This window comes from Alnus glutinosa, chromosome 6 (genome assembly GCF_958979055.1).
Source record: "Alnus glutinosa chromosome 6, dhAlnGlut1.1, whole genome shotgun sequence".
Taxonomy (NCBI): domain Eukaryota; kingdom Viridiplantae; phylum Streptophyta; class Magnoliopsida; order Fagales; family Betulaceae; genus Alnus; species Alnus glutinosa.
In genome coordinates this window covers 11,952,158-12,024,246 of record NC_084891.1, presented here as the reverse complement: position 1 = coordinate 12,024,246, position 72,089 = coordinate 11,952,158, and the positions used below count along the sequence as shown (strand labels likewise).

Genomic DNA, 72,089 nt, shown 5'->3' with positions numbered 1-72,089 from the left:
CTTAGTTCTTTTAATTTAAAGTTATTTAATTTTCAGTTCTTCTTTCTTTTTTTCTTGTCATTTAATTAATCGCTTTAGTTTATTTACCATTATTTAGTTTCATTTCTTCTTCTTTTTTCTTCATTATTTCAATTTTATCACCTTAAATTTATTTAAAAGTTATTTTGTCTCTTTATCTTTTGCTCATCGTTCTATTCTATTTTCTTATGTTTTCTATTTTAGTTATTCCTTTGTCTTTAGCCGTGAGAGGTTAAATCTTCAACTAAGGTTGAAGATGAAACCTCATCATTAATAAAGCACGTTCTTGTTATTTTATTTATATAATCCCGAATTCTTTTACCACTATATTGTTCAAGTCCAAGTTCAATTATTAGAATTATGTCTTTTGATTGAATGTTCGTTTATTAAAAGTTGGATATTTGATGTGTTTCAACCAAACGGATACATCGAATGATTCAATTGAAAGAGGATATCCATTGTGATTTGTTCACTGAATGGATACATTGGATGATTTAATTTCAATTGGATATTCGTTGTGATTTGTTATTGTGTTGGATTCATTGAATGATTTAACATAATTTTTATGAAACTTTGAACAATGAATAAAACTTATTTGTTTATCGGGTGTATGAGTAAAATACAAGAATGTGTTTTTGATTTGGCAAGGTGGATTTTGAAACCTTAGTTCTTTTATTAATTGTTCTTATTCAGTGTCATTTGAGTTTATTATTTTGTTTGACAAAAATTCCAAATTTTTGGCTCTAGGTTAAAACATAATTAATTTAAATAGAAATTGATTTATTTTCTTTACACACACTTCCCTGTGGATTCGACCTTGCACTTGCACATACACTATATTGCAAACGATTCGTGTGCTTATGAGTAATTTAAAATTTGCACATCAAAGCACGTCGGGCGGCTGCTTTTCTATCTTGGTATTTCTAAACCTCTCTCCCTGAGGACAGATTTGATTTTACCTTATATACTTGGACTAGATGTTATTTCATTTTCCATAAGCATGTCCTTGTTTTTTTTTCTATTTTATTGTTTTCAACCAAAAAAAAAATGGGGGAGAAGATGCAGAATTTTATTTTCTTTTGATAGCTTTTCAGATATTATATGTGTTTTTTGCCTGATATCTCACTTCATTGTGCATTAATTGAATATGCTTATATATGATTGAGAGTTTATGTCTGATATCTGCTAAGTTTTCATATGCATCCTAATGCTAGATAATTGATTTTCTCATGCGATAAAAAATTGTGCATTATCCAAAGCTCCCCTAAGGTACATCTTTTTCCTCTCTGACTTCTTGCTTCTAGAAATTCAAATGATAGAGATGTCTTTGATAAGATGGTCAAATTGACCAATATGCTAGTTGAACCTAGAGCCTAAAAACTCTAGCATTCTCTCTAGGTTGAAGCACCAAAAAGAAACAAGTAGCTATTCTTCTGAATTCCTTGTTATATGTTTATATTCACTGCTTCTGCACTGAATTAGCTTTATATCTTGTCCTTCATGGTGCAACTAAAATTTTATCTTGTCCTTTATGGTACAAGTAAAACAATTAGGTGATGCATCTTAGGGGGAGTGTATCAGATGAGGGTGGCTAGGCCCTAATAAATAATAAAGTTTGACTTTTGACTGATCTTTCATTGATTTTCTCTCTTGTTTAAAAAATCTGGTTGCTTTAAGTCATATCAGTGAACTTCATACCTTATTGAGAAATCTTTCACACACACACGCATTATATGAGTTAAATAATCTATTTAAAATTTCTATTTGCAGGGAAATTTATGCTTATTGAATACTTAACTCTCATTTATATCTTTGCATATTTTTACAATGCTATTTGACTGCTTTATCAGTTGATTATATATGCGTATTCTGAAGCTAACTTTAGGGAAAAACATTTTTGTGCAAATTTTTCTTCAGTTTTAAATTTTCAGTGTGAAGCGTCCGGACAGACCTATTCTTACGTCCGGAGGAGAGCAGTCTTGCCGTACGCTGTCCTAGCAGTAGCCGTCCGGGTGATTAAGTGACATGTCCGGACGGAATCTCTACAGGTTTAAGACTTGCGTCTCTTTCTCTGCCATACACACATCTCTACATTTTTTAGTGATTTATCATGTCATGTTGTGTGCTTTTCTCGCGAATTTTTCTCGAGATTTTCGCATTCTTTGCACATCTCTTCCATTCCTATGGTATTTGTTGTATCTTCCTTTGTTCTTTTAAGCTTTTGTGCTTTTAGAATATTGGAATATTTGGTGATAGGAATATTTTCTTGAGATATTGTGCATGAAAATCCTATTTTGTCTGTGTGTTAGGTTGATATTGATATATCTGGGTCATTTGGGTTGCGATCTTTGCTTTCGTAATACTTGGGCATCCAATTGACAGCTATCATAATACCACTTTCTTTTTGGGACTAACAGGATCTAATATTTCTTTATGGTGTTATTTTTAGAAATATTTCTGTTTAAATCTTTTCAAGAATATGTCGTCCAGCAACTCCCAGCACAATATATATGACAGATGGATCCTTTGGAAAACTGATTGTTGTTGAAATCAGATGTTCAAATTCCAAAGGTCTCGGGATTAAGATAAGTTTTTTTCCCTAGCTCATGCAGAGCCTTCCGTAGTATTCCCTCAGATCTATATCAAGTAGAGGTTCAGTGGTGAATCTCCTCATTTGTCTTGCAGACCAGTTGCTTAGAGGATGTCAATCTGCGGATAACCAGTTTCAGGCTTTGCAAAATCAAGAGACTTAAGGTTGTTCAGTCCATGGTTCCCGGCTTCCGGAACTAGAAGCCAAAGTAGTACAAATCCAGCCTTTTGTACAGATTTTGGAGGATTTTTGTTGGGCCATTTGCAGACTCTTCTCTATTTTTCTAGTGTTTTGGATTTTAGAATGTCTTTGTCTGTAGATTTTGTATACTCTATTTACCATTGTTCTGTTGAGACATCAAGGGAGAGTATTTTACTAATGTGGTCTTTCTATACTCTGTTTACCCTTTGTCCTTTTGAAACAGAAAGGGGAGTATATGTTAGTGTTGGACCAGGAATGTATTTTTAACCCAGTCAAGTGATTTTTGTCCTAAAATGGCCAAAGGGAGAGTTTGTTAGTTTTTGTGTTTGCTGCACTCTGTTGGACAAAATAACTATCATGTACTGTTGCTGATTTCACAGGGATGCCGTATCAGTTCAGAGTCTTCAAATATTCAGATTTTATTTCTCTGATACGGAAAGGGCCTTATTATATAAGATCAGTGTCACAAGCATCAAGAATGAATTTTCGGACTCCAAGAAGACTCTGCAAAGTCTACAACTCAGCAAAAGTCGAACCCCGAGTTTGTCGTCTGAATGGCCTAGTGAAACGCCTGGACACTCATCAGTCAGTACCATAAACAATGATGCTTTTAATCAGGGGTTCAGTCAGTTTTCAAAAGTCTTCTTCAGAGATATGTTTCTAGAAGATTCTGCACATATTCCAAGTCAAGAAATCGGATCCCTTGCATCCGTCTTGACGACGTGATATTCTGTCCGGACGCTCAATTATCCAAGCATCATCCGTCCGGACAACGAGAACTTTTCGCCCAGACCTTTCCCTGTGTCGAGAAGCTTCGAACTGCTCCAGCTTGCATCCGTCTGAACGTTTCAGCAGAACGTCCGGACGCCACTCAGTGTTCGATCAGCTATGGGATTTCTTTCCAAAACACAAAAATGGGAAGACAGCTGCAACCGTCTGGACGATGTGGATTCATGTTCGGACGTGCTCATCCATAAAGGCAAGTCGAGAATTCAAAATTCAAACGTCTGGACGTTAGTCCTCATGGTCCGAATGTGCGAGCTTCATATATGGAAATTGCGTGCATCAGATTCACCGTCCGGATGGCAAATCCTATGGTCTGGACGCGCGAAGCCTTGATATGGAAATTGCATGCAACTAAAGTGCGACGGTCCGGGCGACAGGGCAACACCATCCGGACGCAGCTCAATTCAAGAAAGAATTTTTGCAAAATTTGGAAAGCCAATCGCGCAGTTCTCCATCCGAACGCCTTATGTCTACCGTCCGAATGGCGCCTAGGTATTTGAAGCCAGATGCTTATTTGAACCTGCAGCCTATAAATAGAGGCCCCTGGGCTTGAGAATGGTAAGAATTCGGTATTGAATTCCGTAGTGCTTAGAGAGTTATATTTTAGAGTTATTGTGCTGAGCTAGTCTCTCTCAAGCCGTTGCCGTTGTGCGCTGTTGCTGTGCTGAACTGAAGTCTATCTTAGGGGTTGGCCCTAAGGTGAAGGATTCCATTGAAGACCCTTTCAAGTAGGTGACTTGGTTGGGAGGCGTTCGTGTTGGGTTACAAGTTAGAGTTCAAGGTACAACCACTGCATAAGGGTATGTGAGTACTACTGCTTTGTAATTAGCTTTGTCTTCTAAATAGTGGATATCCTGGGTTTGGCTGCCCCGGAGTGGTTTTTCTCTTAATTGAGTTTCCACTTCCTCAACAAAATATTTGTCTCCTTTAAATTCCGCATTTAAAATTGAAAAACGGAAATTGACTTCTAAAATAAACAACAAGTGTGTGCACAAAGTGTCAACAAAAATAATAATGTGGAAATTAAATGACACAGAGATTTTTGTTGACGAAGTGGAAACTCAATTAAGAGAAAAACCACTCCGGGGCAGCCAAACCCAGGATATCCACTATTCAGAAGACAAAGTTAGATACAAGAGTAACACTCACATATACCCGATGTAGTGGTCGTACCTTGCTCTCTAACGTGTAACCCAACACGAACGCTTCCCAGCCAGGTCTCCTACCTGAAGGGGTCTTCAATGGAATCCTTTACCTTAGGGCCAACCCCTAAGATAGACTTCAGATGTAGCACAGCAACAGCACACTTGCAATGGCTTCAGAGGAAACTAGATCAGCTCAACAATCTTCAAAATAACTTCTCTGAGCACTTGTGGAATTCAATACCGAATTCTTGCAGTTCTCAATGCCAGGGGCCTCTATTTATAGGCTGAGGTGCAAAATGGGCGACTGCTGTAATATGTATGGACACCGTCCAAACGGTGAACCTGGGCCATCCGGACGGACACCAATGCGACAGAATTTTCCAAGAATTTCGCTAAAAATCTTTCTTGTTTAAGAGCCGCGTTCGAACGGTGAGACACTGTCGTCCGGACGGTCGCACGTCCGCTGCAAGTAATTTCTTTATAAGGTTTCGGGCGTCCGGTTCATGGGGGATGAGCGTCCGGACAGCTGAACTTTAACACGTAATTTCCATATCTGCTATGCGCGCGTCCGAACCATGAGGGGCAGGCGTCCGGATGGTTGAAGTCGAATTGACAATTTCCATATTAGTTGCACACGCGTCCGGACCAAGGCTGACTGACGTCCGGACGGTGATATTTGAATTGCGATTCTTGCCTTATATATGAGCGTGTCCGGACGGGAAACCACATCGTCCAGACGGGTATCTCAATCTTCCCTTATTCTGAACTTGGAAAGAATCTGAAGCTGATCGATCACTGAGAGGCGTCCAGACGGGCTGCTGAGACGTCTGGACGAATACAGGCTGGAACAGTAGCTTCTCGATACAGTAGAGGTCCGGACGGAAAATGCACGTCGTCCGAACTGATGATGCTTGGTCTGACTGGCGTCCGGACGGTATGGCACGTCGTCCAGACGGATGGAACAGTGGTCAGATGGGCGTCCGGACGGGATGGCACGATCGTCCGAACGGCTGGTAGGGAAAAAACTTCTGTCTTGAAAGCAGTGCAGAATCTTCTGACATCACTCTGAATAGTGGAATCCCTGATAAACAGCATCTAAACACACAAGTGATTTGGTCCAAACAGAATGAGGCCAATAATACTAACAAACTCCCCATTTGGCCATTCTAGGACAAAAATCAGTTGACCGGTTTGGAAATACATTCCCAGTCCAAATACTAACATATACTCCCCATTTTTGTCACAAAGGGACAAAGAGTAAAACAGAGTAATGAGAAAAACCACACAACAATTACTACCCCTCAAAGTCTCAAAAGTACAAGGGTAAACAGAGTAATAATATCCACAAACAAAAAACTTTCTAAAATCCAAAACAATAGGAAAATAGAGAAAAGTCTGCAAATGGCTCAAAAGAGATGAGCAGAAATCTTCCAAGTACCAAATCCTGCTGATCCACTGAAATCAAGTAAAGGAGAGAAATCCGTAAAAGTTGGATTTGTACTACTTCGGCTTCTAGCTCAGGAAGCCGGGAACCACGGACTAAAAATCCTGCAGTCGCTTGATTTTGCAAGGCCTGAACCTGGTTATCCACAGATTGACATCCTCTAAGCGACTGGTCTGCAAGATAAATAAGGAGATTCACCACTAAACCTTTAACTTATGCAGATCTGAGGGAATGCTACGGAAGACTATGCATGAGCTGGGGGGAAAAAGCTCATCTTAATCCTGAGATCCTTGGAAATTTTGATCACATGACCTCAACAAAATTAATTTTCCAAAGGGTGCATTTGTCAAACACTATGCTGGGAGCCACTGGATGTCGTATTCCTGAACCAAAACGAATCAGAAATATCTCCAAAAATACCATTAGATCATGTTAGTTCCAAAAAAATAATGTGGTGTTTAAGACGGCTGTCAAATGGATGCCAAAGAGAAATATAAGCAATGCAGCTACTCATAAGTCATAAATATATCAAGATCAGCCCAACACATAGACAGAGAAGGATTTTCATGCACACTATCTCAAGAAAATATCCCAACAAATATTCCAATATTCTAAAAGCACAAAGACGTAAAAGAATAACGGAAGACACAATGAAGATCATGGGATGAGAAGAGATGTGTAAAGAATGCCAAAATCTCAGGAGAAATCCACGAGAAAAACACACAACATGCCATGAGAAATCAATAAAAATGCAAAGATGTGTATATGGCAAAAAAAGGAACGTAAGTCTTAAACCTGTTGAGAACATGTCCGGACAAGTCACTTAACCATTCGGACGACTACTGCTAGAACAGCGTATGGCAAGACTGCGCTCGTCCGGATGTAAGAATAGGTCCGTCCGGACGCTTCACACTTAAAAAAAAAAAAAAAAAAAAAAAATTACAGAATTTTAATTTTTTTCAAGTCAGTTTCAGAACACGCATGTATAATCCACTGATAACACAATCAGAGAGTATCTCAAAACTAAGCAGAGATATAAAAGAGAGTTGAGAATTCAATCAGCACAAACATTTTCCTGGACATAGAAAATTCAAATAGACAGCTCAACTCATGCAATGCGTGTGTGTGTGTGAAGACTTAACCCACAAGGTATGACTATCACAGAAATGACAAAGAGCAACCAGATTTTCTAGACAAGAGAGAAAATTTGTGACAGATTAGCCAAAAGTCAAACCTTATAACTTACTAGGGCCTAGCCACCCTCATCTGATACACTCCCCCTGAGATGCAACACCTAATTGTTTTACTTGTACCATGAAGGACAAAGTAAATTTTTTTTTTTTTTTTTTTTTTTACTTGCACGTAGAGGGCAAGGCATATAGCAAATTCAACACATAAGCAGTGAATATACAATTTAAAGTGCATAATTCATATGATTTACTGCTTGATTCTTATGGTGCTGCAATCTAGAGGGAATGCCAGAGTTTTTAGGTTCTAGGTTCAACTAGCATGTGGTCAATTTGGTCATCTTATCAAAAACATCTTCTCTTATCCAAAAATTCTTAGAAACAAAAAGTCAGAGAAGGAAAGATGTACCTTTAGGGGAGTCGTGGATAATGCACATTTTTCATCGCATGAGAAAAGAAGCTATCCAATTTTTACATATACAGGAAAACACTTGGCAAATTATAGTCAGAAACTCTCAATTATATCTAAGAAAAGTAAATTCATACCCAAAGAATTGAGATATCAAGAGAAAATACATGCAATTATCTGATATGCCAAGAGAAAAAATATCCTGCAAATTCTCCCCAATTTTTTTTTTTTTAAATTAAAAAAAAATGCAATATGGAAATGACATTATATGCAAAGCACGATCAAACCTGTGAAAGCTCGATGATGCCAATACAGAAAAGCAGTCGCTTGACCTGCTTTTTCTATCTTCCCCAACAAGTACCTGCAATGCTCTCTCACGAGAAATAGGGGGCACAACAAACTGATTCCTAGATTGCATAGTAAGCACCCAAATATAACAAGTAAATGTGCAAGCAATCAAACATGATGCCTTAGGATTAGGAACCGAATCCTAGGCATGAACACTTTCTCCTGCTAGGTGCGTTCATTCCCCCTCACGGGGTGAATGGTCTCATCACTCTTGACCCATACCTGCTTAACCCGTGGGGATGGTTTGCAGGTCATGTCCATGTTGGCCATACTCCTGAGCATACCTTGTATTAGGCTCAACAATCCTTCATAGCCATGGTAGCTAATGGGTTTCTACGGCTTTCTCTTGTAGCGCCTTGATTTGTTCTTCTTTGATTTGCCACTCTGATAGGCAAGAACAAACTGCTGCTGATGCCGTGGAGCCTGAAGCATCGTAGGAGGTAAAGTGCCTGATGTAGCTCTAGTTGGCAGCTTCCTCTGAACCTTCAACTTCTGGAGTTGTGGGCATTTGGATCCGATGTGACCGGTGATGCCGCAGTAATGACAGGTAGGCAAGCTTCTTTTGTTTGAATGCTTCTTTGTATTTTCTGGAAAATAATGATTAGCATTCTTACAAATAACATTGTCTTTACCTTTTATATGTCTCCTATGCGGAGGGACATATTTTGCTGAGGAAGAATCTTCAACTTTACTTTTACTCAGAGCATCCTGCATAATCCAAGGCCTGTGGGATTTCAACAAATAACAATTTGGCCTAATATGACCAATCTTCCCACAATTATGACAAGTAGGGACAAACTTACCATGAGCTTGTGTACCTGTATCTTTGGATTTTGGCATCACATGATTAGTTAAACAAAAATTTTCTAAACAAGCTGTATCTACTATCACAGGCTTAATATCAATAGAATCTATTTCATAATCAGAAGCATGTGAAGTAGAAGTACTCATATCATCAACAATTAAAGGAGGCTTGTTAGAAATATCTGAATGAATACAAAGCATGCTCTTCAAATTATCACTTGAGAATTTTTTCAAGAGATCATCAGATTCTTTTAATTTATTCTCAAGTGTATCAATAATGTTAAACAGCATGGTATTTTCAGATCTCAAAGAGTCAATCAAAGCATGTGATTTAGACAATTTCATAATTAATGAGTCTTTTTCTTGCTTCACATTTTTAAGCTCTTTATGTGAAATTTTAGAATGTTGAGCATTCTTCAATTTATTAAAAACCTTAAAGAGCTTAATATCAGAATCCTCATTAGATAACTAAGAAGAATTCATGATAAAAGGTGTAATCAAAAAATAGAAGTCACAAAGAGATGAGGATCACACTCAGGAAATAAATCCTAAACAAAGTGTACCCGCTCTGATACCAATTGAAAAACAGAAATTGACTTCTAAAATAAACAGCAAGTGTGTGCACAAAGTGTCAACAAAAATAATAATGCGGAAATTAAATGACACAGAGATTTTTGTTGACGAAGTGGAAACTCAATTAAGAGAAAAACCACTCCGGGGCAGCCAAACCCAGGATATCCACTATTCAGAAGACAAAGCTAGATACAAGATAGTAACACTCACATATACCCAATGCAATGGTCGTACCTTGCTCTCTAACGTGTAACCCAACACGAACGCTTCCCAACCAGGTCTCCTACCTGAAGGGGTCTTCAATGAAATCATTTACCTTAGGGCCAACCCCTAAGATAGACTTCAGATGTAGCACAGTAACAGCACACTTGCAATGGCTTCAGAGGAAACTAGATCAGCTCAACAATCTTCAAAATAACTTCTCTGAGCACTTGTGGAATTCAATACCGAATTCTTGCAATTCTCAATGCCCAGGGGCCTCTATTTATAGGCTGAGGTGCAGAATGGGCGACTGCTGTAATATGTACGGACGCCGTCCGGACGGTGAACCTGGGCCATCCAGACGAACACCAGTGCGACAGGATTTTTCGACAATTTCGCTGAAAATCATTCATGTTTAAGAGCCGCGTCTGGACGGTGAGACACTGTCGTCCGGACGGTCACACGTCCGCTGTAAGTAATTTCTTTATAAGGTTTCGCGCATCCGGACCATGGGGGATAAGCGTCCGGAGAACTGAACTTCAACACGCAATTTCCATATCTGCTATGCGCGCGTCCGGACCATGAGGGGCAGGCGACGGTTGAAGTCGAATCGGCAATTTCCATATTAGTTGCACGCACGTTCGGACCAAGGCTGACTGACGTCCGAACTGTGATATTTGAATTGCGATTCTTGCCTTATATATGAGCGTGTCCGGACTGGTATCTTAATCTTCCCTTATTCTGAACTTGGAAAGAATCTGAAGCTGATCGATCACTGAGAGGCGTCCGGACGGGCTGCTGAGACGTCCGGACGGATATAGGCTGGAACAGTAACTTCTCGATACAGTAGAGTTCGGGACGGAAAATGCACGTCGTCCGGATGGATGATGCTTGGTCTGACTGGCGTCCGGACGGTATGGTACGTCGTCCGAACGGATGGAATAGTGGTCAGATGGGCGTCCGGACGGGATGGCACGATCGTCCGGACGGCTGGCAGGGAACCGAAAACTTTTGTCTTGAAAGCAGTGCAGAATCTTCTGACATCACTCTGAATAGTGGAATCCCTGATAAAACAGCATCTATACACACAAGTGATTTGGTCCAAACAGAATGAGGCCAATAATACTAACAAATATTTTGTTGCACACTGTTCACACACACAGTTAATTAGAAGTCATTTACTTTTTCAGGTTCAATATGTTCAAACATGGCACCTTGTCTTAATTTTTCTAAGTGTTTTGAACTTTGTTTTCTTACATTTCAATCACATCTCGCCTAATCCTTCTTTAATCATCAGCCCCATTCATTTTCTTGCCCTAATTTTGTTCTCATAATTGTCAAAAAGTTTTGATTTATCTTCAATTGTCACGTGTTCAAGCAAGGTATCACACCAACCACCCTTACATTTCTTCTTCTTTTACTTTTTTTAATATTTATATTTATACATTTTTTGTCTTATAATTGGTGTTGATGTGGCACTTTGATAATTTTCGTCAAAATTTCAAATAGAAGTTTTGGGTGGGGAGTTATTTGCTATTTATGCTTCTACATGAAGTTTTAAGCCACTTTTTAAACCCTAGGAAGCTTATTACAAATTGGTGTAATGACATACTAGTTTTACATTTTTCCTTTAAAAAACAACAATTTTTCTTAAAAGAATAATGCTATATACCAGAAATTTATCCCACAATAATCACACCATGCTAACATGGTAGTTACACCAACCCTTGGATTTTTTTTATTATTATTATTTTTTACAATGACTGATTTAAGAGTTGGTTGGAAGTGTCATGTCATCATTGTGGAATAGTTGTAGGATAAAAATGTAGTTTCTATCATTGTTCTTCTTAAAATGTCTTGAAAAAAAAATATGCAAAATCAGTCTCTATGGTTTCATTGAATTGCAAATAGCTCATTGAGTTAAAAAAAAGTTACTGAAAATTTCATGTGGTAAACAAAAAACACAAATAGATTACTAGACCCGACTTTTGTCTAAAATTTTGACTGAACTACCATGTGCCACGTCAATATCAATCATATTAACATGTGCCACCTATAGTAAAAATAAAAATAAAAATACTTAAATTTTTATATAAAAAAAAAAAAAAAAAAAAAAATAGAGGGGGTGACTCTAACCGCCCTAGGGATAGTTGAACTACCCATAGCCATTAGGGATGGTTCAGTGACTCTCAAATGACTAGGTGGTGGTTCAATCATCCCAGGTGTTCAAAGACACCCCTTCATTTTTCTCTCCTTTTTTTTTTTTTTCCATTTTTTGGTTTTGTTTTTATATTTTTTTTTTTTATAACTAACACATATAAGATTGGTGTTTACGTGGCACACTAGCACCTGACACTTTCTGTCAAAATTTTGGACCAAAGTTGAGTTCAATGACCTATTTGTGTTTTTTGTTTAGCACATAAAGTTTTCACTCACTTTTTAAACATCAATGAATTTGCAAATTAATGAAACAATATGAAATTGATTTCGCATAGAGTAATGCTAGTGCACCATTTTCATCTTATGCTCCATTTATTTCGACGTAAAATGATTTCCATCGTAAAATATTTTCGGCGAAATCATTTTTAGAAAAAATGATTTTCTCGAAAATATTTTTCGGCGTTTGGTTCACACGAAAAAATTAAGAAAGGTGAAAATCAAAGTCAAGCGACTGTCATTGGAATACGGCAACTTTCGATCGTCGTTGACGGATTTCGGTGAGCAAGTTTGGCTGGATCTGGCCAAAATGGCCGAATTCCAACCAGACTCCTCCGGATCTGGTCAGATCCTGCCATTTTGGCCAGATCCAGCCAAATCAATGGCTGGATCAGTCCAGATGTGGCGAATCCCAGCCATTTTGGCCAGATCCGACCGCTTCTGACCATGGCCGGAATCTGGTCCACCGGCTCCGACGACCGGATGTTGCCAGATTCCGGCGCCAGCTAGATTCTGACGACTAACTATTGCCGAATTCCGACAATCGGATATCAAACGTGCGTGCAAGAATGAAACGTTTAACTTCGGAAAACGATTTACAATTTTCAAAACCGTAAATCGTTTTCCAAAAATTAAAGAAGCTTTTACAGTCAAACTGAAAATGATTTATGTTGACCATTATTTTTGTCCTAACCAAACACCGTAAAATGTCGAAATCATTTTACGCCGAAACAAACGGAGCATTAATTTCATTAGGAGATAAAAGGTTTTTCTTCCCAATGACCGGTAAGGGAGACCAATCATTAAAGTAGTTCACAAATGAGAGCTTCTACACATCTTCCCCTCATTCCCCCTTATCACCCTTTTATAATAAAAATCAATTTTTTTAAGTAAAAGAGGGTGATAAAGGGAGGATGAGGGGAGGATCTTTAGCATTTTCCGTCTACAAATATATAAAGGAATAACTTTTTTATCCCAAATTTATTCTTTCGCATGAGTTAAGAAAGAAGTATTCAAGAATAATATTCTGTTCAAATTAAAACTGTCCGATTTGAAAATAATATATATATATATATATATATGAAACAATACTAATAATTTTTTAACCTTTAGAGACTTCTATCTATTTTGCGTAATGAGAAATACGTTATTTTTTAAGACGAATAATGCGTTTGCATTGCAATTTTATAAATATAAAGTACGATTTTAATTTAAATTATAAATAATTTAAATAATTTAGAATTACGTTTTTTAAAAAAAAAAAAAACAAAATTATGATATGTTGGTTTTCGAAGCCTAAGTATTTATTTAAAAACAAATAATTTTAAAATTATTATTTTTAAAATAGTTATTAAAATCGTAAATAAAAAGGACAAAAATGAAAACAGGTTTTTTCACGTATATGATTCGTTGCATCCTCGACTTGCGTGCCATCTTGACAGTATCCTCTAAAAGATTAATTGCGTGTTCGGCCACGCCTTATCCTTTAAGTGGTCCCCATTAAACTCTACGTCACACCGTAACAGTTCCCGAGCGTTCATCAACAGGATCAACATCCTAGTTCTATCGGTTTGTTGAAAACAAAGTTTTTATTGTATTTCTATTTTTCTAAAGAGTTAATATCGAAGAAGAAAAAAGAAAATTGTTGTTCAAATAATGGAATTCAAGAAAAAAAAAAAAAGAAAAAAAAAAAAAAGAAAAAAAAAAGAAAGAAAAGGTATCGTTTTCCAAATAAGATTATTTCTAATTTTCTATGATATGTTACCTTATATTTTATAGAGTAATGATTCAACGCAACTTAAAGATATAACTTTTTATCATCTTATTTATGTGGTAAGGTGGTCCCCCACCTTAATTTATTTTTAAAAAATAAAAAAATTCAAAAAGTAATGAAGGATCACCTTGTCACATAGGTAAGGTGGTAAAAAATTATATATTTAAGTGGTGATAAACCATTACTCTATTTTATATAAATATTATATTGAAAGAGATCTTATTAGCATTATTGAAAGAAGGTGCGAGAAACACTATTTCAAATAGTCAAATAGAGAATTTGTTTGCAAAAATATCATTCTAAATATTCTCTTTGTTCTAATTTAAATATCTTAATCCCAAATGGCACCATTATTTATGAAAGTACAAATGTACAATCTCTCTATTACAATTTAGAATTAAATAGTTCCTGAGTACTTGTGATTAGGCCTAAATCAAACTGCTATCTTGATTTTAAAAAGTGTCACAAGTTGTATCTGTCTTTAATGGATATTCTTAGTTGGTATTTCCGTCATCTTCCTTCTATTTTTTTAACAAACATCCACATCACTCATCCTTAGAATGCCAACACTTGTCCTGGTTGCCACGTATCACATATGATATTTATGCTTTTAATGCCATGGAGGATGAGAAAAATAAAATAAAAAATAAAATGAAAAGTACACATAACCCTCTCAAACTACCATTCAATTGTCAATGTCATCCCCAAACTACTAATTGAATCAATGTCTTCTCTTAAACTACCAAAAAATGTCAATGACCCCCCTAAAGACAAAAATACCCTTCATAAAATTATTAAATTTTTATATAAAAAAACTACAAAATTATTTTTTAAAAAAACAAAAAAAATAAAAATTTATAAACACAAAAAAAAAAAAAAAAAAAAACTGGTTTTTCTTCTTTTTTTTTTTTTTTTTTAAATTTTCAGTTTTTTTATAACTTTTCTTTTTAAAAAAAAAATCATTTTTCGTTTATTTATTTATTAATTTATATGGACATTTTTGTCTTGTTGAAAAAATTTTAGAGTCATTTTCGTCTTTTTGTTGGTCTTATGGGAGGACATTGACATTTTTTGGTATTTTGAGGGGGAAGCATTAACACAATTGATAGTTTGGATGAGACATTGACAATTGAGTGGTAGCTTGAGGGATATATATGTACTTTTTCCAAAATAAAAAATATATACCTCAATTTTTATTTTTATTTATTTTAAACAAAAGAATGGGGGTGGCATGTTAGCCAAGCCACCCCCTAGGGCCAGCTAGGGGGTGGCTTGACCCAACATGGGAGTGGTTGGCTACTCCATGGCCAAAATAGGGTGATCAAAACCACACTCAAGTACTTTGGGAGTGGCTCGGCCACCCCCGCTTGGCTTGGGGGTGGGTTTGGTGACTCTCAAATGGCCACAAAAGAAAGTGTGTGTGTATAGGGTTTGTCCTTTAGAGTAGCCGAACCCACCCCAGGTCAAATGGGGGTGGCCAAGGCACTTGAAGGTGGTTCGGCAAACCATGACTCGCCATAGGGGGTGACTCAAGCCATCTCTTGCTAAAAATGAGGGTGGTTAGCCACCTCCATTTTTTTATCAAAAAAAAAAAAGGATTTTTTTTATAATTTTTTTCTTCATCCTATGTGGCATTGAAAGCATAAGTAGTATCATCTGTAATATGTGGTCATTAGGACAAGTGTTGGCATTTTAAGGCAGGTAACGTGGAGATCCGTTAAAAAAAAATTGACGGAAGTACCAACTGGGAATATCGATTAAAGACAGGTACTGCCTATGACGCTTTTTGAAACCGAAATAGCGATTTAATCTAAGATCTAACCACATGTACCTTTGAGCTATTTAACCCTACAATTCTTAGCTTCTTTGTTTACATTATGGGATGTTTCAAAATAAAAGTGAAAGTTTTATTTCTCTAGTTATATATTTTAGCCTTATTTTTTTACAAAATAAAATAAAAGAGTGAAATATGAGAAATGGAATATACCAAGAAAAAATATTTTTTATTTAACCATAGAACAATTCTTTTTAAAAAGAAAAAAAGAAAAAGGGGAAAGAAGTTCGGCTTCTTGGAGCAAATTTATTCATTACTCAGTATGATATAGTGGATGGATGTAGATGCTGACATTCTATGAGATTATATAAAATACAAAAGGGACATACTGACATTCAATGAGAGATTTTCAAATGCAATAAACACAAGCTCGCACATGCTTTTGACTTCAATGATATTTAGTCGTATACCGTCACTTTTCAAGTCGCCCCAAAGATTATACATTATAATTTATTCATACTACTTAATAATTATTATTAAGAGTAGTAGCAGCAATTTTTTATTTTTATATTTTTAAAAAAAAAATCTTAAATTTAGAGAATTAAGTTATTTTTTGTTTAATTATGCAAATAAATTTTACAATAGCATTTCTTATATTTTTCTTATACCATTTAAATATGGACATAAATTTCTTACAACCGATTTGTAGAAAATTTTCTACAACCCACAAATAAAAATGATACGTGTCCTTTAAACATGTGAGAAACACATATTTTTTTATTAATGTTATTAAAAAAGTATGTGAGAAATACATACTATTAAAACAACATGTGCTTCTCACATGTTAATCTTATATGTGGGTTGTAGAAAATTTCCTACAAACTGGTTTGTAAACAAATTTTGTCTTTTAAATATTATTCAAATAATGCTCCGTTTGTTTTGGTGTAAAATGATTTTTGAAAAATGATTTCGACATTTTACGGTGTTTGGTAGGGGCGAAAATAATGGTCAATGAAAATCATTTTCGGTTTGACCGTAAAACCTTCTTTAATTTTTAGAAAATGATTTAACCGTAAATCGTTTTCCGAAATTAAACTCTTTGTCATTGCATGCACGTTGATATCTGATTGCCGGAATTCGACAATGGTCGGTCGTTGGAATCCAGGCGACACCGGAATTCGACAACATCCGACCACCGAAATATTGGCGGCACCGAAATCCGGTCACCGTCGCCGGATGTCGGCGAACCAGATTCCGGCAAAAACTGGTCAGAATCCAACCATGGCCAGAAGCCGGCCGGATCTGATCGGATCCAGCCATTGATTCGAATGGATCTGGCCAAAATGGCCGGGATCCAGCCGGATCTGGATGGATCCGGCCATGGATCCGGTCGGATTTGGCCAAAATGGCCGGGATCCTGCCGGATCTGACCAAATCCGAAGTAGTCCGACCGGAATCCAGCAATTTTGGCAGGATCCGACCAACCATGCTCGTCGAAATCCGGCAACGGCGACCGGACATTGCCGGATTCTGGCAACAGTTGTATTTTCACCTTTCGTAATTTTTTCATACAAACCAAACGCCGAAAAATATTTTCGAAAAAATTATTTTTTAAAAAAACGATTTCGTCGAAAATATTTTACGACAGAAATCATTTTACATCGAAACAAAATGGAGCATAATGTTAAGATAAAGAGAGAGAAAAGCAAAAGTCATTTAAATGTTTTTTCAAATAAATACTATGAGTAAGAAAAGATGAAAGATAAAACCTTTTTTTTTTTTTTTTTGTAATAAAAAAATGGATAAAGAAGCAAAAATGTTATTCTATATTTAGGGTACCACTTTAACTCTCTTGAGTTTTCCTTATTTTAGGAAGCAACAAGAGAGTTTTTTCTAGAAAGTTCTTAAGAGTTTTTCTTATAATAGAATGAAATTTGATGAGTTTTTTGTTAGTGCTCTTAATTGAAGTAGAGATATAATACGTTGTCACCCTAAGAGCACTAGTAGCAGATGCCCTATAAGTAGTTCTATTCCCTAAAATAGGGAAAATTTTAAAAAAGTCACAAAAAATCAAGCCACAGCAATTACCCTACTTTAGGGGACTACCCTTGGGAAGCTACAGTGCTTCCCAATCCCAATCATATATTTTAATAAAAAAAAAAAGCTCTTTCTCTCCTCTCTTTCCTTCACGTTCCAATCAGTAATCACTTTCTCATCTTCCACTCATATTTTTTCCGATGCAACTCATCTTCCTCGCTCAGATGGTCATCGTCGAGGTCGTCGAGCTTTGCAAAGGGAGTGCCAATAGAGGAGAGACTAGAGGAGTTGGGATCGGCAGAAGTGGCGGTGGAGTCTGGCTCGATCGGAGAGGTGTGGTTGAGGAGGATGTTGCAGAATTCGTCCTCTGGTCGAGCCAAGGTGATCCGGATGGTCGAGTTGGCCCTATTGTCGCTCTGCTGCTCGTTGCCGGAGAGAGACGCCGACGACAGTGACTATTGGATTTCATCCACGGCCTGCACTGCGATCGACTTCGTCGCGTGGGATTCAAATATCATTCTCTCTCACTCACTTCTTCCGAAACAGTTGAGTCCCACCAAAGGATTAACTCCTCTGCCGAATCCAATGGTTTTCTCTTATCCTCCGGCGGCTCCATTAAAGAACAAAACAAGCCTTTTGTTTTCTTTTTCTCTTCTGGAAAAAGTGGGAGATTCGTTGTGCTTTTTGGTGTTGACAAATAAAATATGCTTTTGGTTTTGGATTCAGAAGGAGAAACAGAAGATACGGGTTCTGTGGAGTGTGCCGGAGATTCGGAGAAGACGAGAGAGCAAGAGAAGAAAATAAATGAATTAAAAAACAAAGTAGGAAAAGAAAAAAAAAAATAATAATAATATTTAATTGATATATGGAAAATGAAGGGAATCTATTGTGGGACGTTTTTTTATAGGGAATCAAAAAGTGGTTTGGTTCCCTAAATTTTCCCTAAATTAGGAAAAATGGTTGGGAAGCTGCTGCTAGTGCTCTAAGACGCAGCTTTTGATCAGCTTTAAAACCCTGAAGCTAGAGGACCATCTTGTCACTTAAACAAAATAGTTAAAAATTATGTTTTAAAATGACAAAAAATCATATCCCATATTAAAGTAATACTTGAGTCAAACCACGTCACCCGTTTCCATTTCGGGTTATTACATAGAAATAAAATTTAGGCAAAATATTCTAAATTCTCTTTGTATTTTCTTTTTTTTTTAAAAAAAGAAAAATTATATTTTAGACTTGAACTTTCAATTTAAGATTTTTGTAAACACAAATATTATATTAATCAAATTATAAACTGGCGTCTAAAATACAAAATTTGGGGCCCACCTGATCAGAACACGTCAGCTCGTAACAGCCTCCATCACTCGCCGCGTAAGCGCATCAACGAGACCCAAACCCGCTTTATAAAATGCATCAACGTCAATCACGTGCTCCCACACTTACCAAAAGAGAAAGCGAGAAACGAAGGCGTATTTTATTAAAGCTTGGGACGAATTAGGAGGGGCTAAAATGCGCCCACAGTTAACGTCACCTGACGCCCATTGTATTGCTTCTCCTTCTTCTTGTGCATTTTCAGCGAGTGATCGGAGGTTGAACGCTCTGGCGAGACACCTTGTCGACGCATCGGTTGTGATGGACACTCAGAACCCTAACGACACCGTTTCTGCCTCTCCCACCTCCGGCTTCCATGTCGATTCCGTTTTCGCTCACGTTGTTCGTGCTCCCGAAGATCCCATCCTCGGGGTACTCTCTCTCTGTGTTTGATTGCACTGTTGCAGAGAAAACTGAGGAAAAATAATAGAAAATGTTGCCGAACGTGTGTTCGTGTTATTCTCTAGAAAAATAGAGTTCTCCTTATCTGTGTGTGATACCGGAAATTTTTTAGATCCTGGATTTTGCTATGATTCGTGGATAGAAAAAAAAAATTGAGTTCTGTTTGTGATTGAAATTCTTCTTGTTGGTTTATGGATGTTGATCGCAATCACTGATGGCCATGTGATCACCGAAACTCTTTGATGAGTTTCTCACGCTATTCTATATTTTCTCAGCGGCCAAACAGAGCGTCAAGGCTCTATTTTTTTTTTTATATTGATATTGATGTTAGGAAACGCATATGGCCACAGATGTTGAACAAATAAGACTCTTAGACTAAACGAAACTTATGTTCGATTAACAGGTGACTGTTGCATATAACAAAGATCCAAGCCCGGTTAAGCTGAATTTGGGTGTTGGCGCTTACCGAACCGAGGTGAGGATTTATTTTTTCGTTGGGCTAATTTGAAGTATTGTTGTTGAATTATATTTAGAGCAAGAAGCACAATATTTCATTAATTAGATATGCATTCTTGTTTTTGCATACATGGAGGGTGAGAGGCTATATATATATATGCAGAGTGTAATGGACTGCAAATATGGGTTAATTGATTGTAGATGAACAGTGTAAGAGGAATCTGATAGGGGTTAAATGTTAAATGCATTTGCTTTTATTTCTGATTTGACATGTTACTAAGCTGGTAGTGTCAATGGCGTAACAGGAAGGAAAGCCTCTTGTTCTGAAGGTAGTGAGGCAAGCAGAGCAGCAGCTTGTTAATGACAGGTAGGCTATTTGATTGTTATCATCGTGATCTTAACTTTGTTCAAAGTGGTGATTGAATTTGCATTTGTTTGATGTCTAGGGCACGCGTGAAGGAATATCTTCCTATTGTTGGACTTGCAGAATTCAATAAATTGAGTGCTAAGCTTATTCTTGGTGCTGACAGGTAAGGAAGCCCAATGTTATAAGGGATCAAACACATTGTATTCAATATCAGGATGTTTGACATAGGAGGTTTCTTGCTGGTTCTTTGCCTGATCGCATAATTTTTTTATTTTTTTTTTAATTTTTTTTAATTTTTTTTAAAAAATTTTGGCAATGGATATAGCCCTGCTATTCAGGAGAACAGGGTAACCACTGTTCAATGCTTGTCTGGTACTGGCTCATTGAGAGTTGGAGGCGAATTTTTGGGAAGACATTACCATCAAGTAAAGTGCTTACTTGTTGAATTGTTTTTCATTTTAGCTATGATAATTGTTCCTTATATGGTTTCATATTACCTTTATCATCTCTTCAGCGCACAATATACATTCCCCAGCCAACATGGGGAAACCACCCAAAAATCTTCACTCTGGCAGGTCTATCTGTGAAAACTTACCGATATTATGATCCAGCAACACGTGGGCTGAACTTCCAAGGTTTGAAATTATCCTACTTGCTAGTGTGAATTGATTGCTTTTATATGAGTGATAAATAATATCAGATGATCTTCTTTAATCATTTATTCCTTACTTTTCTTGTGTTTTTCGCCTTTGTTCTCCTGCCTTTTATTTTATCTTTGTTTGTTAACTTATGTTGTTTGTATCACAGAGTGTTTATGATTTTCTTGCATATGTTTCTGGCAAAAAACATAGTGTCTTCAGCAAAAAACATAGTGTTGTAGTAGTTCTTTCTGATCTTAAGATATTAATTTACTGTTGCTGACAGGCCTCCTAGAAGACCTTGGTTCTGCCCCATCTGGAGCTATTGTGCTGTTTCATGCATGTGCACACAACCCCACCGGTGTTGATCCAACAGTTCAGCAGTGGGAGCAGATCAGGCAGCTGATGAGATCAAAAGCATTATTGCCTTTCTTTGACAGTGCATATCAGGTAGGTAACTTTATATGCAACGAGTGCATCGAGCAATTTCCCTATCACTAGAATTCAAATGTTTATTCCTTGCTTAACATCATCCCATCCTTGTGAACTCAAATTGTACTTTTTTGGCATCAAAGGGTTTTGCAAGTGGAAGTCTGGATGTAGATGCACAGTCTGTTCGTATGTTTGTTGCCGATGGTGGTGAATGCCTTGTTGCTCAGAGTTATGCCAAGAACATGGGACTCTACGGAGAACGAGTTGGTGCCTTGAGCATAGTAAGACTCTTACACTAACTTCCACAAAATTAATGTTTCATACCTTTGGCTGATGGTGGGGATAACATTTCAAATTTGTAGGGGTATATGAGTTCTATATACCTTTAAAATTTAGTGTTTGTAAACCCTGAAGGGTTGGCTCAAGTGGTAAGGCCTTGGTCTGTGGTATAGTTCCATGAGGTCTAAGGTTTGAATCCTCTTGAGTGCAAACAATTTTTTAGGGTCAGCCCGCCGGCGAAGCCGGAGTATTACCCAATCTGTGTGGAGGGGCACTTTACACAAGTCTAAGGTTTACCTAATAGGAGTGAGTACACGACGTGGCCCTGCCTTGGAAGGGTTCCTCGTTATCAACAAAAAATTAGTGTTTGTAACTTTGTACTTTTTGATTCTTAGTGCATGTTGCCTGTTACATCATGTGAATGAATTTCTTTTTAGGGATTCCGATCCACTTATTGGTTTATGCTTTTTATCCTGCTGTTTGTGGACCGACAGTTGATCTCTACCTTTGCACCTTTCCTTTGATTATTGTCATCTCAATTTTATGGGTGAATATAGGTCTGCAAGACTGCTGATATTGCAAGCAGGGTTGAAAGCCAGCTGAAACTTGTAATCAGGCCTATGTATTCAAACCCACCCATTCATGGTGCATCTATTGTGGCTACCATCCTCAAGGACAGGTAATTCAAAGCTTGACAAGAAGCCTGGCTAGCACAACTAGGAAAAGGAGTAACTTCGAAGTATCAGGACGTTTTATTTTCTTCTTTTACCTTTTTAGTGAAATTGAAAAAAAAAAAGAAAAAGGATCCTAGCAATATACGGCATCTATGAATTTCTCTCGATTGTGGAGTTCTCATTTTGTTCTGTTGCATACATCTTTCTATGCGGTACTTACAGGGACATGTACAATGAATGGACTATTGAGTTGAAGGCAATGGCTGACCGTATTATCAGCATGCGCCATCAACTTTTTGATGCCTTACGTGCTAGAGGTCAGCATTTTTTGAGTTTTATTCCTGTTCTCATACTTTAATTGTAGCACCAGTTTTGTTTTTTTTTTTTTTTACTAGTACTTCTTCGGTAGGTGGTGGTCTGGATTGTGCATTAGCCTCCGAGTGTGGGCAAGTATTGATTGAGACCCTCTCTCTTCTTCTCCCCCCCCTCCCTTCCTTCTCTCTCTTCTTCATCTGTTAGCCTCTGTTTTAGCCTTAGTGTGCATAACATGGATGCTTGTCTGCTTTTTTAAACACAAGTGGACATAGTGTGTGCATTTGTAAACCCCAAGTGGTAAAAGGTCTTTGGACTTTGGTGGCATAACTATCAGGTCTAAGGTTTGAATTCCCTTGGTTGTAAATAACTCCTTGGGGCCACACCCTTGTCGAAAGCCAGATTTAACCGATCCATGTGATGGGGATGCATTACACAGGTCCAAAGTTTATCCTTTAGGGGTGGCTACATAAAGTGGTCCTGCCTTGGGAGGTCCTCTGTCATAATTATTTTTTCAAAAAAAAAAGGTGTATGCATTTGTTTCACTTAACCTATTTGGCAGGTACACCTGGGGACTGGAGTCATATTATTAAGCAGATTGGAATGTTTACTTTCACGGGATTGAACTCAGAACAAGTTGCTTTCATGACTAAAGAGTACCATATATACATGACATCTGACGGGTAAGATTTATTTCTTAACTTAATTTATCATAGAGGAGATTTAATATAAGGAAATTTTTTGTTCCTTTTCTCCTGTAACTTAAGTCGGTAGAGTACTATTATTATGCGTTGAATTTTCTTTCTTCTTTGCTTTCCTTTATTCTCCATTTTGTTTTAGTATAAATTGTAATTTCCCTTGCTCGAATCATGTTTACATTGGTCATAATGGTTACCTGAGCACATTCGCTATGTGGGAAAAAAAAAAAAAAAAAAAAACTAATCTTGATTTCATTGTAAGAGTAATTGTGATGGAAATGTTCTCTTATCCATAACTTTGGCAATTGATGGCAATGTGATTGATTATAGTGAGACGCAGCTCTGATGTTTGATGTCTATCGCCATGTTGAATAGACTTTCATTGTGGTAAATAATGGTGTTCTTATTAGGAAATCAGATTTACTCCATGTTCATCTCTTTCTATTAATCTTAAAGCCTCACATAGAAGCTCTTGAGGACATATCACCAAGCTACCTATTCCAGTACTATTATTGGCAGCATATATGAATTCAAGACATAGTCAATAACCTTAAATACATTATTATATGCCTCTGTTTAAAATGTTGTAGTTGACATTGCAATGTTAAAGTTTTAGAAGGCAGAAAATCTTTAGCTTTAGAGATTTCAATAATCAAAATCTAAGCATGTCTTAGTTTGTCTTCTCTGTGGTGTGAGGCTATATGAAAACATGTAGCCTCATTTTGTAACAATCGGATTGTATAACGACCCCAATTATCGAGGGTTGATGACAATCCAAAAGATTTGACTAGTCGAATCCAAAGCTGATCTAGGAATTGCTTAAAGCATGTATGTCTAGGCATCTATGGTACACATTGTGTTCACATGAGACAACAATTTCAACTCCAATTCCTAAACCCTTGCTTTCTGTGAATTATGCAGGAGGATTAGCATGGCAGGTCTGAGCTCTAAGACCGTCCCTCATCTTACGGATGCAATTCATGCAGCTGTAACTCGTGTTGCCTGAGTATATTATAGGCAACATTCTTCTAGTGAGACTCTCTAAGGTCTTGCCATATCCCCCGTCTACTCTTTATATTTAACTATTTTGTTTCAATAATTGCCCTCTAAGTACTGAGGGGTTGAAAGATGGTGGTGTTTGATAATTGAGGATTGTCGAAGAGATTTGGTTTTAATCTTTAGAAATTTTGGACAAGTTATTTTTAGAGCTTGTATGAGAAAGATCTTGCTTCTGGAAGAGTATCTTTTATCCTCTATTTCCTTGCCAAGAAATGTAAGAAAAAGAAGAAGAAAATTGAAATTTAAAATTCAGTTTCAAGTGCTCCGGGGAGCTTATTTCAACTGATGATCAGCATTGCATTTTAGAGCTTGTTTAAAATTGCATTAAGGAGTTTAAAAAAAAAAAAAAAAAAAAAAAAAGGTTATTTTAGTACATAAGAAGCTGTGCAAAACTTAGAGGTTTCGACCATAAAGACGTTGATCAATAGTTGTGTTTGTGGTAATGAATGGTCTAACGAGGCTACTGTGTCAACACAAAAACCAAACAAGAAGGGGCTTTCAAGTTACGTCGTAGTCTCAGGCGGCCTCATATCTTAACAAAGATTAACAAAGCTTATTGCCTCATAGTCTCAAGCCAACTGATGGATAATTGTTTCTTCAAATTAGTTTGGTATGTCTTTCATGAATGAGATGCATAAAAAGGAACTTTTTATAATGTGATAGCCGGGTTATTTGAGAAGAAATCGGTAAAAAAGGAACTTCAAATCTGTGCTCTCTCTCTCTCTGTAAATACTCCAATGGAGATGATGATTCGTATTGAGGAAATGGCTACTTTCTGTAAATAGTCTAATGGGCAACTACAGCTGTTGTAGAGAACCTTGTGCCAAGAAGTGCATTTCACTCTACAAGACAAGGGACTCTGTCTTGGTTATATATTGTATGGGGGTGTTCGCAGAGACATAATGTGATTTATCTACAACTCTAATATTTCAAAAAAAAAAAAAATCCATGATCCTGTATATTTTGCACGTACATGACCTTTCAAGTGAATTTTGCGTATCAACTACATGCAAAAAGTTTTGATCTGATTGAAGCACTGGACAATGGAAGTTGCAAATAATCACTTCTTTGATTCAAGTGTACAACAACATATGTAAAATGCTGGAATCCAATGCTAACGAACAGATCCTTACTTTACAAGTAGCTTGGAAAAAAATGCTGGCTTAACTGAAACTCAGAATGAAGTTGGTATTGTCTCCTGCCTTCTCGAAGAGTAAGCGCTTTGTTTTGTCTTTGGGGAGTTGTGTGCGAAATCTCCCAAACTCTTGACATAGAATAATACTATCTGCTTGGTAATGTGATGTGCAGATGCATCATCTTCTAATAGAATTCCCAGTCGCGACCATTAAGAGGTAAGTGGTCTGCTTGAAAAATGAGGTAACATAATCTAAAGAGTACATTGAACTTGAACAATCTTCTATCAATTTTAATCAAATCAAAATCGAGAAGTGCAACAGTGTAAGAGGAAGAACAACGGACTATGTATACATCAACTTCCAACTATGACAGTGAAAGGCTTTAGCCATAGAAAACCGCTATCTGCATTCCTTTAACAGATAAGAAGAGGGACTTGACAAGCTTATACCGTTAGAGGATTTCACATTTTCTGCTCCCTTACTTGGTGTTCCACATTCACTGAAGTCAAGGATGCGACGCTCTGTCTGCAAGATTTCAAAATAATCTATTCAGCAGATTTTTGTGAATATATATCAAGGAATGTATTAATAGTAGGATACAATAATTAAAAATTAAAAAACAAAAATAGTTGTAGCTTATTCACTTCGTATTAACCATTTCCCTAATGTTTATGAATCACTGGAGGGACTATTGCACATGCCAGCCTCTTACTAAGCTAGTGGACTTCTAATATTTTTCCATCGTGTGATGAACCATTTTTGTGGAAAAGAACTAAAATGGAACATTGCTGACCTACCATACTTCCCTACTAGCGCTAGTTATTTGTTCTGGAAAAAAGTTCTATAGAGAAACTTATGCAAAACTTGTCATACCAGAACATTTGGAGCCAACTGGGAACGGCTCCCCATATGGTTATGTGGTACATGATTGTTTTCTTGGTCCCGATTTCCATGGTTGGTGCGTTTTTCCTTTAGTAATGTTTTTGGAGTTTCATTTCCCAAAACCTCCTGGGCATTGGCATATGCAGCAGCAGTGTGCTCACTTATCTGTTTCATCAACCCAATGGCATCCAAGCTTTTATCTCCTGGGCTCATAAAATACCCTATATCCTGGAGGAAATCGCAAATATCAATAAAAGAACAACATAAACCATATACTCTACAAAAATAGTTATGAACCAGAACTTGTGATACCTCAATTGTTATTTCAGTATCAATCCTTGGACCAGGCAGAAAAGAGTTGATGAACCAAGGGGATTTCCATGCTGAAGGGGATTCAATACTTCTTTTATATGGAGTTCCACCAAATCTGAAACAAACGCCACCAAAGCAACTTATCAGAAACAATCATGCTCAATCTATGATCAACGAAAGATTAGCAGGGGACACTAAGCTTCAAGCTCAGCTTTGCCAGAAATCAGGCACGCAGCACAACGCTCCAAAGCTGAAGGGAAGCGGCTGATCTTACATGCTTAAAAATTCCACCAGAGCAATAATGTGAAAACTGAAAATAAAAGTGAAAGTGGCTGAATCTTACATGCTAAAGGTTTCAATAACAGCATCATTCCGAGCATTATCAACTGTAGTCTCCAGAGGAGCTGATGAAGAAGCAGACTGTACACATGTAACTGCTACTGAATGACTTTCATGCTTCTTCTTGCAAACAGTAGGGGAGCTAACAGGTATGCATGGATTTCCACAAGATGATTTGTTAGAAATTCCTTGATCTGATGCAGCTGCCAAGCTTCTAGATTGTTGATTTCTTGGGCCTCTAGCACTTGAACTTAGTAATGCTCTGTCTGATTTGGAACCTACTTGACCAGGAGAATGCAAAAGCGGATCATTCATGTCATGTTCAACAAGGACTCCAGAAGGCTGCGGGACCTGAAAAAGGTGAAAGATTGGATTAGAGAGAGAGAGAGGATGGGGGCTAAATATACCAAACCTATTGAATAAACTTCAGTAATTGCCTACCAATTCTCTTCACAACACATAAATGAAAAGCAATTACAATCAGTACTAGAAGAAATGAAAAGCAATTAAACTTAACAGTAACATAAAGAGAACATATGCAAAAATTTATTTTCAAGGAAAGCAGAATTAACCAATTGATCGAAGGAGAATAATCATATAAATTTAAATTCTTTCTGCAGTCCAACAACCTTAGCAACACCCTGGAGAATTTCAATACGTTGCCCAGATCACACAGGCAAATTAGTCAGAACACAGACAGCAAAACATACAAAGTTAAGACTAGTTAATCAGCTTGAGTTAACCACATCGTAATTTGTTATATAACTTATACCAAAGTAAAACTCGGACTCTACTAATTTCCTCATTTGTAGAAAGCTGATGCTCAACAATTAAAAATAAATAAATGAAAGCTAGTAAGAGAACTTACAATATGGGCAGTGTCAACATTAACTTTGGTCTTAGCATCGACATCAGCAGTCACCTGCTTTGTGTTGTCCTGGGAATCACCATTATCAAAACTTTTCTCTACAATTCTACCATCAGAAAATGCAGCACCATCTGTTCCCTTTTCTTTGTCCCCTTCCAAGGCATTATCAAGATTTTCTTTATCATCAGCGGAGGCTCCAGAATTCTTTTTATGGTTAGATAGTGGAGGTGCTCTTTGGTTCCCACTGTCATCAAACATAACATCTAAACGTGAAAAATCTCTTGCCAAACTGGATGTCATGCTGATCTCAAGCTTTTTGTCGCTTCTTCTATCTGACAATGGTGACAATAACTCGCGGTGTCGTTTCTTCAATATGGATGGTGTACCTGTGAAAGTTTTAGCAGCAGATTTTAACAAAGCATCTGGAGTATCATCAGGAGATGGGGAATCACACAACCTAAATGGGGTGATGCAGTTCATAGAAGACATCATAAACTGGCGGATACCAAGTGGACTATATTCTTGCTGCATGTCACTTCCAGATTGTATCAGATCACAGCTGAAAAATGGAATATCCATGCTTGGAACACGAGGAGGCTCATAATATAGTGCTCCAGTCTCCTGTTGTTCTGTATGTACATGTGGTCTTTCACCTATAGAAGGGCATGTGTGCGTGATATCTGAACCTGAACCAAAACTATTTACAGGTACTAATTTTGAAGGTTCCTTTACAACATCCGGTTGCTCTTGTATTCCTGTGTTCTCTGTACTATTATTGCAAGGAGAACCAGCAGAGCCATTGGTATAGATAAAGCCATCATGGACACTAGTGACAAACCCTTGTTCTTGAATTTCAAATAAATGGCTAGGTTCGTCACCGTATATAAGTGTACCACCATCAACAGATATAAGCGAAGGTACGGACACAAAAGCCTGAGAGTATGGAGTACCCATTAGGTCAGGCCTAGGAGGACAATATGTTTGTGAAGCTGAAGTTCCACCAATTTCAGGTATCATGCAGTCTGTTGATTGGCAATGAAATGAATCTATGTATCCGCTCGAGGTGACCGTATCAGAGCCTTTTGTGAAATTTCCAGAGAAAAAACTTCCATCATTTATTGCCTCTGAAAACAGAACTCTACAACATTCATCGTCAGATATCAACACGTGCTCTTGTTTATAAGAACCCATGGCTATATAGCCCGTTGAAGTAGAAGCTTTCAACTCGGCAGAAGTTTGAAATGAAACATTCACCATTTCATGGCTTTCATTAGTACCTACACAATGTCTTTGCAATTGCGATGATTCCTGCTCCAATTCCAGTGATGAGACATTTGGTAATGCATGTATATTAAGCTGGTGATCCCTGCTGCCAGAAGTCCCAGCATCATGCGAAAAATTTTGCTCAAGAAATTTCTCAGAGCAACCCACTTCACAAGTAATATCTGACATTGAAAAAGCAACATCTTCCAGAGATGTGTAATATTGTTCGGAACAAGATGGCAAACTCGACTTTTGTTCCTTTCCTAAACCAGATTCTTGAGTCAATGGAAATTCCTCTCTGATAGCATTGGCCATTTCACTTGTAGACTGAAAGAAGCCAGCAACAGACGAATCTTGACTGCATTCTGAAATTTCTTCTGCTTCTATCCCTTTGGAACTAGTATCACCACCACTAGTCTGCATCCTTGAAGAAGATGAAAGCATGGGTTGATTTTGATGTCCAGCATGAGGAAGGGCTGGGAACTGCGCAAGTAAACCTGATGCCAGATAAGAATCCAATTTCTTTTTTACAGAACTGTTCCAGTGGTTTTTTATAGCATTGTCTGTTCTGTTGACCACACAAGTGCAGATACATCAAAAATCAGTAAAAGTAGCAGTGTTAGAATATAAATCTTAGGATAGAACAATAGTGCAAGAAATAGAGTCTTGTAAGGAACTAAATACAAATAAACTGAAAAAACAAAGTAAAAAAAGGAAAAATTGCAGCCTCTTATACAAATAACTTTTTTTTTTTAAAAAAAAAAAAGAAAAAAAAAGAAGAAAAAAGTAAACGTCTTATACAAATAACTAATGCACATACCTTCCTGGCAAAAATTTTGTTAGCTCTGCCCATTTGTTCCCATAAATCTGATGGGCACGAATCAGAGCCAGTTCCTCTTCCTGGGTCCACGCCTCTTTGTTTATAGCAGGGTTAAGATGATTATGCCACCTAAAATTGGTACCAATTTGAATGAGGCCAAATACAGCATACAGTTGCTGACACACAAAACACATACGAGACAGCTATATGTGTTTTATGATTGAACAGTAAAATTTATAACAACATCCAGAAAGGTGAGAAAACAGCACTTGACTATCTGTGACTGACTGTTTATATTGAAGGGCCCCTTGCCTCTTTGTTTATAGCAGGATTTATATGATTATGACGACTAAAATTGGTATCAATTTGCATGAGTACAAATATAGCATACAGTCGCCCACACACAAAACACATACCAGACAGCTAAATATGATTCATAATTGAACACTAAAATTATAACTCCATCATCCAGAAAGGTAAAAAAAATACAGCACCAGACTAACAATTTATATTTGTGAGGGGAGGGGGGAATCATGGTAAAGAAAACCATCAAATTAGTTAGAAAAAACCCTTTAGGCATACCTTTCACGACACTGCTTACCAATACGTCCAGGTAAATGCTGTGCAATTGTGGACCATTTTTTTGGACCATACTTTTGTACCAATTCAACCATCATTTCATCCTCCTATTCACAATTTACAAAAGTAACCAGTAAGATCATCATAATCATAGAAAGACAAGGCAACGCAACTTGGGTGAAACTGCAAAAGGGAATGGAGGGAATTGACACAAAACAACCAGTTATTATAGGTCACCTCTTTAGACCATGGGCCTTTGACAAGCTCTGGATTCAAGACCTTCTGCCACCTATGTAGGCATTGTACATCAGTGCGGTCCTTGAAACACTCCGCTGCAGGGCCAGATTTTACAATTAAAGAATGAACATAAGTTATGAAACATTATGACAAGTCAAAAGTACCACAATTAAGAAATAAGAGTAAAATGGTTGAATGGTTTGGTCATCTGCAAAAAAACACCTAACAAAAAAAGATTTTCATAAGTTCAGAAATAGAAGGACAAGGCTAAGACCAAAGACTGTTTGGGCTCAAAAGTAGCACCAACTGAGGATTGTAAGTAAATTAGCTGAAATAAATGTTCACATGTAACTAGCTCCTAGAACTGCAACAATAAGAGGTTGAGTCAGTACGACATTGGTAAGAAATGGTGTGGGCCACAAGAAAGAGATAAGACATAATAGCTTATGTATTATAGCATATGGCCCTATGTGAATTGCCGGGGGTTTTCTCTTGTATATTTCTTGTATGCGTTGCGCCCCTTGCGCTTTTTAATGAACTTGCTCTACTTATCTAAATAAATAAATAAATAATAGCATATGGCCCTATGTTGCATAAACAGAGAGTAGGAAAAAGGTTTTTTGTTCAATCGAATTCACCATGTCCGCAGAAAACTTCATCTTAAATTTATCCAGAAAATGGAGAAAAAATAAATAAATAAACATTATGTACGTATTATTTGCCAAAAGCACCCAAAGAGAGACCAAAATGTGCCCATTTGGAAGGGAAAAGAAAGTGTAGCACACAAAATGAGAGTGAAACGATATAAAGTTATCTGGAAACATTTTTCAGACAATAGTTCAAGCGGGACTTAACTTTTCCATCCAGGACACCTGTAAGTGACTACCTCATTTCATCAATCTTACAAACCAATAATCCAAATTCATGGAACATAGTTAGAGTTGTCGAAAAATTGAACCAAAAAATAATTTGTTAGTTTTGAAAAGATTCCTACATTGTTCAGTGATCTAGTGGTCCGCTGTCCAAAACTACAAGTTAAAGTTATTGTTTCCTCTGTTAATCTCCTATAGAAGACATTTGATGTTGCCAAATTAAATCAAGTAGAACCCTATCATGGGCCTCAAAAAACTACAGGCCATCTATAAAGCTACAAATATACAATGTGCAAATTAATTGGCAACCAAGAACTCATAAATGTGTAATATAGGAACAAATGAAAATCTTAGACAACAAATTTTTTGAATAAATCAGAAAATAAATGAGATACTATAATTCTATCAAACATTCATGTAACAAGGCTGACGTGGCACTCCCAACTAACCCTTGAATTAATTCTTGATAAATAAATAAAAAAAGGAAAAGATCCAATGGTTTATTTGGAATACCACGTCAACATTGACGGATAATTATAAGATAAAAATATAGTATTTAGCATTAATAAAAAATATGCATATACATGGAATAAAATTGAAAAAAGAAATTCTGAAAGTACAATGAAGCACATCATTTGTTAAATAATTCATGCTGACAGAGATAAACACATTGTTTCCGCAATAATACCTATTTTTTTCCAGTTCTTTCCTTTAAAGCGCTGAACAGCCTTCCGCAAAATCTCATCCTAAAACACATTGAAAATTCATTGCATTCACTTGACCAAAATATAATGAAAAGAAATAATGTGTTTACATCTAAAAAAATGTAATTATAACTGAAACACAAGGATCAGTGGAGAACTCATATTAGTTTCGTAACCCAATATAGCAGCCATAGTAGCAAATCGAACAATTAGTTCTCATGGACTTTACCTCTTCAGGTGTCCATTGTCCTTTGGTAGAACGCCTCGTAGGACCACTAGTCCTCCTGAAAAAGAGTTGTAAAATGTTAAGAAACATTCAGTTGCTAACAAAACTGTCATTTCCTCAATCATTACCAAGATACCAACATTCAATTTGTAGTACAAAAAGCTTGGTTTTCCTATAGAAAAATACCCAATAAAGAAAAGAATTCCTCAATCTGAATTTATATTTGTAGGTTGAGATTCTAGAAAAACAAAAATCAAGAGAAATTGTTTCTCAATAAATCTTTTTAAATTTAAAAGCACTGCCATAACATGCGAGAAAAGCCTAACAATCTGATTTAATATCTGTAGGTTGAGATTCTAGAAAAGCGAAAATCAAGAGAAGCTGTTTCTCAATAAATCTTTTTAATTTTAAAAGCACTGCCATAACATGCGAGAAAAGCTTGATAGAACATGAATTCAAGGATATGAACTATCAAGGGAATGGTGCTAAGCACTGATTAAAATATGTTCAGCCAAAGTTATAAAGCAAGCACCGAAAGTAACTTGAAACAACCTATCCCTCATTCATTGGTCGAAAATGGACCCAATAAATTGACAAGCTGAAGTCCACAGCAAAACATTATCAGAGGAAGAACATTGGAGACATTCATCTAAAGAGCACAGTTCTAGATGCTTTTAAATTACCCATGTAGAGCTCGCATTTTCTGACCACCATCGCCAAACCCATCTTGGGTAGTAGAAATTGTCCTGTCACCTTCCATAGTTACTTGACAAATAGGTAAAGCTGCATACCCCAATCCCCACTCGACAGCAACTCTCTCCACAATATGTTCTCCAAATCATTATATTCTACCTAAGAAGAGGCAGCACCTACCTTCGCGCACGACAAATCCACAAGCTAGGGTAAAAAAAAAAACACATTTAAAACAGACATCATAAAGTTAATAACAAAATGGTCAAAATTGAAGCGAAAATAAAGTACAAAAACGAGCTAGATAGCAAATACAAAACTATAAATCGAAATTGGCAGCCGTCAATCAACTTAAACTAAAATACATAATCTCATAGAATGACTTTTCTACAAGCAATAAAAAGAGCTTCGTATAGAAATCAGTTGGTGTGAGTTTCGAAACTAAAAAGAAAATAAGATCTGAAACTTTTAAAATTCAAGCTGAGAAAATGCAAAAGAAAAAGAATCAAGAAGTAGACAAATAGTAAATCATAAGTAATACATACCGTGCGTCCGACAAAACATTGAAAATGTTCCAAAAGAAAACCTAATATCCATCGAACTCAGGTATGAAAATTTTCTAAAATTTGAGATAAATTTCAAGAAAAGAAAAATCTATCAGATCAATCCTAAAACACTCGCAAAAGTACTTGAATCATTGAAATTTTATGAAATCCAAAGCTCGTGGAAAACGAAAAATGGACACCCGAGAAACAAATTTCAAATTTAAGCAAAGGAATGACTAAAGGCACTCACAGAACTGAGTTTTAGAATGCCAAACGCAGAGAATCGAAAGGGAGACGAAACCGATTAGTGCGATCAAAACGGTGCGCATTTGCAGATCCAGAGGAAGATATGTGAAGAGTAGCCGGGGGGGGGGGGGGAGAGACAGAGAGAGAGAGAGAGAGAGAAGGGAGTGAAACGGTCCACTCTATTCAAACATGGAAGGGGCGGACTATGAGATTCAAACCCTATGTTAAAGGTCGAGCAGGTTCTGGTGAATGGGCGGCTGAGATCTTGTCCACGTGGGAATCGCGGCCGTCCTACTCACATGGGCGTCGTTGTTTGGTCTTTTTCAAAAGTTGTTTTCCTCTTTTTCTTTTTTTTGTCCGAAAGTAATTAATTCAAAATACGGAATTTGAAATCCATAGAGTTTATAGTCAGCACTCAGCATTTAGTAGTAGTCTTTTTATAATTACATGGGAACAACCACTAAACCACACACGGGTCTACACGAAAATAGTACAATTATTATCCATGTGATCCCTAAAAATACTAGAAGCAGTTTTCTTTATTTTTTTTTTTAAATTTAAAGTATAAATTTATTTTTTACCTTCATATCCAAATACATTTCACAATAACTTCTCTTATCTTTCTTTATACTATTCAAATGTTATTTTTTTACAAGAGATATACAAGAGATAAGAGAGGGGAGAGATATTTTATGTTAAAATAATGTATAGAGAAGCTAAAGTACTATAGACGGGTGTCATTAGGGGCGTGGGCCACCCAAGATCGGACTCGATCGGGTTGTTAATGATGAACGGTAGAGTACAATATGCAAGGCACCAGTATTATATTACAGGTCCTGTGGGACAGCTCCAACCCTGTCGAGAAGAGGTTAATATCCTAAGTAGACCATATGGTATTGAGTTATTACACGATTCTCTTATTATAGCATATGTTATATCGATACTGCATCTATGATAACATTGTCAAACGACAAACTGTAACCTTGCATTGTTGCATGTAATTTATAAATAATTGAGTTCGCTACATGTTAACTCGTCACCATGTATATTATTACTCACTAAGTCGTGGACTTATGCTTGTATCTTTTCCACCTATGAAACATGTGTTGTTTTATAGTTGGATCACTTTTAAATGTTGGATTCAAGAGGACCTCGAGGCTGATGTGGCCGTTTTGCGTAGTGATATCGATCTTGTTATGCTTGAAGACTGATTGCAGGATTTTGAAGATTGCTCTTAGTAATTAGTACTTTTGGGTGATGTTGTAGGCTTAGATTTTGAGGCCCGATTGTGTACAAAGGATTTAGTTTAGGTCTTTTATATTGATGATTTGTATAACAAATTCAGTTAATGTAATGACTCTTGGTAGATGCTCTGCCTGTAATTAATGTTGATAGTATATTTTAGGTTTTCACTGCATAGTATTCTCTTTTTGAGAAGTAAAGATCCCTGAGTCTTATTCCTTGTGAAATGGGACTGGGAGGCAAACCGTGAATTTAATTACTAGTTAATTAATTTTTTGAGACATTACACAGGGGGTGGACGAATCACACCCAAATGACCAAACCCTAAAAAAATAAAATTTGGGGTTCCTCAAAGGAGTTCTTTTACCCAAATTTTCAGCCAACCCCAAATGGTCATGGCATTGAGGATGTAATATAGGGTTAATTGAGCTTGTTAGTTTTATTGGCTACATTCTGTTAACAAAAACACTACCATGTAAGTGTGCTGCTATAATAGGGATGCCATATTATTCTAGAGCTTTCCAGAATATTCAGAGATTATTTATCCGATATGGAAAAGGCCTTAATATGACAAGTATCAATGTCACAACCATCAAGAAGGCAATTTCCGAACTCCAGGAAGATTCTGTACAATTTGCAACTCAGCAAAAATCTCCAGTTGACCGTCCGGACGGCCCAGTGAAGCGTCCGAACGCCCATCAGCTCGAGAAGATTCTGAATAGTTTAGCATAGACAACATGAACCATCCAAACAATAGGTCAACACCGTCCAGACGCTACTTAGTGTTTAAGAAGATTCTGAACTACGCAACAGACATATTTGGTGAAGACAACTAGCAACTGTTTGGATGGTGTTGCTCTAGCGTCCGAACAGTTGCTAGTTGTCTTAGAGAGGGTGTTTGGGTAGAAATTGTGAAGATCTGCTAGCTCTCTAAGAGTTGTCTGTTATGTGATTTGATCGTGTAAAGTCTAGCTTAGGGTCCTCCCTAAGCTAAATGAATCCATTGAAGACCCCTTCAGGTATGAGACCTGATTAGGAAGCGTTCACGTTGGATTACGTGTTAGAGTGCAAGGTACTATCGCTACATCAGGGGTATGTGAGTGTTACTGTTTTGTTACTAGCTTTGTTTTCTGAATAGTGGATATCCTGGGTTTGGCTGCCCCAGAGCGGTTTTTCTCTTAATTGAGTTTCCACTTCGTCGACAAAATATTTGTTTCCTTTAAAATTCGCATTTAATATTTTGTTACACACTTGATCACACACACACGATAAATTAGAAGTCTTTATTTTTCAATTGATATCAGAGCTTGGTACACTCTATTTAGATTAAATTCTTGAGTGTGATCCTTTTGACTTCTAATTTTTTTTTTTTCATGTCTCAAACTCTTAATTATGTTCTTGCCTTTGGTGGCATGAATTATGGTTATTGGAAAGCTTGTATGCGCTTCTTTTTAAAATCTATTGATGTTTGGAAGATTGTTGAATCTGGTTGGATTAAATCAGATGAAACAACTTACGAACTCACAGTTGCTCAAACCAGCGCGTGACTTTCCAATGATAAAGCCCTACATGCTCTATGTCAAGCGCTTTCACTATTTGAATTCGCAAGAATTTCAAACTGTGAATCCACTCAAAAAGCGTGGCAAATCTTAGAAACAACATATGAAGGCACTAAACTTGTTAAATTTGCTAAGCTCCAAATGTTGATTTCTATATTTGAAGAAATTAAGATGCTAGAGGATGAGACATTTGGTGAGTTTTACACTAGGACGCCAGAAACAGCAACTCAATTCCAAATATTTTAAGCCATTTTCTAGCATCCTATTAATCCTACTCATTTTATTTATCCAAATTTAGATTTAAACATTAAATAATGTCCTGGACATTACATCTCTCCCTCCTTATAAAAATTTCATTCTCGAAATTTGGACACAACATCATTTTACATACATGCAATCATGCGTTATCATTCAAGAATAACATAGACATGGTATGAATCAAGTGATCATACCTGGGTTTACTCAAATAAGTGGGGATATCTATCCCGCATTTGCTGCTCAAGCACCCATGAAGCTTCCTCAGGTCCATGATTCCCCCATAGAACTTTCACAAGTGGAATCGTTTTAGTCCTTAACTGTTGTTCTTTGCGATACAAAATTTCCACGGGCAACTCTTCATATGTCAGATTAGGCTGAATATCAAGAGGCTCGTGATTAATCACCTGTGGTTGATCGTGAATACACTTTTGCAGCTGAGAGACATGAAAAACGTCGTGAACGCCCGCCAAATTAGGAGGCATTTCGATCTTGTTTGCTAAAGAGCTCACTTGTTTCAACACTTTGAACGGTCCAACATACCTTGGACTAAGCTTGCCCTTGTTGCCAAAACGACACACATTCCACATTGGCGACACCTTGAGATACACAAGGTCACCAACTACAAATTTTAACTCGCGACAATGCTTATCCGTATAGCTTTTCTATCAACTTTGCACGGTAAGCATGCACTTTTGGATAAGTGCAATCTTTTCCTTCATCACCTGCACTAATTCTAGCCCCAACAGCTGTCTCTCGCTTACTTCGTCCCAATATAAAGGCGATCGACATTTGCACCCATACAAGTTATACAACGCCTCATACGGTGCCATGCCAATAGTTGCCTTAAAACTATTGTTATAGGCAAATTCAATTAAAGGCAAATGCCGTATCCAACTCCCCTTGAAATCCAACACGCACAACCTAAACATATCCTCGAGAGTTTGAATGGTTCTCTCGGATTGGCTGTCGGTTTACAAATGGTAAGCTGTGCTAAAGTTCAACTTCGTACCCATAACACTTTGCAGTTTCTCCTAAAACCTCGAAGTGAACCGTGGATCATGGTCTGACACAATGGAGATAGGTACTCCATGTAGCCTCACAATCTCCTGCACATACAAATCTGGTAGCTTTTCCATCAAGTCAGTGATCTTGATGGGAAGTAAATGGGTACTCTTCGTCAACTTGTCAACAATAACCCATATGGCATCTTGTCCGCTTGGTGCTTTTGGAAGATCTACGACAAAATCAATAGTAATCTGATCCCACTTCCACATAGGCACTTCAAGTGGCTTAAGTAGCCTTGCAAGCTTCTGATGTTTAGCTTTCACAAGCTGCCAAGAATGACACTACGCAACATACTCAGCAATATCCTTCTTCATGCCACACCACCAAAATCTTTTCTTCAAGTCTTGATACATCTTATTATTACCTAGGTGAACAATGTATCATGTCTGGTGTGCTTCATCAAGGATATCTCTCCTTAACTCAGCATCACTAGGGATAACTATTTTCCCACTACTTGTCTTCAAAGTCCCACCTTCAGTGAGATAGAACCCATCTGCCTCTCCTTGTCTGGCCTTATCCCTGAGATCTTGCAGCTCAAGGTCATCTTCCTGTGCCACTCTGATTCTGTCAACATTCATAGGCCCTAGCACAAGTGTGCCATAATAAGAGGACCACATGTCATCACCTTGTCAATCTGCATAGTGGCAAACTGCTGAGATAGTTGGCCCATGACTTCTTCTGGATCAGTCTCATCTTCTCAGTACTTCCTACTCAATGAATCAGCTACTACATTGGCTTTAGTAGGATGATAAAACATCTTGTTATCATAGTCTTTCAAGACCTCAAGTCATCTCCTTTGCCTCATATTTAAGTCTCTTTGTGTGAAAATGAATTTGAGACTCTGGTGATTGGTGTGAATTTTGCACTTCTCACCATATAGGTAATGTCTCCATATCTTCAACGCATAGACAACTGTGCTAGCTCCAAGTCGTGAGTAGGATAGTTCTTCTCATGATTTTTCAGCTGTCTTGAAGCATAGGCCACAACTCGGCCTTGCTGCATAAGTACATATCCCAATCCCTTCTTTGATGTATCTGTATAAACAACTTATCCAACAGACTCCATGGGCAATGTCAACACCGATGCAATGACTAATCTACACTTCAATTCTTGGAAACTGGCCTCGCATTCATCGCTCCATATAAATGGAGCATTCTTCCTTGTGAGGGTGGTGAGTGGCCCCGACAATGAAGAGAACCCCTCTATAAACCTCCGATAGTAACCTGCCAATTCCAAGAAGCTATGGATCTCCCGTACGCTTGTTGGCCTTTCCCATTCAACCACTGCTTGCACCTTAGCTGGATCTACTGCAAGACCATTCTTGTTTACAACATGGCCCAAGAATGATACTTCTTCAAGCCAAAATTCACACTTCTTGAACTTAGCAAATAGTCTCTTCTCCCTTAGTTTATTCTTGTTTTATTTTAACCTTGTGATGGTCTTGGATCATCATTGGTAATTTTTATTATTTGTGTATTTATTATATAACATTCCATATTAATTGTTAAGATTCATGTTTGAGCATTATGTCACCACGTTTCGGTGCTTAACCATGAATCAAAGTAATGATTTTAATTGATTTAATGACTTTTTTAAAATAGTGAATATATTCTTGTTAATATATATATATATTTATCTATTCTATCATTATTGCATTCCTGCAAGGCGGCTCTGCCACCCGATTTCCCTATCCCTTTGTATATTTATGGAAAAATTACAGTTTAGCCCCCCAAATTACCACCCGTTTTGCGGATAGCCCCCTAAACTGCCAACACTTCGACTCCGACCCCCTAAACTACCAATGACTCCGAAAATGGCCACTTCGTTAGCTCTTCCCGTCAAAATGGATGGAAAACACATCACGTGCACGGCACGTGATATTTTAGGACTCAAACCACCGAAAATGCCCCTGTCCTCAGAGTTTGAATTACAAAATTACCCTTCTAAAGAAAACAACCGCTTACCCTTGTACTGAGTGGTATTTGGTAAAATGTTTTTACGAAAATGCCTTTCAGGTAAATAGATGGCATTTTTCGTTTTTAACCTAGAACCATTTTACACCTAGAAGTTTCCGGAGCTGCTGTTGGAGTGTGGGTGTTTAGGGTTTGGCCGAAAATCTTCCCCGGAGTGTGGGTCTTTGCCGGAGTGTAGGTCTTCACCGGAATGTGGGTGTTGTTGTGCTAGCCGAAATCGTCTCCGGTAAAAACCCAAAATCGTGGACATGGCGCACAGTGATTTTAGCCCTCTTTTGTGAAAAAACCAGCCGAAAATCTTCATCGGAGTGTAGGTCTTCGCCGGAGTGTGGGTGCTGTTGTGCTAGCCGAAAATCGTCTCCGGTAAAAACTCAAAATCGTGTACTTGTTGTGGTGTGATTTTAGCCCTCTTTCGTAAAAAACCCAAAATCATGTGGGTTGTGTCGCCTTGCCGAAGTTGAATAGCCTTGCCGGAGCTGCCTTGCGTCGCCTTGCCGGAGTAAGTTCCCATACTTTGTTGGATTTTCACTGCAGTGCTTGGTTGGAGAAGAAGGTGGTTTTTCAGTCACCAAAGGTAACAATGACCGATTCTTATAAAATGTCCAATATATTTGGTTTTATTATTATTTTTTTTTTTATGATTTGTATCGGCATGTTGGCCTACCCTGACAACTCCTTTTTGGGGTAGGGACAGATTCCTTATGTTATGCATGTAAAAACCTGCTGGGTGTTGATACATTGTTTAATCCGTTATTTTGGTTAGGGACATATTCCATTTGTCTGGCGCTTTGTTTGATTTGTGGTAGGCATTGTGAGTAAAATAATGCTGGAAAATCTGTGTTGGGTGGTCCCCTAACTGTGTGAGTACTAAGTCTGTGTTCGGTGGTCCCCTAATCGAGTGAGTGTGCATTTCATGTGGTCCAATACTAAAGTAATGCAGTAACCGAGTGAGTGTGCATTTCATGTGGTCCTCTAATAATTGAATATCTGTTGAATTGTGTGTGGTCCAGCTCTGGCAGTGCACTTTTAAATTTGCCAATGTAAATATGAGGGCCATGGTGAGTCATTGTGCATATTAATAATGCACACCATGCATGCAGTCGTCCGATATGTAAATATCAGTGCCTAAATATAAGTTTTTTACTTATATATTTGCCTAATGCCTAATGCTAAATTTTAGATTTTCCTAATGCTAATTTATTTATTATGTTTTGTTGTGAAGATGGTTGTACAAGAATTTGTTTTCAAGGTGCATTTTGGTGGTCATGTAGATAGACAGCTTATGAATTCATATGTTGGGGGGGGGATGTTGATGTGTTCAAGAAAGTCGTTGTGGAGGATAAGATGTCATATTCAGTGGTTGAAAATATTGCTAAAACTTATGGATATAAATCAGGGGATTTTATGTACTACTTATTGCCGGGTAGTACTATTCGAAATGGTTTGACATTAAGTACATCAAACCATGATGTAATTGAAATGGTTAAACTCCACCAAAGTCTACCAATTGTGGAGTTGTAAATTGTTTCATTTGATGAGCCTGTACCCGACAGTGAGTATGCATACAATGATGATGATGGTGATGATGGGGGGTATTCTAGGATCGAGAGAGATGGTCTGTATTGGGATGAGGTATATGAACTAGATCTTTTTGTTGAAGATAATGATATTCCTGAGACTTCCATGGGGAGTGGCATGGGAGCTAGTCAACATGTTAGTGGGGGGGGGGGGGGGGGGGGCATGAGAGAGGGTGAAGATGTCCGGGGGGAGGGCAGTGTAGACAATGAGGATGGTGAGGAGGGTGAGGAGGGTGAGGAGAGTGAAGATGGTGTTGAGGATGATGATGACGACGATGACGCCAACTCACACATGGCGCGCAGTGATATTCTAATATCTCCTCCCAACAGTGATGAGGAGGAAGAGGTAGCACCTCAGAGTAAGTATGTTACAAAGTCATCTGAGTTCCAGATGGCTGACTTGGGGCACCCAGAGTTCGTGGTGGGTCAGAAATTCTCATCCATTAAAATTTTTAGAATGTCTGTTAGAGAATGTAATTTAAATATGGGGAAGGATATTAAATTCAAGAAGAATTACCTCGCAAAGTGTATAATTGTATGTAGGGATCCAAAATGCAAGAATAGGTTGTATGGTCGTAAATGCAAGGAGGAAGAATCGTTTGAAATACGATCATTCCAGCCTAAACACACTTGCCGGAGGAATCATAAGAATTCAATTGTAAATTCGTCATGGATTGCAGATAAACTGATCGACAAGTTCAAGGCACAACCTAACATGCCTGTAAAGGCAATCCTAGGGGAGGTGAAGGATCGTTGGGGTGTGGATGTAAAAAAAAACAGGTTGTATAGAGCGAGAGTACTTGAGAAAGAGAAGATTCGTGGGAAAGTGAATCTTCAATACCAGAAGCTTTGGGATTACTGTGAAACAATAAGGAGAACCAACATTGGTAGTTGTATAATGATGAAGTTGGAGAGACCTATACCTGATCTATCTGCAAAATTCCAAAGATTGTATTTCTCACTGTCTGCCATGAAAAGCGGTTTTATGTCTTGTTGTCGGCCAATCATTAGATTAGATGGATGTTTCGTAAAGGGTCCATACAAGGGGAAACTGTTGACTGCAGTTTTGAGGGACGCCAACAATCAGATGTATCCAGTGGCCTTCGCAGTTGTAGAAGCTGAGGTAAAAGACAGTTGGACTTGGTTTCTAGAGGCTTTGTTATCAAACCTTGGCAATGGTCTTGCTGAAGGATGGACGTTCTTTTCTGATCGTCAGAAGGTAACACTTCAATTACTTTTTCATTCATTGAATCATAGTTTGTGAATGTTTGACATTTTAATTTCATTGTATGCAGGGTCTAGTTCCAAGTTTGGATTTGGTTGTTCCTGGTGCTGAACATCGGATTTGCGTAAGACATTTGTACGAAAACTACAGAGACTCAGGACATCATGGTTTGGCGTTGAAGGACAAGCCATGGAGCGCGGCTGCAGCCTACACTGAGGCTGATTTTTTAAGGGAAATGGACGAATTAAAAGGGATAAGCCCGGATCCGTACGATTACTTGTTAAAGATAGACCCAAGTACGTGGTCTAGAGCTTGGTTTAGCACATTCCCCAAATGTGATTTGATTGTGAACAATCTATCAGAGTGCTTCAATGCCTGGATTTTGAAGTCGCGTGATTTGCCTATCATATCGATGATGGAGATGTTGAGGAAGAAATTGATGAAAAGATACCAGAAGAAGAGAGAAGGCATCAGTACCATGGACGGTAGGATTTGTCCAAAAATAAGGGCACGATTAAATGAATGCGGGCAGGATGCTAGTCATTGTTACTGCACATACGCTGGGGATGGATTGTTTGAAGTCACATACAAGGAGAAACAATATGTGGTGAACCTAGTAAGGAGAACATGTGGCTGCAGACAATGGGACATGACAGGTATCCCATGCGCACATGCAATCTGTGCAATTTGGAGTGATAATGATGACCCTCTTGATTATGTTGATGATTGGTATACTGTGGACATGTGATGAGTGCCAAAAAGTGTATATTTTGACCCCTTAATTTACATTAGTTAAACCTTTAGCTTTGTTACTTTCTGATGTTTTGGTTAGTTTTAGTGTTTTTGTGTTTTGCAGGGCAATAAGAGAAAAATGACAATTTTCAAGGCAAAAATACATAGAAAAGCTGGATTTTCGGAAGTGCTGAAAAAGTAGATTGATCGAATATTAAGTAGATCGATCGATTTTAAAATCGATCGATCGAATTTATGCGGAGTTGGAATTTTAGAAACCCTAGCTAACTCTATAAATACCATTCTTTTCTCTTTTATTCGAAGAAGAGGCCGCTTAGGAGTGCTCTAGGGGCTGATTTCACTGTTTCTTAGGGTTTTTGGGTCGATTTTGACCTAGAACTTCAATCTTTTGTAAGTTTATTCGTTTTTAATGCATTCTTGTAGTTTATTTATGCTTTCTTTGTTCATGTCTAGCTAATACTTTCATCTAGGGTTGAGGATGAAACATCACCAGTGAATAGAAACTGAGTTTCATGCTTGTTTATGCTATTTGAGTTTATGGGCTTGATTTCTCATTGTTCTATTTCGGTTTTTGAGATTATTTTTGGATATCTCTTGTGATTTCCAGATACAAGTGATGATTTGATATGGTTTCATTCAATTGATGGCTTGGGTTTTCATTTATGTTGGATATTCATTGTGTTTCATTCTACGGATACATTTGATGATTTAGTTGAAACTAGATATCTTTTGTGATTTGTGGAAGAATGGATTCATTGAATGATTTAAACTATTTTTGAAGCAAAAGTAGAACATACCTAAGATTGGTTTGAAAGAATTCGAAATATGTGTGATGAGCATGAGATCAGGTTGTTGTGATTTGGTGAGTGTGGATTCCAAAACCCTAGACCCCTTTATTTTCATTAATTTTGTTTTTGTTTTATTTTATCAAAAACCCCTAAATTTGGAACTAGGTTAAAATATGATTAGTTTGAATAGAGATTAATTTTTGCAACACAATTCCCTGTGGGATCGACCTCGCACTTGCAAAACGCTATATTGCAAACGATTCGTGCATTTGTGAGTATTATAATTTGCACAACAACATGCTTAAGAAGGCATATAATTAGATTGTTTATCCAATGCCTGGAGAAGATCATTGGACAAAGACAAACGACGAGCATGTAGACCCACTAATGGCTAGAATACAACCAGGGAGGCCGAGAAAAGTAAGGACAAGGGGACCAGACGAGCCTAAAAATCAGTACAGGATGAGGAAGGGTGGGGTTACTATGAGATGTAGGGGGCTTGGACATAATGCAAGGACATGTCCTCGGATAAGAAGAGAAGTAGTAAACTACAGAGGAGAGGGCAGGAGTGCATCTTAGGTGAAATTATATCATGTTTGATTTCTATTTTTTTACTACTTTTTCAGTTTTGTGGGCTGCTTAAAAGTATATCACCCCCTTGAAATTGACAATTTTTATTGTGATAGGCACAAGTTGATGATGGTGGTCAAAGCTCCCTCTGTCAAACATCTGATCTCCAGTCTACAATTGACGCTGAACCAGTGAGTTTCAAAACACACAGTTTGACCCACCGTTTACATTGCAATTTACACTAATGTTGAAAACATGTGCACATTTTGCAGCCATCAATTCCCCATAATACCCCACATACTACTATTGCTTCATCTAGAGGTAGGGGTAAGGGTAGGAGTATTGGTAGGGGTAGGGGTCAACCTACCCCACAAGAGATGCCATCTACACGAACAAGAAGTCAGTATGAGTCACAGAATCAGACTCGAACCAATATCATTGTGAGCACTCATCTACATTCCTCTCTTATGTGTTGATTTCTAATTATTTCTTATTCAAAATACTGATTTTGTTTTGAAATAAATTACAGCCTGAATGTAATGTGAAAAAAGTAAGATGGTATGGACCCCAAACGATCGGTCAGCCTTGGTCACAGCCTCATCCTCAGACAAATGTGATTGTAAGCACTCAAAAACATGCATCTCTTACAACTACATTTTTTTTAGATGCTTTCTGTAATATTGGCCTACACCAATTAATGTGTCTTTATAGTCACAAGGTACCGTCAATACTGTAAGGTGGAATGGACCTCAACAACCAAGAAGTCAGTCACAGCCTCAGCCTCAAACCAATTCTTTTGTAAGCACTTATCTTTTAACTCAACCTGCTTTTATTTTAGTTTCTTACTGCATTTTAGATTATATAAATCAGTACCCTAATTAATGGTTTAAATTATAGTATCAAGGTACTGTAAATACAGTAAGACTATATGGACCTCCGTAGACAAGGAGCCAATATCAGTCACAGCCTCTGCCTCATACTAATGCTATTGTGAGCATTCAAAATCCCCATGCTATGTGTTGGATTTTGATTTATTTTTTACTCATTGTGAGCACTGATTTCCTTTTGAATTTATAGTTCCAGGGTACTGTCAATACAGTACAACTGTATGGACCTCCTCAAACAACAGGACATTCACAGCCACCTAGCTCTTCACAGTCACATGGCTCTTCTCAAACATTAGGTTGGTCTCAGGCATTGGGTTCTTCTCAGCCGATGGGGTCTTCATCAAGGCCGGTGACCAGATCTAGAAATATTGTTCCAACAATAGAGAAAGCAATGGAAGTGATTGATGCTAAGAAGAACAAGAGAAAGAGGTCGGATTGGAAGTGATTGAGCATCAATGTTGTTTTGTTTTTAACTTATGTGGTGTTACATATGCAACTGTTAACTTATATGGAACAGTTTGTTGGGTTGCTGTAACTCCCCAAATTTGAGCTAACAATTCTTAAGCAAAAACCTCCGGTTTCCACGTGACATTACTACATCAGAGATAAACTCTTGCAGCGGAATATATTTTTCTTTTCTAAAGTCTTAGGAATTGATAGCATAACACATTAGAGCTGACTGAAATACCTCAATACATTTATTAAAAGTTACTTAGGTTTATCTTTACATGACATATGCACACTAGGTCCATCAAAATTAGTGCCACAGACGACACTTACGCATATAACATAAAACATGTCAATTATAACATCGTTATACATACTTGCATGCCATAAAACAAAACATACATAAATACAAGTAGTTATTTCAAGTCTAGTACATAATAATCCTAAGATGGTTTCAAAATCCCTCAAAACTGGCATATGGGTCCATGCCATCAACTTCCAAATCTGCATCAGTAACTATGCAAATATGAAGTTATCATATTTACATAGACAGACAAGTGAGTCGTCCATTTTCATATCTAAGTTACCATCAAACTAATAATAGTTCATAAAGAATGTAAATGCAAGGGTTGTATGAATATGCATCGTAGTAACCATTTAGTTTGGTGTTTTATGATCATCTTTCTTCAGACCTCTGGTTCTAGGTTATCTGAACCCGTTCATGTCCTTTGCCTCCCACTTAAAGTCTTACCTGTTTTTACTGGAATCCTACCGGTCCTAGCATTAGTTATATATTAGGACTTTGGACTCCCCTGGGTCACTTTGAACCCCCTGGGTCCATTGACTAGCATTTCTTCCACTTGCTACTACATCAGCTTGTTGATGGCTATCTCATCAGCCGTTATATTAATTGGACACAACATGCAATGCATGAACAACCACATGCAATGAACACACATCACACAGTCCTAATGAAACATAGAATCATTCCTCAATAAGTACATCCATACTTACTCTCCTTGGTGTAATTTAGCTCCTTTTTCTGCATATAAATCAATCCACACAATGAAATATATATCAATTATCTATCAAACAAAATATTGTTTATAGACTCTCATCTCTTTATTTTTATTATTATTCATCACTTCATTATGTTTGAAACGATTACTTATAACAATCTTAAAACCTTGGTTCATGATTTGGTGACGAGGCTATATGACCAATACCACCAAATATGAACTTGAAGGATTAAAATATATTATAAGAACATAAAAGTAAATATAAATACTATAACGATTCATGTTTAAGAACCGAAAACACATCGTAGCTCTTGGTGACATAACGCTTGCACATGAATCATAACAGGGTATATGTATAATGATATTATGATGCAAGGGGTAGGGTAATCAGATGGCTAAGCCTCCTTACAGGAATGCAAATGTTAAGATAAATACACAAGTAATAAAAATTACCTATGATGATCCGAGACCATCACAAGGTTAAATTACAACTAGAATAATATACGTATACGTATACACATATATATCCACAATTTCATAAAGTTCACAATAATATCAAATAAGATCGAATAGAGTTATATGTGTTCTTTTAGGTCATTTTCTTGAATTCTTTCATTTTCAACCTTATCTCTTATGTGATCTGTATTTTAGGTAGTAACATAACATAAAATACATCTTAGAAATCACTTATGGAACACTTGAACACATAGAAAACTTACCAAACAAATTCTAAAACAAAAGTCCCTTTTAAGCCTTTAGTGACCGGTTTTGGAGTTGCTAGTGCTGTTTTGGTTTCGGATCTTGGTTCTATAAATCTAGGCCATGAAATAGCAAGGCGAGAGGTATATCTAGCTCCCCTAAGGTTACTAGACAGAAAATCAAAAGAGAGAAATAGAAAAGTTTCACTCAATCCTCACCTAGGCTAAGTAGTGTAAAAAGGAAATACTAGATTGTTTTGTATGAAATTTTCACTTGTCATAAGGTAGAATGGAAGACAAGGCTTGTCTCATATATAAGAGTCTTAGAACATCAAGGAAATGAAAGGAATTCGTGCATGAGTGCTGGAGGGTTGCTGGAAAAATCAGGAAACAAGGGAAGATTTATATCACCTTCCTTTACATGCTTTTCTACTTGAATAATCCATTTGCCAATCACTTGGACTTTGCTTCCCACTAAAATTCCAGCACTTGTTGGAAGGTAAATAATTCAGTCTATGGGACGGCTAGGGATGGCTGGTAGTGTACTAAAAATCATTTCTGCTAACAATTTCAACAGTTGGATTAATAAGGCATCGATTTTGGCCAAAAAGTCAACTGTCGCCAAATTGAATTCTGACTTCACAGAATTGAAGTATAAACTTTATATATACTATATAGAGTAATTATAAGCCACAAAAACATATTTATCAAGTCTAAATTTAGAAGTCAAAGTTCAATCAAAAGTGTCACTTGTCGCTAAATGGTCAATCCTCAAGGTCAAAAGTCAAGAAATGGACTTGTTTACAACTTTACCATAGGGTAGATCTTTTTTTTGCGAGCACAACGGTTTTTGAATCAACTAAATCTGAGTCTGTTTGACCTGTTTTCGGTTTAAATCAAAGTTTAAAGCTTAAATGTTACTTTTAGGTTTTTAAGGGTTTCAGAACTTGATCTTTAAGTTTTCAAAACCACTTTTAGTTTTGCTTATAAAAACCTATGGATATTGTTTCCTCAACAATATCAATGATTTCTTAAGAGCTTGAAATTACTGGGCGTTACAGTTGCGGTGTGATTTGTATGTTGTTGGATGACGCAACATATTTTTTGTGTAAGTTGTTTTGGATATGTTTTGCTAACAAACAACTATTTTGGGAATTGTAAGTGGAATAGCTATGGTGTAGTGTAAGTATGTTTTGGATATGTTTTGCTGACAAACAACTATTTTGGGGATTGCAAGTGGAATGGCTATGGTATTTGATGTCAACTATTTTTAGTATTTGAATTGTTTGAGTTTGAGTTTGAGTTTGTGTTTGAATTGTAAATTTTCTACATCCCTTACAAGTCCATATTTAAAATCACACTAAAATTTGCGTAACTCTCAATTACAAGTGTGACCATCTTTAAAATCACACTAATGTCTACAACAAAATTACAAAACATCAAATTCAACCACTTTCAGTTTAACATCAAGTAAGTACCTCTAGGTTGACCATAGCCACTAAGGTAAAAAACTAAAAGCAAAATGACTACTACTATCGATGCCTGAAACATCTTCCAATTAGATTGATGCAGCTCCAACTCCCGCCTAAGTCTAACATATTGATCATTACATTTTGTTTCAATCAACTGCTCAAGTATATCAATATCTGCTTGGTGTCTATCCTCCACGCGTTTTAAATGTTCCATTACTTTCACCTCGTATGGCGACATCTCGTTATTAGCGCATGCGAAAAAATCACAATCACCATCTCTTTACATGAAAAAAGGAAAAAGAAAGGCAAAAATGATTGAACATACGACAAGCGAACAATGTATAACACAATCTTAATTTCAAAAATTACCTTGTAGTTTTCACACCCATAGCACTTCCTAGCGCTATTAGACGTAGTCCATGCGTACCTTACACGTGCAGGTACTCCACAATAACATAACGGATGTACAGTTGCCGCATCACTATTTGTCAACATTTAGTTGTGCCTACGCAAAAGACATTTTGTACCTCATAACATATCATCCAACCAACCAACCAACAAAAGCAAAAATCTCATTTTGTACCTCATCCAACCAATCACATAACATTTTGTACCTCATAACTAATCATCCAACCAACCAAGCATGTCAAACAAGGAAGCATCTCATAACATAATTATGTATTTTGATCTAATCATAATTATCTATCGTCAATGTTTTTGAAAACAATGATCAAAGTGATTCCAATAAACCTTATTCCAAGAAACCTTGATGACCACACCAATTGATCCAATGTGAAACATATGTGACAGAGATTTCCTTAACATAATTCATGATGATTAGTTGTGGATTGTAATGCTCTAACAAAATTGACAATTGAGAATACATGTACTCACTGTCAAACTTGGAAATTAACCAGTAACAATAAGACCTGATTTGTATAGATGGAACAAAAAAAAAAAAAATTATTTGAAATAGATTACCACCCATCAACAATAATGACCCGGAGCCTATGACAATCAATCCAACAAGCAAAAATCAACCATAGATTACTGCCCATCAGCAACCATAAATTTCAATACCATAACATGGCGACCAGTCAACCATTCCTTAAAAACCAAAACTCAGCTCTTAAAAGTCATTTTGCTATCCCCTAACAGACCATAAATGTGTTAAAAACCCTAAAAACAAAAACCACATTAATGTATGAAAAAACTGGTATAAAGCCACAATAGGACAACGGCGGCACCGGTGTCAACGCAGCTGGGTGTTGGGGAAATTTTCAGAGTGGAAAAATGGCCGGATGACTTTGGGTCCTCGACGCTGGAGCTGTTGATGGTTGGGCATAAAACGTTTTGGGTTGGCGACGCCGATTTTTTTTTCCTCTCCAACAGTGAGACGTCGAATCTCTCCTTGGCTTCCGACCGTGACCTGCGTGGAAGGTATACCGGGTAAGAAAGTAAACAAGAAATGTCGGGTGATTTAAGTTTGGATTCAAACTCTGAGGACAGGGGCATTTTCGGTGGTTTGAGTCCTAAAATATCACATGTCGTGCACGTGATGTGTTTTCCATCCATTTTTATGGGAAGAGCTAACGGAGTAGCCATTTTCGGAGTCATTGGCAGTTTAGGGGGCCGAAGTTAGAGTGTCGGCAATTTAGGGGGCTATCCGCAAAACCGGTGGTAATTTGGGGGGCTAAACTGTAATTTTCCCAATATTTATCTTAGCATTTGCATTCCTACAAGGAGGCTTTACCATCTGATTTCCCTATCCCTTTGCATATTTATCTTAGCATTTGCATTCATGCAAGGAGGCTCTGCCACCTGATTACCCTACCCCTTGCATCATAATATCATTATACATATATCCTGTTAGGATTCATGTTAAAGTGTTATTTCACCAAGAGCACTATGCTATGCTCCGGTAGTTGAACATGAATCGTTGTAGTATTTATATTCTCATTTTATTGTCTTGTTTTGGTACTTACAATTCTTGTGGATAATCATAATTACTCTAAAAATACTTATTAAAGTGCTTTGACTTAAAGACTTATGTTTAAACATTATGTCACTGCGTTTCGGTGTTTGAACATAAAGCTTAGACATCAAAAGACTTGTAAGTAATCACCTTTTAATTGATGACTAAAAACGATGAGTAAAGTGATGTAAAAATATACACATTTTATATTGGAAAAAGGACTGATGAATATATTATCTTCTTTGTATATATTTGTTACAGAAAATGAGTTAAGAAACTACACCAAGGAGAGTAAGTATGGATGTACTTATTGAGGGTGATTCTATGTTTCATTAGGATTGTGTGGTGTGTGTTCATTGCATGGGTGTTTGTTCATGCATTTCATGTTGTGTCCAATTAATAAAATGGCTGAGGAGATAGCCATCAACAAGTTGATGTAGTAGCAAGTGGAAGGAAGGCTAATCAATGGACCTAGGGGGTTCAAAGTGACCCAGGGGTGTTCGAATGCCTAATATATAACTAATGCTGGGACCGGTAGGATTCCAATAAAAACATGTAAGACTTTAAGTGTGAGGCAACGGACATGAACGGGTTCAGATAACCTAGAACGAGAGGTCTGAAGAAAAATGATCATAAAACACAGACTAAATGGTTACTACGATGCATCTTTATACAACCTTTGCATTTGTATTCTTTATGAACTATTATTAATTTGATGGTAACTTAGTTATGGAAATAAATGACTCACTTGTTTGTCTATGTAAATATGATGACGTCATATTTGCATAGTTACTGATGCAGATCTAGAGAATGAAGGCATGGACCCATATGCTAGTTTTGATGGTTTTTGAAACCATCAACGAACTATTATGTGCTAGCTTAGAAATTATTAGTTGTATTTATGTGTGTTTCGTTTATGGCATGTAAATATTTATAACGATGTCATGTTTGACATGTTTTATATTATATGTTTATGTGCCGTCTGTGACACTAATTTTGATGCACTTAGTGTGCATATGGCATGTGAAAATAAACCTAAGTAACTTTTAATAAATGTACCGAGTTATTTCAATCAGATCTAATATGTTATGCTATCAATTCCTAAGATTTTAGAAAAAATTATATTTTGCTGCGAGAGTTTATCTCTAATGTAGTAATGTCATGTGGAAACTGAAGGTTTCTGCTTACGAATTTGCAGGCTCAAATTTGGGGCGTTACAAGGTGGAATTTTAATAACATAAGAAGGAATTTCAATAATAGAGGATGAGATGGAATTTTAAGAATTTACTTGAGGTATTTGACAGTATGATGATTAGGACATATAGTATCACAGACGTACAAGTGATAAGGATCCATGTCAAAAGTAGACATTTACACTGAAGCAGAAGAATGGAAATGATGTGAATGGTGGAAGCCAGATGATAGACCCTAGTGATTAAGGTTGTAGGATGAGATGATAGATAGAAAGGAAATATGCATTATTTTCTTACATCATTTTTCTCCCTTGAGTATTTCAATATGATCAGGGTTTGAATAGCCTATTTTCAATGATTAGACACTACACTTAAAATCTGTGTCACCCGATTAAGATAAGTAAAAACTTAGAAGTTAAGTTTCTTTTAGAGTAAACTTTATGTGTAGCATAGTTTACGAATTTCGAGGACGAAATTCCCTTAAGGGGAGGAATGTAGCGCCTCAAATTTTAAGACGTAAAATATAGCGTCTTAAATAGAAATTTAAGACCGAATAATAAGGCAAAAAGATGTATATGAATATTTTATAAGAATAAATATTTATTGGTTTTTAACCTCACTATATGAATATTTATAGGATTAAATATTCATTAATTTTGAGGCACATTTTTACTTCTAATTAATTAAATAAGTCAATCGGACCTTAAACTATAGAAGGTCGAATTTAGGATCAAAATGCAAGGATGATCGATCCCCATAAATGGGCGATCGATACCCAGCAGTTGTTATCGATTGACCCCCACAAGTTGACGCTCGATCGACACAGCGCTCGATCGCCAGTTCTTGACAATTGATTGCCAGTGTTCTACAGAGAGCAGATTCACTCACTAGTTGTCCTAGATATTTTGGAGAATCATGATTATATGCATAACTCATCGTAATAGCGCATCACCAAGCTTGCTGCCCAAGTTGCTCCCCAGCCGTTGGATGAGATCAAACCAAAGCAATCTCCACCATTGACTCCACTATAAATAGAAGGCACCCCTCACGTTCAGTTCATGCATATTCTTCTTTTGTTGCTCTCAATTCCCAGAATAGTCTCTCTCAATCCTCTTCTCTTCTCTCTATTTCTCTGTTATTCCAGCAAGACAGAAAAGAAGACTCTCCCTCTCTATTTCTATTCTCTCACGGGCAGTATATGGGTGTTTGGGAATTTTGTTTCTAGCATCTCTTCTTTGCAAAACAGAGCAGGAAAACCTCTCATTTTCCCTCTGTCTCTCCATCGACTTGAACCTAAAACAGAAAGGATAGAAACCCAACTTCTCTTTTCTCTCACCCTCTCTGTTTTTGGTTGCATAAAAAAAAGCTCCTCTCCCCTTTTGTAATAGAAACAACAAAGCTTTCCTTCTTTTTCTTTACAACTTTCTCTTCACTCTCTCGGCTCAACTCAGAAAAATAAAAGGCATTAATTTAATGCAGTAATAATGTCCACATAAATTATGTGGTAGTATAATCGACCTATTTTATATGTCGTTATAATATCCAAGCGATATTAGGAAATTATATTAAGTTGTTTAGAAGTCAAAAGTGACAAAAGTGTTAAAATAATATTCTTGGCAATTTGTACTAATACACTATCACATGTACACATTTGTATTGCAGTGAACACTTGTGTGAATATTTTCTGAAGCAGGAAAAGACTATAAGTATAAAATATTTACTGAGAGTGATGTTGACTTCCATAATATTATGATTGCATATTTATTTAATTATATGCGTGTGAATGGAACCTTGCATATTTTACTATTATGACTGAAAAACGGAAATTGACTTCTAATTTAACAGTGTGCAACAAAATATTAAATGCGGAAATGAAATGACACAGAGATTTTTGTTGACGAAGTAGAAACTCAATTAAGAGAAAAACCACTCCGGGGTAGCCAAACCCAGGATATCCACTATTCAGAAGACAAAGCTAGATACAAGATAGTAGCACTCACATATACCTGATGCAGTGGTCGTACCTTGCTCTCTAACATGTAACCCAACACAAATGCTTCCCAACCAGGTCTCCTACCTGAAGGAGTCTTCAATGGAATCCTTTATCTTAGGGCCGACCCCTAAGATAGACTTCAGATGTAGCGCAGCAACAACACACTTGCAATGGCTTCAGAGGAAAAATAACGTCTCTGAGCACTTGTGGAATTCAATATCGAATTCTTGCAGTTCTCAATGCCCAGGGGCCTCTATTTATAGGCTGAGGTGCAGAATGGGCGACTGCTGTAATATGTACGGACGCCGTCCAGACGGTGAACCTGGGCCGTCCGGACGGACAACAGTGCTACAGGATTTTCCAAGAATTTCGTTGTAAATCTTTCTTGTTTAAGAGCCGCATCCGGACGGTGAGACACTGTCGTCCGGACGGTCGCACGTTCGCTGCAAGTAATTTCCTTATAAGGTTTCGCACGTCCGGACCATGGGGGATGAGCGTCCGAACAGCTGAACTTCAACACGCAATTTCCATATCTGCTATGCGCGCGTCCGGACCAAGATAGGCATTCGTCCGGACGGTTGAAGTCGAATCGGCAATTTCCATATTAGTTGCACTCGCGTTCGGACCAAGGCTGACTGACGTCCGGACGGTGATATTTGAATTGCGATTCTTAACTTATAGATGAGCGCGTCCGGACGGAAAACCACATCGTTCGGACGGGTATATCAATCTTCCCTTATTCTGAACTGGGAAAGAATTTGAAGCTGATCGATCACTGAGAGGCGTCCGGACGGGCTGCTGAGACGTCCGGACGGATACAGGCTGAAACAGTAGCTTCTCGATACAGTAGAGGTCCGGACGGAAAATGTACGTCGACCGGACGAATGATGCTTGGTCTGACTGGCATCCGGATGATATGGCATGTCGTCCAGACGGATGGAACAGTGGTCAGATGGGCGTCCGGACGGGATGGCACGATCGTTCGGACGGCTGGCAGGGAACCGAAAACTTCTGTCTTGAAAGCAGTGCAGAATCTTTTGACATCACTCTGAATAGTGGAATCCCTGATAAAACAACATCCATACACACAAGTGATTTTGTCCAAACAGAATGAGGCCAAAAATACTAACAATGACTAATGAATTTATTAATTAAAGAGTTGGGAGTGACGTCTATCAACGGACTAGGGAGTGATGTATGCATGTGCCAAAAACAAATAAGCTTTTTAGTTAAAAGAGCACAAGGCTCCAAGGCAATGCGTTAAACAAGAGTTACGTCTCCTAGAACCCGTTAACTAGAGTTACATCTCTAAATGAATTGTATCAGAAAGTTAGAAGATAAATATGTCACGGATTTACGTCTCTATAGGAAAAAAGTGCAAGAAGAAATAACCTGTCATTATATCATATCATTGCATTATGTGCTTTTAAATAAACACAAAACATAGCTATCTATCTAAAATAACACAATCAGAGATATTCCAAATGCTTGTAAATTTCTTATCGAACATACCCATACACAATTACACACTTTTATCAAATGTCTACACTTTCTACTCCCAATGAAAGGTTTTAAGTTTTTTTTTAGAAAATGGCATTAGGGAACCTTTTCCAAGTAAGAGATGGTGGCTTTGCACTTTGGCGGGATCACAGTAAACTAGTGAAGTTAGTAAGTGAAGTGTGAAGAAAAAAACTTAAAACAATATAAACATAACCTATACCTAATCCAAAATGATGTCATTTTAGTATTAAACTCCAAAACGACATAGTTTTAGTGAATATATATATAAATGGTATGTGCATACCTTAAAACTGTTATCCACATCCGCATATGCGAATAGTAATTTTTGCTCATCGCATCCGCATGTGCAGATAGCGGATGCACCACCCACATGTGCACCTTAACCAACACTACTCCTTAGGCATTGTTCCTGTGAAACACGAAAAGAAGGTTTTCCAAGACATTTTTTCAAAATTTCAATTTGGCCAACTGAACTAAGGACAGACTGAGTTCCTTGTAAAAGATACTTGTGAATGTAGGATCTGTGTCATTGAGTATGGTGATATATTTGAATATGTGATCCATGAAACTATAATGACAGTATATGGATGAGACATAGTAATAAAAGGAGCACATTTGGCAATGGTTATAGGAGTCTTACTGGTGCCATATTTTCTTATTTGTTTCCTTGACATTCATTAAATTTGTGTGTAAATTTTCGGATACAAGCCCTCATTCCTTGCCAATAAAAATCTGCCTCGATCTTTTGTAGAGTTTCATGAGTTTGGTTTGAAAAATTAGAGGTCTCCCTTTTTACATCAATTCGAGGCATCACATTCGATACTGATTTGCTTTGAAAAAACTTATAAAGGTCAGTAGAATCTGTGGATTGGACACTGCCATTTTTGAAAATACATATATATATATATATATATATATATATATATATATGAATGCCTTTCTTTAAGAGAATTTTCTTATAATTCCAGATGCAGTCTTTTGGGGGTGGCCAGCCACCCTTATTAGCCAAAATGGGAGTAGCCCATTGGCCCAAAAGGGTGGCTCGAGCCGAGTAATGCTCTACACTACCCTGTCATCCCTCTCCTATTCCTCTAAAATCTATGTAGCATAGTCCCCCAAACCAAAAAACCAATCTTCATGCATCAAATGCTTTGAAAAACCATGCCATATAGGCTTTAGAAAGATAGGCGGAAGATGTGAGGATGGTATGTAACATTACTAAACTCGAGCGCCCCTTCAATTATTATTATTATTATTTTAATTTTTAATTATTTTTTTAATATTTTCTATTTTTTCTTTGACACACAAGTTTTGAGGCTTACAACACAAGGAAAGTTTTGATTAGTTCAACGTGAAAATCTGTTAATTTTCTTAACGACAAATAGATAAAAATACTATTTAAGAATATACCCATAAGCGAGGTACCACCTATGATACAAAATAAAACCGAAGTAAAAAAAAATAACAAATAAAAAATAAGTTGTTAAAACCCACGAAGCCAAAAAGTATTTACCCTTCAAAGAAAGTGGAGCAAGTTAGAAATCTCAAAATTCAAAAGCAAAATGGCTGGAAAGGAGCCTTCCTATAGAAAAAGGAGAGCAATCTCCTGAAAAGGATGCATGTCACAAGACCCTCTCTCTCACATATAACCGTATAACGGATGTAGAGGCCATCAGATTTCTGGTATTCAACTGTTTTTTTTTTTTTTTTTTTTTCTTCCAGTGCCACCAACCAAAAAGTAAAAACTGAAAGCATGGTAACAAATAAAACCAAACTACCAAAATTTGTGAAGTAAAATTGTTGATTCGTTTGCAATTACAGAAACAGGAGGGAACGCTTAGAAAAGAGGTAACTTTAGTTAAATTTCGAGGAGCTACATAGAAAGGGATTATATATTATATAGCTGACAGACACCAGGCGAGATCAAGAAGCAGAGAAAGTCTCGAGGTAGGAGTCCTGAAAAAATCAATCCCATTACTGATTTAGACTTTCTGAGCTTTGTTTGGGCGACCTCTTGCAGTATCATTTTCTCTAGAGCGACTATGTTTCCCACCTCTATTGTATTTTCCTCCCCTACAAAGCGCAAATAGAATTTGACAAAATGTGATAAAACTTAATGCAGTCAAAAGTAAATTGATCTAAATGATCGTGAAATGTATACTCAAACTAACCTTCCTCGGTTGCCCTTATTTTCCCGGTACTTATCTTGATTACCGCGTAGTAGGCCCCAATACTCCTTTTCAGCCTCACCTGAAGAAAGCATACAAGGCAAAGCAAGTGTCATGCGATTAATGCCTCTTTCAAAATCATGATACAATATGGACATCACTACACAAGTACCAAACACATTCAGCTAAAAGATAATTGAAGACCTTGAATCAAACTGCTTCTATGTTTTCCCATTGTATACATATTTCAACATCAATAGCAAACACCAAGCATGTCACTCTGTAGCATTCATTCAATTCACAAACTCTATTATTTCCCATACTAGCTTTAATAGCCGCTGGACATAGACCAGTAACCACAACTAGGAAAGTTCATAAAGTTCAGTTTATCAACTTTATTATTTCCTGTACTGAACTTCCGTACAACCCCCAAAAATATGAAGATAAAAGTTTCTGCCTACCAGTTACTGGTTCCAGAATGGCAATGTAATTCTTAACAAGGAGACCCCCTTCTTCAGCAAGGACTGCAGCAGCACGAGCTTTCTGAGCTGCTTCAGGTTCTTCAAACCGAATGTATCCTGAAGCTGCTCCGATCTTGAAATCAATGAACTTCACGAGGAGAAAAGCACATACAGATAGAAAGGTCAGAATTAAGCAATAGAGTCCCAATTAATTTTGGACAATAATAGCAAAAGATCAAGAAAAAGATGAGCAAATTAGCCAACAAGAGCACAGGCCACTTGAGCTGGCATAAGTCTTCACGTTTTACAATAAAAAAATAGACACAGAAAAATGTGAAACAAAAGGGCTCTGAAGGATATGACATGAAAAGAATGGGGCAAAAAATAAGTCTCATCTAAGTCTATTTCATTTGGTGTTTTAAAATCTTAACTACAAAAAATAGGAAGTCCAAAGTACCTTGACTGTACCATACTTTTGAAAGACACCCTTCAGATCCTCACGCAAAACAACATTCATGTCATCAATGTAGGAAGCAGCAGTTCGTTTCTCTTCTTTCTCGTCACTCATTTCAGTGGGACCTTCAGGAGACTTCTCTATGTCTTCAGTTTCTTTTTCTTCACTCTCCAAACCATTATTCCGATCAACCTTTTCCTTGTTATCCTTTTCAATATTTTCTCCAGGGGTTTCTTCATCTTCACTAACATTTTTTACAACTGTCTTTTCAGTTTCTCTAGTCTCATTTTCTGAGGAAACTAATCCTCCATCTGTTTTGCAAACAATTTTATCGTCATTGGCTGTGTCATTGGTACCATTTTTTTCTGTGGAGCCTCCATCTGACATGCTCTTTAATGTAAATCCAATAATCAAGCCTTTTGGGTAGCTGCAATCATTAAAATGGATTTAAAAAGGTTAACAAACACCTAGGATAGGAAAGATAATTGGTAAATACATAGTGGCATCAGCTACTTACTTTGGTTCTGCATTTGAGTTATTCTTACGATTTGAACCCCTGACGGATTGAGACTTCTCATATTCTTCTGTTTCTCTTGCTCTATCAATGTCAAAATCCCTCCTGAAATTGAAGACTTCTTTTGTCAGGGGACACATGCCAGTATAAAAATACTGATCCCGCACAAGCATAGACAAAAACTTTTATTACCCATATGTAATTTGAAATTGGACAGCAGCGTAGAGGATGCTATAATAGCATCGTAAGCAGTACCCAGAGTATTCTAGCAGGCTGCTTTTGGATGGTTTTGGTTCCTAGATGACGGTTTAAGTTTATTAAAGAAGGGATTTTAGGGTTTAAGGGAAATCAAGGTCAGATTGTAGTATTTGAAAATTGAATGAAGTTTTGGAAGTTAAAGAGAAAGGAAGAATAAAAAGCTACATTTAAACATCGCACTTAAGCATCATACATTGGAGAGGATTACATCATTTAAACCTCAAGAGCATAATTGCTACAAAATTGTCATAAATCTTGTTGTCCAATGAACAATAGAAAGCTTATTGTCCTCTTATTTATAGCTAATAGGACTTAGAACTCTATGGACTGACTACCATACCTAAACTACATAATCATTAGAAACCTATAAATAAAAGAACCAACATAAGAAAGCCATAACATAACGAAATGGACCAAAAATCTGAAGATTACAGACTCCTAAAATTAACAAAAAATAAACTAAACATAAAACAAAACCAGATTCTCACAGCCTGCATCACAATGTCTAAAATAAATAGTAAAGAATCCAACTTGAATCAGAATCTAACTTGAATCGTTAAATCTTTGGTAAAAAATATCAACAACATGATTTTTCTCAATTAGTTGATAATAAATGTCTTCTTCGGAGCTGAACAAAAGCAACAAATTAAATTGCATGAGATATTGCACTGTTTTTGTTGCTCTCTTCTTTTGGTGAAGAGAATCAAGAACATAAACATCAATACAGACAATAGCTCTCAGCATTGTCTGTGACAGATGAAGACAAACCATTTTATAACAATGAAAACTTTAAGTGCTTCAACAGGTCTATTTTCCATTAAATAGAGAATTTAGAATAAAAAAGAAAAAAAAGAGAGACCAACGCAATTTTGAAATTTTAATCCTATCAAAATCTCATAATAGAACTTCATAGAACTCATTCATAAGATAAAATAATTAAGATATTACCACCAACACGTACTCAAACTAAGTAATTCTTCCATTTTTCAAAAATTTCCCTAAGAAAGTTTATAGAAGCATAGCTTACTTTGGTTTTAGTTCTAATGTAACACCCCCATAAACCAAGCTTTGCTTCAAAACCTTTTCAGCTTCCTCCTCTGTTGAAAACTCAATCAAAGCAGTACCACAAAACATCCTCTTGTCCCCAACATGACGGGGCAGTCTCACACTATTAACCTGAAACAAGTCAAACAAACTCTCATATAGAGAAGCATTTTTTATAAGTATATATAGACAAACATGACTAAATATAGCAGACATCCTTTTAGTATATTAAGGCGCAATATCCAATGCCAACAGACAATTTTAATAGAAGACTAACAAAAAATTTCGGTGTTTATTAGCAAAAAATACCAAAGAACTAGCATTCGAAACCAGCTTTATGATAAGCACAGCTAGTTTGTCATAAAATATGTAGAGAGCACAATTTTGTTTCTGATATCAAGATGTCTCCCTCTCATCCAAACCTTTACGTGTAGCCCTTTCGAGAAAATCTAATGACAATATCAGATACTTCACTTTCTAGGGCTCATATGTTAACTGAATGTCTAATTATCATAGGGAAGTAGATGTTTTGCCTATAAATGATGGCAATGATGCTTCCGGTTTTTTTTTTTTGATAAGTAATAAACCAATCTTATTAAAAACGTAAGGCACCTCTAAGTACACCAAGAGTATACAAAAGAAAACACCTAATTAGAAAGAGAAAAACGAACAACAAAATCATCATAACTAATCGACAGAGGGGACACAAAGGCCACAATCCAAAGACCCACCAAAGCTTTTCTTCACTACCTCTTCTCACTATAACTGAATGCAAGACTTGTAGAAAAGAAGCAAAGATGGACCTCCTAATCATGCGCTTCTCTAATAAAGCTCACGTCCACTAAGTAGAACTGCCTAGGAGCTCCAAATTAGTCGCAACAAAGGCGTCCTTCCGAGCAATACCAAATAGAAATGGAAAAGCAACCTTCAGAACCATATCCCCACACCATAGATCATACCAAAACCTAATCCTAGTCCCTTCCCCCACAAGTCTAGTAAAGCTTGAGAAGGACTCCCAACCTTTTCTTATGTTCTTCCACAACCCCGCCCCAAAGGCTCCTGCAGGCTCAAGCGAGCACCATCCACCCTATAAGCTGCCATATTTTGAATCCACCGCAACTCTCCATCAAGTACCTAAACCTCCCTCAGAAACAGAGAGCAAAGCTTGGACTAACTCACCAAGTGAAATTGGAACTCTTCACCTAGCCCTATGGGTGTAAAGCCAGCTGGTTATAACCAATCGGTAACCGAGTAATCGGCCAACCGGTTTGGTACTGGGCTGAAAATAACCAGTAACCAGCCCTACCGATTTTAAAAAAATATTGAAACCGGTTATAACCGGTACCCAAGTATATATATATAAGTAAACTAATAAAATTTAGGATTTTACATTCACTTCCATTCCAACTTAGGCTAACATATTGGGCCAAAAATGTTGAAATATTTTTTTAAAGGGCTAAAAAAGTATAAATTAAGCCCAAAAAGTAGGCCGAATACCTAATTAGGCCAAAAAGACCAAATTTTTTAAAGTTTTAGTTATCGGTCTAGATAACCGGGTACCAACCAGGTTTTCACCCCTACCTAACCCGCCCCATAAAAAGTCACGTTGTAGCTTCAAAATGCGATTAGCAACGCTCGCCGGGAGAGGGAAGAGGGACATATAATACGTGGGTAAATTAGCGAGCATGCTCTTGAGGATGAACTTGCCACCATTGGACAAATACAACCTTTTCCAATTGGCCAACCGATGTTCTATCTTTTCAATAACACCATCACAAATATGCTTTGCCTTATAGGAAGCCCCCAACAGAAGACCAAGATACTTAACCGGCAGAGTGAACACCCCACACCCTAGAATTCCGGCCAATCTTCCCACTAGGTCAGTGTTCCCCACAGGAATTAAATCAGACTTAGTTAACCTTCAATCTCGAGGCAGCTTCAAACAACAAGAAAAGACTCAGCAAATAACTCAACTGAGCGGGACAAGCGCTACAAAAGATCAAAGTATAGCTGGCAAACAAAAGATGAGAGACAGTAGCTTTGTCAATTGTGAAACCTTCTAACAGTCCCCCATCAACCGCAGTAGAAATCATTTGACTCAAAGCCTCCATCACAAAGACAAACAACAAGGAAAAGAGAGGCTCCCCTTGTCTCATCCCATGGGAACTACAAAATAAACCATTAGGAGAGCCATTAACCAAGATCGAAAATTGCACAGAGGAGATACAATGAGCTATGAGCTATCCAAGAACACCATTTTTCCCAAAACCGCACCTCCTCATCATATATAACAAGAAATCCCAATTTACATGATCAAAAGCTTTTTCCAGATCCATTTTACAACTGACACATGACTCCCTTGATCTTAGCCTACTATCAAGGCATTCATTGGCAATAAGAATCAGATCTAGAATTTGTCTCCCTTTGATGAAGGCACTTTGACACTTGGAGATGACCTTCTCCATAACCGTCTTCATTTTGTTTGCTAAAACCTTAGCAATAATTTTGTAGATACCTCCCAAGACTGATCGAACAGAAATCTTTAAGATCTAAAGCACCTGGAATCCTCGAAAGAAACGCAATAAACGATGCATTAGGACTCTCCTCAAACAAACCACTAGCATGAAATTCACTAAAATCCTTCATGATGTCCACCCTCTCAACACATTCAAGCAGGCTTGGAAAAAGGCCATAGAGAAGTCATCTGCTTCCAGTTTCAAAAAGAAGTTCAGGGAGAAGCGTCTCTTAAAGAAATATGGGATCTCCCTCTAAAAAAAAGCTTTCATAAACTCACATCTATGCTTGCCCTTGGTTGGTTCCCACCAAAGTTCTAGGCAAGAGAGGAGAATATAGCAGTTTTCACTTAATCACATACAGAAGGCAGAAGGCACCACTCACTAAGGTTTTTTAAAATCCTAATCTCCCCCAACCTAGGTCTCCAACCACTCTATTCAATTTAACTAACCATAAAGAGCAGCCTATACCAATCAAATCTCATCTAAATTGTCAACTTAATTGCTGTGAAAATAAAAGGAAGCAGTTTTGAATCTCGATGGAATTTAGTACATCTGCTTATAATAATGTAAATAATTAACCCAAGCAGGGTTAAGAAAATGATTCCAGTAAACTGAATTCAATATAATAATCAGTCTAATTAATTACTTCAGAAGGCAGAGGATCAGCACAACAAAGTAAATGCATACTGATGACAACTAAAAGAACAACAGAACAAGCATGCCTCGGAGTACGGATGCCAAGATAACACACTACAACCTTAATTTCTTACAAACATACAATGACATGGGGCAATCAATACCTTGGAAAATTGACCAAGGAAATTCTCCAAATCTTCTTGAGTCACATCATACTCAAATGGTGATGCAGCTATTGTTCTTATGTCTAACTGCTCTATTACATCTTCTGGCTTTGGGAGTTCAGTTGTCCTACCAACCTTTGTTCCTGAAACGCAAAAACCAGAAAAGCATGAAATATGCATCCACAACATAACCAATACAGAGGTAAGCTAAATTTACTTAACCACTGATGCACCTAGAAATCAGATAGATTAAAAAAATAACATTAACAAAGTTTGATTACTTAATTGATTCACAAGATAGAGGAGAAAAGAACAATATTTGATTGCGATAATGAATCCCTGACTGTTTTGAATTTCACGGACAGCTAAATGAAATAGCTGAATCAAACATAATTTAAACCTAGTTTTTAATGTTCTAAGGCCTCGTGTAATTTTTTTTTTTTTTTTCTATGATGAAAAACCCCTCCAAGACAGTGTCACTTTATGTACCCATCCCTGTCAGGTAAACATCAAGTAATATAGACATGATTTAAAGAGATTTTCCTACATTATTTCATCTCATCCACCAAACAGAACATATACAATAAGGAAACGAAAATTTTCCTAACAGTACAAATTGACATTGCCCATAATAGACAGGTTTACCCAGAGAAATTCACCAAAAATAGAAAAGGAACTAAAACGTCCTTTCCAGCTCCTGGAACAGTTAGAAACCTGATTCATCTACGGCATAATACTCGACTAAACTCTGTTCCGAGTTTTCAACTTCTCTCATACTCCAATACAATGGCAATCTTACAAATAATGAAAAATATGATGTATACAAGGGAATACGAAGGCAATAGAGCACATAGGTATAATGAGAGTCCAAAACTCACCATCTTCGGAAACTTTTAGAGAAGTAGATTTTTTCAAAGTTTCGGCAACGGCCTTGACTGTATCTTCTGGGACCTCATCAGCCTTCACGTTCCCCAAGTTGAGATAATTTCTCATCCGAGTAAAAGAACATATCAAAGCCAAATCCACCACTATACTCACAGTCAAGTTCAACAAAAGGGGATGCAGTGAAACAATATTCAACTAAAATCAAGCCAAAAATAAAAAACCCAAATTTAAAGAAAGATAGAGGGGGAAAAAAAAGGTGAGAAAACTGAGCCTCAAAACCAAAGTCTCCGTTAACCTCCATGAAAAATATTTCCGGGAATATAGTCAAACGAAAAGAAAATAAAAATAAATATAAAAAACTTTTTACATTAATACTTCATTAATACTTAAATAGCGCGAATCTTCAAATTCATTTGAAGGGGAATAGAAACAAGTTTTTACACCAAAACATGTTATTTTCTCGGAAAATTTTCCCCACAAAGAGTGCCTGAATCAAAGTCGAGAGATTAAGGAGAGTGCTTGGGGAACCCAATAAGAATCTACACATACCCACATAGACAAACACACACACACCCATATATATATATATATACGGAGGGATGGTTTAGAGACAAAAGCAATAAAACTATTGAAGAGCAAAGGATACTTCCGCCTTCGCTTTCGCTGATGGTTTTCGTGAGAAATTTATCCCTTGGAAGATTGCTGTCGCTGAAGTAGAACTCAACCTGTAAACAGATATATCGACAACATAAATATTAAAAAAAAATAACTTTAAAACCGATTACAACCGCAAGAAAGCGAAACCAAAACAAAATATATCTTTAATGTCAGACCTGTCGGAGCACTTTCTTGGCTGTTTCTTCGTCCAACGAAGGCGTCGCCATTGTTGTACGGTGACGGAAAATTGAGAGAGAGAAGAGAGTTTTGCGTTTAGGGTTTTGGAGGCTAAACAAGGCTTTAGAATATAAATGGTACTATATATGTGTTTGAAGTGAAGTATGACCGGGTTATGTTCCACTACAGTTCAGGTCCCTCAGTATTGGAACAGAACTGGGCCCACCATCTTTTTCTAGTCTAATTTTTTTTTTAGGCACAGTAAAAGGAGAGAAAACTAAGGACTTGTTTGTCGAGCAACAATACAGAACAGCAACTGTTCATGTACCTTTTTTTTTTATTTTTCACTACTAATTAACATCAAAACATTCTTACTTTTTATATCACATCAATAATTTTTTATTACTATTCAAATAAAAAAATTCACTACAATACAAAATTTTTTCACTTTTTTATACAATTTTTTTTTTATTTTATATCACATCATTACTTTTTACTAATTCCAAAACTAACAATCCACTACTCTGTTTTGTACATGTCTTTACCAAACAAACCCTAAGGTACATTAAAAGTGGTGGGAGAAACTTTCCCGAGACACGATGAAAAAGAAGTGGGAATGCAACTAGAGTGGTTTTTCAGCCCATTTTGCCACCCAAAAGAAAATTACTTGTTCTTAAAAACCGCTCAAAGGAAGAAAGGAATAAGAGCATTTAGAGCAATCTCCCTATAATTGTTTTTGTTTTGTTTCTTATATATAGGGCAAATCTAAAAAACAAAAAACCATAAAAATGGGCTTAGAGTAGCTTCCCTACCTGTTCCTTAAATACTAGGAAGGCTACAGTTCTACCCAATGCATATTAAAATGAAAAAAAAAAAAAAAAAAAAGAGAAAAAAAACACACTCTCTCTCCTATCTCACAACTTCATATACGCTTAACATGTTTTTGTTGGGGTCTATGCTTTAAATCCCAATGTACTATTAATATATAAGTTTATTATGAATAAAGTTGTTATTCACTGATCTATATATGAGTATATGGCATATGTTATTTAACATGCTTAATATTATTCAATGTATATTTTGCATGTAAAATACTATTGAATTACATTGAATATGGTCCATGGTGTGAGTAAGGAGTTATCACACAAGGTCTTAGTCCATAAATCTTGTAGTCTTAAACTTATGAATAGTTTGTAGTCGGTAATGGAATTGGGCATTCCATTTGTCAAGACTGTTATACATCGAATCTTTGTTATTTATCTTAATCAAGCGAAGTTGGAGGCTTCGGGTTGATGTTTAGGTGTTATACACTGAATAGACCTTTGGAGTTGTTTTTCTATGAAAATACTGTTAAAATGAAAAACTCATACTCCCAATATTACTTATGATATTGATTCTAAATCCTGAAAGAATTGTGCACTCAAATGTTAATTGTAGATCACTTTGATATACTAATGGGTGAGGTCAAATTGACGGTCAAATATTCGGTGCCTTGGGTGATCACAATTAACATTGTGAGAAAAGCTTTTCTCAATAAGGAATCCAAGTCCTTTATTAAAAGGATAAGAATTTCCCTACTGAGATTGATTTTATGGTATGAATTATTCTGAGTCTCTGGCTTGAGCATTTTGATATGAGATACTAAAATACAAAGTACACGTGATAAGGCTTTCACGAGTACGAGAATAATATATAAAATCAGGGGACTCAAGGAAAAAGAGGTAAATAATTAAATGGCAGTATCTTGGCTTTAATTCTGCTACGGAAGATTTCATGGAGCAATCAAAAGTCAAAATTAAGTAAATTTAAATGATTAATTGTTAAATCAAAAATAAAAACTAGAGTGCAATTACAATTGTTTAACATAATCAATTGTAATTAAATAGTGACTGGATGAGTCAGAACTATTTTGGCTAGTTTTTATTTTTTCCTTTAGCTCCCTCGTCAAGCTGATTTAATTTAACCAGATCAAGCTTTTTATTTAATGGGCTAATTATTTTTATTTAATTAAAAGCATGGGTTAGGGAGAAACTGTGTATTTGATGCAATGACGGATTGGGCTTTGGAATAAAACGCAACCCCAGTAGCATGTATGGGACACATGGGCCAGGGAGCTTATCCCTAGCCCATGCGTCACATTGAAGTGATGGAAGGTTAGGATGAATCCTAACCCAAGCCGTCCACCACTTGGAGTTCTAGTCTTTCTAGAACTTCATTTTATAGTTTGTCTCACATTGCTTATGTCTCCCAAACTCCTAATATTCTAAGCCTATAAATAGATATGCCTATAGGTCTTCAAAGGTAAGCAATTTTGCTAATAGTTCTCTAGTTTTGAACTAAGAACTAATATTCTTAAGTTAACTCTTGAGAATAAGTTTAATATTTTGGAGATAAGAGCCCACTCTTAGTTATCATCAGTTATTGGTGAGAAGATCTGAAGATTCATCACGCGTTCTTCGTTCAAGGAGCAAGGAGATTAATCTTGCCCATATAGCCAAGAAATGGCAATTTAATTTTAAACGCGTTCAAGTAAGTGTTTCTGATTTGCAGTTTATTTTAAAATAGCATTGTTCTTCGTCTGTTCTTCATAAAGTTTGTTCCTGAATTTGTGAATTTTATTTTCCGTTGCACAATAATGTTTTTGGTAACCAATTCCCAACAGTTTTCTACACACAACATCAAATTGTCATCCCTTCCTCCCGAAATTTCCACACAATTGCAGACTCCATTTTTGCAACCTTCACCTTCACTCTTTCATCATTTCTGCACATCATTTGCGAGAGAGAGTATACTGAAGAGAGACAAAGAACGAGATTGAGAGAGACTGAGTGAAGAACTGACTCTATGCCATGGCCGTCAACAGAGACTTGAATGAGTCGCCAACCTTGATGATGACGCTTATGGAGGTGGAGTGGACGTCGATGTTGTTCTCCACCAGCTCCTTGACAGCGAATACTGGCCGTTGGATCACCTCCCCGGCCACAATGTGAATGACCACGGACTTGTCCCGGCAGTGGATTCTGGGAGGCTCTTTTAGCCGTGGCTCTTTGGTTTCCATCACGAGAGGCTGAGCGTCGCAATCACCACAGTGGGTTTCCATGGTTTAGACTTGAGAGACAAAGAAAGTGAGCCAGGGAGTGAGAGAGTGAGACTTGAAACATAGGAATGGTTTTTCAATGAGTCAGACCACGTCAATGGACCTCTTTCTTTCAGTTAGTTCTGGCCATAGTGGGTTTCCATGGTTCAAACTTGAGAGAGAGAGAGTGAGCCAAGGAGTGAGAGAGTGAAACTTGAAAAGTATTAATAAAAAAGTATAAAGAAAAAGTAAATAAATAATATTTAATTAATATAGGAAAAGGTAAAGGGAAGTTATTGTGGGGTGTATTTTAATAAGAAAGCAAAAAGTAGTTTTATTCCCTATATTTAGAAAAAAATAGTTGGGTAGCTGCTAATAATGCTCTGAAGGTCCACTTGAAATACTTGCATGTTTATGATACTTGGAATGAAGACATCTACCATTGTCTTTTTTAAATAAAAAACACACCATCTCCTAAAAGGTTGTCAATTTTTGTGATTAAAATTCTATTCATTGTGAGAAGTTTTCTAGTTCAAATTTTAGTGAATAATGAATATTGTTAGAACAGTTCTCAGTACGGTATGAACGACACTTTCTTTGATGTTCTTCACGTTCCCATGACTGTTACAAAACAACTAAAATCATAGAGAACTCACTGGAGTGTCGATGAGGTCTCACTCTGATGTCTAAGTAAATCTCATACCTAGTATAGGGCTTATTTATAGGTTATGAGCTGGAGTCAGACTAGAATTAGATCTTCTACTCCAACCTAACCTAGGAGTGGGACGCAATCCAACTTGGGCCGAGAATTATATTTATCGTGTTGGCCCACCCGAGGGTATTATTGTCTTGGCTTGGAGCTCACAATTCTTCATGGACCGGTTATGGCCTTGAGGCCTAGGACTCTTTAATTGGGTCAATGCTGGTCTTGAGGCCCGGGGCTTCTCAGATGAGTCGGTTTGAATGGGATTATTCCCAACAGTTATCCCCTCCCAATTCCCTTATCTGAAACATATTCGGAAAATGTGAATTTTATGTCTCGAAAAATCTTAGGCCTAGCTTCTTCCGAGGTTTGAGCGAACTCTAGCCATCGACCTTAGGATGTCTTGGATCTAACAATTTTGGGCTTTCAATTGTTGTCACCGTTTGAGAGACGTTTTGATTGTGACATCCTTCATTAATGCTGCAGGCGGAAAGCCCTCGGTTCCAACATTCATTGCTACACGTCCATTTTCGCTTGGTCTGTGCTCTGTGATTTTTGGGGCCGTCTCACACCAAAGCACTCCTAGGGCACGCGTCCTTCTCCGATTAGGCGGTCCAACATGTCTTTTGGTGGGCCATTAAGAATTGTGTTGTCCTTATATCCACGTGTCGTTTCCTTGGTGTTCTGTTTGCTGTACTTCCCGAGAATGTCATGCACATGGATACACTTGATACACGTCTCTATTTTGGTGGATTCTAGGGCACTCCTTTTGGGGGACAATCAAGTGATGCCTCAGGCGAAGTTTTCGTGCTATCACATCCGATTTCATGCACCAGTTGGCCTTTCCGGGGACTTCTCCTATAACTACCCCTAATTCATCCTTCTTCTTTTTTTTTTTAAAAAAAAAAAAAAAATGCTCTTAGTGGCTCAATCACAACATGTTGTAGGCTGTACCTAAATCTAAAAAAAAAAAAAATATATTAAAAACCCATAAAGCAGCACGAAACAGATTAAAAAAAAAAAAAAAAAAAAAAAAAAAAAAAAAAAAAAAAAAACACACACACACACACACACACACACACACACACACACACACACACACACACACATAAACTGATCGATAGGCAGCAGATCCTCTTCAACATGGCAAGACAATGTCAATCAGAAAACGCACAAATGCGCACTGCACAAGGGGTAAGGAGGCAACATTTTCTTTTCAACAACTCTCAAATTTTCCTCAATCTCACCCTGTCACCCAGCCCCAAGAAAAAAGAAAAAAATGTTTGTGGTTTTGGAAATACCAAGAGCATGAAAGAATTGAGATTCTAAGGAAACACCACGATCTGTCTGTAAGTCCATAGATCCACCATCGGCGTCCACACACCACAACCACCAGGCATCAGTCATCAGTGCACTGGGAGTTATCTACTCTCACTTCTCTATAGACTTTAATATGATTTATGATTTGAAATTTGAGGCTTTTCTAAAAGAAATAGTCGTATGTGAGTCTATAACCATAAGAGAACGAGAAGAAAGTGGGAATGGCCGGGTGGGGGTGAGAGCTGAGAAGAGAAATACACCATTTTTTTTTTCCTATGCTGAGAACTGAGAAGAGAGAAGAGAAGCTGTGAGGTTTAGAGGAGTGAAGAGTGAGGACTATCTGGAGTCTGGACTGAGGCATCAAGCATGAGTGAAAGAAATTGATAAAAGAAAAGATAAGAAAGAAAGATAAAGAAAATGGTTCAATACGTTTTGCTCCATTGTGGTTTAAAGACTTTTAATTTGTCTTTTTTTTTCTTCTTCTTCTTGTATTCCCTTCCCATTTTCTCTGCAACTTAACCTTCTTATTCACAAAGTTGTCTTCTTCTTCTAGTTCTTCCAACTCTGATGACCAGCTCTATAGTGGTCATGGTCCACCTGCTTCTCCGGCTCACGGCGAAGAGGTTAAATCTGCTAAGATCTGCTCTAGCATTGAAGCCTAAAACCCGAGTGAGGTTCCTGTCGATGAAGAGATCCAACCAAACTTGGAT

General features: G+C 37.1%; 4 protein-coding genes across 4 annotated transcripts; 1 reads left to right on the top strand and 3 right to left on the bottom strand.

Moving 5' to 3' along the window:
• Positions 1 to 19,170: 19,170 nt before the first annotated feature.
• Positions 19,171 to 24,590, top strand: LOC133870818 (aspartate aminotransferase, cytoplasmic). Its single transcript, XM_062308046.1, has 12 exons — positions 19,171 to 19,467; positions 19,901 to 19,972; positions 20,259 to 20,320; positions 20,400 to 20,483; positions 20,646 to 20,745; positions 20,835 to 20,955; positions 21,245 to 21,408; positions 21,534 to 21,671; positions 22,227 to 22,348; positions 22,566 to 22,660; positions 23,218 to 23,338; positions 24,275 to 24,590. Exons 1-12 carry the CDS (start codon positions 19,234 to 19,236, stop codon positions 24,357 to 24,359), a joined length of 1,398 nt encoding a protein of 465 aa, XP_062164030.1. The 5' UTR covers positions 19,171 to 19,233; the 3' UTR covers positions 24,360 to 24,590.
• Positions 24,591 to 25,462: 872 nt separating this feature from the next.
• LOC133871199 (transcription factor MYB3R-1-like) lies at positions 25,463 to 34,269 on the bottom strand. The gene is made up of 12 exons (XM_062308591.1): positions 34,136 to 34,269; positions 33,334 to 33,547; positions 32,654 to 32,708; positions 32,409 to 32,466; positions 30,849 to 30,943; positions 30,615 to 30,718; positions 30,033 to 30,161; positions 27,950 to 29,780; positions 27,086 to 27,432; positions 26,743 to 26,857; positions 26,422 to 26,658; positions 25,463 to 26,073 (listed from the first exon to the last, which is right to left on the bottom strand). Exons 2-12 carry the CDS (start codon positions 33,408 to 33,410, stop codon positions 25,948 to 25,950), a joined length of 3,174 nt encoding a protein of 1,057 aa, XP_062164575.1. The 5' UTR covers positions 33,411 to 33,547; positions 34,136 to 34,269; the 3' UTR covers positions 25,463 to 25,947.
• Positions 34,270 to 37,390: 3,121 nt separating this feature from the next.
• Positions 37,391 to 38,872, bottom strand: LOC133871525 (uncharacterized). The gene is made up of 4 exons (XM_062308962.1): positions 38,651 to 38,872; positions 38,229 to 38,521; positions 37,913 to 38,039; positions 37,391 to 37,786 (listed from the first exon to the last, which is right to left on the bottom strand). The coding sequence occupies exons 1-4, from the start codon at positions 38,870 to 38,872 to the stop codon at positions 37,391 to 37,393; spliced, it is 1,038 nt and encodes a 345-aa protein (XP_062164946.1).
• A 19,231-nt stretch (positions 38,873 to 58,103) lies between these two features.
• LOC133871929 (la protein 1) lies at positions 58,104 to 66,434 on the bottom strand. The gene is made up of 10 exons (XM_062309396.1): positions 66,280 to 66,434; positions 66,093 to 66,171; positions 65,440 to 65,589; positions 64,562 to 64,704; positions 61,229 to 61,377; positions 59,947 to 60,048; positions 59,433 to 59,856; positions 58,976 to 59,123; positions 58,518 to 58,596; positions 58,104 to 58,419 (listed from the first exon to the last, which is right to left on the bottom strand). Exons 1-10 carry the CDS (start codon positions 66,328 to 66,330, stop codon positions 58,329 to 58,331), a joined length of 1,416 nt encoding a protein of 471 aa, XP_062165380.1. The 5' UTR covers positions 66,331 to 66,434; the 3' UTR covers positions 58,104 to 58,328.
• Positions 66,435 to 72,089: the final 5,655 nt, after the last annotated feature.

Excerpts from the sequence above, each read along its gene's own strand:
- LOC133870818 (XM_062308046.1), top strand. The coding sequence starts at position 19,234 with ATGCGCCCACAGTTAACGTCACCTGACGCCCATTGTATTGCTTCTCCT. Across the intron at positions 19,468-19,900 it reads CCGAAGATCCCATCCTCGGG|GTGACTGTTGCATATAACAA; the intron begins GTACTCTCTCTC and ends TTCGATTAACAG. Across the intron at positions 22,661-23,217 it reads TGATGCCTTACGTGCTAGAG|GTACACCTGGGGACTGGAGT; the intron begins GTCAGCATTTTT and ends CCTATTTGGCAG.
- LOC133871199 (XM_062308591.1), bottom strand. The coding sequence starts at position 33,410 with ATGGAAGGTGACAGGACAATTTCTACTACCCAAGATGGGTTTGGCGAT. Across the intron at positions 30,719-30,848 it reads AAGGCCCATGGTCTAAAGAG|GAGGATGAAATGATGGTTGA; the intron begins GTGACCTATAAT and ends AATTGTGAATAG. Across the intron at positions 27,433-27,949 it reads ATGTTGACACTGCCCATATT|GTCCCGCAGCCTTCTGGAGT; the intron begins GTAAGTTCTCTT and ends CACCTTTTTCAG.
- LOC133871525 (XM_062308962.1), bottom strand. The coding sequence starts at position 38,872 with ATGTGGTCCTCTTATTATGGCACACTTGTGCTAGGGCCTATGAATGTT. Across the intron at positions 38,522-38,650 it reads GGAGAGATATCCTTGATGAA|CTTGTGAAAGCTAAACATCA; the intron begins GCACACCAGACA and ends CATTCTTGGCAG. Across the intron at positions 38,040-38,228 it reads GATCCACGGTTCACTTCGAG|TTTTAAGGCAACTATTGGCA; the intron begins GTTTTAGGAGAA and ends CTATAACAATAG.
- LOC133871929 (XM_062309396.1), bottom strand. The coding sequence starts at position 66,330 with ATGGCGACGCCTTCGTTGGACGAAGAAACAGCCAAGAAAGTGCTCCGA. Across the intron at positions 66,172-66,279 it reads CCAAGAAAGTGCTCCGACAG|GTTGAGTTCTACTTCAGCGA; the intron begins GTCTGACATTAA and ends ATCTGTTTACAG. Across the intron at positions 58,597-58,975 it reads CATTCTGGAACCAGTAACTG|GTGAGGCTGAAAAGGAGTAT; the intron begins GTAGGCAGAAAC and ends TGCTTTCTTCAG.